At 44.7% G+C, this 71129-nt stretch overlaps 2 protein-coding genes, 1 long non-coding RNA gene and 1 pseudogene across 11 annotated transcripts in view; 1 reads left to right on the plus strand and 3 right to left on the minus strand.

The window, feature by feature from the left end:
• Positions 1 to 15469, minus strand: part of ADGRE3 (adhesion G protein-coupled receptor E3) — a 52247-nt gene extending 36778 nt beyond the window's left edge. The window contains exons 1-4 of one of the 3 annotated variants that reach the window (XM_032265708.1): positions 15297 to 15469; positions 5787 to 5837; positions 2107 to 2229; positions 712 to 867 (exon numbers count right to left, since the gene is read on the minus strand). In XM_032265708.1, the coding sequence (XP_032121599.1) occupies positions 712 to 867; positions 2107 to 2229; positions 5787 to 5837; positions 15297 to 15321 (355 nt within the window). In that variant the 5' untranslated portion in view covers positions 15322 to 15469. The remainder of the gene's footprint in view (positions 1 to 711; positions 868 to 2106; positions 2230 to 5786; positions 5838 to 15296) is intronic. The other 2 variants (XM_032265706.1, XM_032265707.1) reach the window with 2 other exon arrangements.
• Positions 15470 to 24313: 8844 nt separating this feature from the next.
• Positions 24314 to 54958, plus strand: ZNF333 (zinc finger protein 333). 7 transcript variants are annotated; one of them, XM_032265923.1, is made up of 11 exons: positions 24314 to 24557; positions 29006 to 29049; positions 30472 to 30664; positions 34463 to 34545; positions 38974 to 39090; positions 40618 to 40705; positions 49414 to 49502; positions 50147 to 50273; positions 51015 to 51113; positions 51681 to 51757; positions 52247 to 54958. In XM_032265923.1, the coding sequence occupies exons 3-11, from the start codon at positions 30631 to 30633 to the stop codon at positions 53342 to 53344; spliced, it is 1812 nt and encodes a 603-aa protein (XP_032121814.1). In that variant the 5' UTR covers positions 24314 to 24557; positions 29006 to 29049; positions 30472 to 30630; the 3' UTR covers positions 53345 to 54958. The 7 variants fall into 7 exon arrangements, with proteins under 7 accessions (XP_032121814.1, XP_032121811.1, XP_032121813.1 ...); XM_032265920.1 differs by having other exon boundaries at positions 30541 to 30664; XM_032265922.1 differs by having other exon boundaries at positions 30541 to 30664; positions 51018 to 51113.
• LOC116541618 lies at positions 32566 to 38962 on the minus strand. The gene is made up of 2 exons (XR_004264871.1): positions 38809 to 38962; positions 32566 to 32636 (listed from the first exon to the last, which is right to left on the minus strand). It is a non-coding gene; the product is annotated as an uncharacterized LOC116541618 (long non-coding RNA).
• A 13384-nt stretch (positions 54959 to 68342) lies between the features above and the next one.
• LOC116541619 lies at positions 68343 to 69408 on the minus strand (annotated as a pseudogene).
• Between the last annotated feature and the right edge of the window lie 1721 nt (positions 69409 to 71129).

The raw sequence follows: 71129 nt of genomic DNA on the forward strand, positions 1-71129 counted from the left end.
CCTCACAAAGTGCTGGGATTACAGGAGTGAGTCATCCCTCCCAGCTGGTGGTCATATTTTCTGTCCTAGGGTCTAGGAAGCAGAGAAAGCCAGCCTGCAGTGAAAGAGAAGGAAGGAGCAGATCCAAGGATAATTCCAGAAGCCCAGCTGCGTTCCTGTCCTTGCAGGGCATGGCCACACATCCTTTTCATAAACCCATCTTTTCTGCCTGTTAGCCTGAGTGAGTTTCACTTCCTTGCAGTTCAAAGAATGTGGTCTCAATCATCACCTTATCACTTCCTCCATCTCCAAACTACAGTTCCCTTTCTCACCCCATTATTTCCCTCGAGTTGAACTTCCTCCTTTCCTTTGTTTTCTTCTAGTTCCCTGCAGAAAATAAAAAAGTATCCTGGCCCCACAACAAGAACATCTTTTCCGATGTTAGATTCAATAAAAAATGAGGAAGGACTCTTGCCTGTAAGAAATCCTAGCACTTTGGGAGGCCAAGGCAGGTGGATCAAGAAAATTAGCCAGGCATGGTGGCGCATGCCTGTAATATCAGCTACTTGGGAGGCTGAGGCAGGAGAATCGCTTGAACCCAGGAGGCGGAGGTTGCAGTGAGCTGAGATCATGCCACTGCACTCCACCCTGGGCAATAGAGTGAGACTCTGCGTCAAAAAAAAAAAAAAAAAAAAAAAAAAAAGGTAGGCAGGAGGATAGAAATGTTCTTACCCTGACAGGTGTTCTCACTGGAACTCTTGAACTGTGTCTCCCCAGAATGGAGTTTATATCCTGGGACACAGTGACAGTAGAAACTTCCTTCGACATTCTGACACGCAGCATTTACCCCACAGTATACACTAAAGGGTGGTTGACATTCATTAATATCTGGAACACAAAGAAGGAATCACGTCATTCATTCAGCAAAGATTTATTGAGCATCTACTATGTGTCAGGAGTTGTGCTCTTTCCCCCAAGGTCTGTCCCGGCTTTCCAAGACAAATCAGTTTAGGTCATGCTTACCTTGGTTTTTTGCTTTCTTCATTGACTATGGCAGGATTCTCCAAGAAGCAGGCATTGAGACAAGGATATAAGTATAAGCACTTTATTTGGGAGGGGATCCCAGGAAACACTGGGAGGGATGTCGTGAAATGATACAAGAAACTATCTTTTTTTTTTTTTTTTTTTTGAGAGGGAGTTCCGCTCTGTTGCCCAGGCTGGAGTGCAGGAGAGCAATCTCAGCTCACTGCAACTTCCGCCTCCTGAGTTCAAGTGATTCTCTTATCTCAGCCTCCCGTGTAGCTGGGATTACAGGCACACGCCTCCATGCCTGGCTAATTTTTGTATTTTTAGTAGAGATGGGTTTTTACTATGTTGGCCAGGCTGGTCTCGAACTCCTGACCTCAGGTTATCTGCCCACCTCAGCCTCCCAAATTGCTGGGGTTATAGGTGTCAGTCACCGTGCCCGACCGAAACAAGAAACTATCTTAAATGAACCACCAAATTTCCAAAACAGCCCCCATTTTGCCTCCCTTTCGCTCATGCCTCTGGACGACTTGTGAATTACCACTGGCCAGGTGCAGGGTTCACGTCTATAATCCCAGCACTTTGGGAGGCTGAGGCAGGAGGATTGCTTCTCTACAAAAAAAAAAAAAAAAAAAAATTAGCGGGGTGTGGTAGTATGCCTGTAGTCACAGTTACTTGAAAGGCTTGAACCCAGGGGTTGGAGGCTGCAGTGAGTATTTTTATTTATTTTTTGGATCAGAGTCTCGATCTGTCACCCAGGTTGGAGTGCAGTGGTGCAATCTTGGCTCACTGCAACCTCTGCCCCCGAAGTTCAAGTGATTCTTATGCCTCAGCCTCTAGGATAGCTGAGATTACAGGTGCCCACTACCATGCCCAGCTAATTTTTGTACTTTTAGTAGAGACAGGATTTTGCCATGTTGGCCAGGCTGGTCTTAAACTCCTGACCTCAAGTGATCCGTCTGCCTTGGCCTCCCCAAGTGCTGGGATTACAGGCCTGAGCCACCATGCCCAGCCCATGGTGAGGTTTGATCATGCCACTGCAGTCCAGCCTGGGCAACAGAGTGAGAACCTGTCTCTTAAAAAAAAAAAATACTTCTTTACCTTTACATATCTCCAAGGGGAATGTGAATAGTTTCTGTCCAGATCCAGAAATATATCCCCGGTTGCAGGTGCAGTAAGTATTATTGACACAGGAAGCATTTTCAGGGCACTGGGGACAGGAAGCTGCAGGGAGAAGACAGACAGGTTAAATGCACTGGGGCCACAAGCTCTCCTGTTATAATTAGGCCACCCCTCCGTATCACCTGAGGTCAGGAGTTCAAGACTAGCCTGGCTAACGTGCTGAAACCTCGTCTTTACTAAAAATACAAAAATTAGCAGTGTGTGGTGGTGCATGCCTGTAATCCCAGCTACTCAGGAGGCTGAGGCAGGTGAATCACTTGAGCCCGGGAGGTAGTGGTTTTAGTGAGCCCAGATTACATCATTGCACTCCAGCCTGGGTGACAGAGGGAGACTCTGTTTAAAAATAATAATAATGAAAATAAATAATAATTAGGCCTTGCCTCTGGGCAAGGTCCTCTGAAGGCTGAGGAAGCCTGTGTCTTTTCGTCTTGTGAGATCTCAGCACATTAAAAAATTAGAGCTACCGAACCATACTTACAGGAAAAAGTGGAATTCCTGTGCATGATCAAGGACTGGGGTTGGCATTAAACAAATTAATTTTAGTGCAGACATTTCTGATGCAATATAAGCGTGTTATTCTCAAAACCACCACAGAATATACACAAAAGAGGGCTGGGTGAAGTGGTTCATGCCTGTAATCCCAGCACTTTGGGAAGCTGAGGTGGGAGGATCACTTGGGATCTGGAGTTCGAGACCAGCCTGGCCAACATGGTGAAATCCTGTCTCTACTAAAAAATACAAAAATTAGCCGGGTGTGGTGGCAGGTGCCTGTAATCCCACTGATATGCCCCATTCCATCCCCAAATGGATTAGGACCTGACTCTAAGCCCCCAAGGCTCAGCCTCTGGTTTATCCATCTATTCCTGCTCCTCTCCTCCTGTCTTTTAAAAGCTGTCGCCCAGCTGCTCCCATTTTTTAACTTAATAGTTAAGCAGGAAGTCTGGGCAGAAGAGGTGGTATTTTTTTTCGTTTTTTTCTCTTATTTCTTGTTTACATAAATAAGTTGTTTAGTGGTGATTTCTGAGCTTTTGGTGCGCCCATCACCTGAGCAGTGTACACTGTACCCAATGGGTAGTCTTTTTTCCCTCACCACCTCCCACCCTTTCCCCCGAGTCCCCAAAGTCTATTGTGTCATTCTTATGCCTTTGCGTCCTCATAGCTTAGCTCTCACTTATGAATGAGAACATATGATGTTTGGTTTTCCATTCCTGAGTTACTTCACTTAGAATAATAGTCCCCAGTCCCATCCAGGTTGCTGTCAATGTCATTATTTTGTTCCTTTTAATGACTGAGTAGTATTCCATGATATATACATATACACACACACGTACCATGGACAAGATATATATACACACACACACGGTGCATTTTCTTTATTTACTTGTTTATTGATGGGCATTTGAGCTGGTTCCATGTCTTTGCAATTGTGAATTGTGCTGCTATAAACATGCTTGTGCAAGTATCTTTTTTGTATAATGGCTTGTTTTCCTCTGGGTAGATACCCAGAAGTGGGATTGGGGATCAAATGGTAATCTACTTTTAGTTCTTTGAGGAATCTCCATACTGTCTTCTATAGTGGTTGTACTAGTTTTAATTCCCACCAACAAGGTCAAGTGCTCCCTTTTCACCACATCCAAGCCAACATCTATTATTTTTTGATGTTTTTGATTATGGCCATTCTTGCAGGAGTAAGGTGGTATTGCATTTTGGTTTTGATTTGCATATCTCTTATAATTAGTGATGTTAAGCATATTTTTCATGTTTCTTGGCCATTTTTTAAAGACAGAGTCTTGCTGTGTTGCCCAGGGTGGAGTGCAGAGGTGTGATCTTGGCTCACTGCAGCCTCCACCTCCCGGGTTCAAGTGATTCTCCTGTCTCAGCCTCCCTAGTAGCTGGGGTTACAGGTGTGCACCACCACACCTGGATAATTTTTGTGTCTTTTGGTAGAGGCGGGGTTTCACCATGTTGTCCAGGCTAGTCTTGAAATCCTGACTTCAAGAGATCCACCTGCCTCAGCTTCCCAAAGTGCTGGGATTACAGGTGTGAGCCACCATGTCTGGCCTGTTGGCCATTTGTATATAGAAGAGGTGGTATTGTACTCAGTGGAGCAAAATAGTCACCCACTAAGTGTGCACAATTCTCCTGGGAGGACAGGGGGAGATGATACCCTCTGCTACTCATTTTTTTTCCTTCCTTTCCTGCCCAGGTTATGCTTAGTTCTGAAAGTCTACTCTTGACCTTTTCCGGGACGTAATACCTCACCATACTGAGTATACTGGTTTAAATAGCGCCCTCCTAAAACTCATGTGCACCCAGAACCTCAGGATGTGACTTTATTTGGAAGCAGGGTCTCCACAGATGTAATCAAGCTAAGATGAGGTCATACTGGAGAAGGGTGGGCACAAGTGGTCCCTTCATGTAGTCTCAGGGCGTGGGCTAGTTTGGGCTTCCTTCCAACATGGCAACCTCAGGCAGGCTGTTTATGGCCTCCAGAACTCTGAGAAGGGGAGTTGGGGTTGTCTGGGGAGGCTCAGCAGAGAGGAAGTGTGGCAGCTGGTGGCTATAAAGCGAGACTTGAAGCAGATGGAAATTTTTTGCAGTGAAATGTGGCATGCCCTGTAATGCAAATACCCCTCCATCCTCCCTGTGAATGGGTCAGTAAAATCAACCTTGCTCATGAATGTCTTCTTTTTTTTTTTAGATTATGGTAATGGGAGCATAACATGAAATTTACCATCTTAGCCATTACTAAGTGCACAGTTCAGTGGAATTCAATACATTCATATCTTGTGGAACCATCTCCATAACTGTTTTCATCTTGTAAAACTGAAACTCTGTACCCACTAAATACTCATTCCAGGGTGGGCATGGTGACTCATGCCTGTAATCCCAGCAATTTGGCAGGCTGAGGTAGGCAGATGGTGTGAGGCCAGGAGTTGGAGACCAGCCTGGGTGTTATGGTGAAACCCCATCTCTACAAAAAATGCAAAATTAGCCCAGTATGGCATGTGCCTCTAGTCCAAGCTGCTCAGGAGGCTGAGGCACGAGGATTGCCTGAACCCGGGAGGTGGAGTTTGCAGTGAGCTGAGAGGGTGCCATGCACTCCAGCCTGGGTGGTAGAGTGAGACTCTGTCTCAGAAAAAGAAAAGAAAAAAAATATATTCTTAGGAACCACCCTAGACCTGATGAATCAGAATCTAGTGAGAGAGTCCGGGGGAGTAACATTAAACAGAAATGATCTTGTTCATTATATGTTGACTGTTTATGATCAGAATGATAAAGATTACCACTGCTTTGTCTCTCAACTAGGATGTCCACTTCATGAGACTTTGTGTGTTTTATTTACTGTTCTAGCTCCACGTTGTACCCATTGTGGTTAGCAAAAACAGACAAATTACAAATGAAAAAAAAGATAAATGAAAGGCTATTCATGTTTAATATAATGATCAATTAAGCAAACCAATAATAAAACACAGGAGCAAGCCTTCCCAAATCTCACTCTCAGAACAGGCACTTTTCTCTAGCCCACTGGAGAACGTGGGCGGCCCCAGGTCCAGCCCTTGGTCCACACCTTCTCTCTTCTGGCTCTGAGCACTCACCTTTGGTTTTCTGAATCACAGCTCCAAACAAGCTCAGCAGAAAGACAAGGGCTGGAACAGATGGGAAACAGAAGGGAGAGACATGAAACAATCGAGGAATGATTCAAAGAAATTGCCCAAGGACTGTGTGTTAGTTATCTATCACTGTGTAACAAATCATAAAATGTAGTGGCTTACAAAAACATTTTTGTTGAGTATGGAGCTCTCTCAAAGAACTAAAAACAGGACTATGGTTGGACCCAGGAATCTCACTGCCAGGTATCTACCCAAAGGAAAAGAGATCATTGTATCAAAAGGACATCTGCACTCATATGTTTACGGCAACATTATTCACAATAGGCAAGTCATGGAGCCAACCTAAGTGTCCACCAACAGTTGACCAGATAAAGAAAATATGGTATATATGCGCCATGGAATACTATGCAGCCATAAGAAATAACGAAATCATGGCCTTACCAGCAACATGGATGGTGCTGGAGGCCATTATCCAAGTGAACTAAGTCAGAAGCAGAAAATCAAATATTGTATGTTCTCACTTATATGTGAGAGCTAAACAGTGGACAGACCTGGGCATGAAGATGGAGACAACAGACTCTGGGGACTTTGCAATAGCCATGACTTGGCTAATGCGAACACTGCTGCCATAAACATATGAGTGCAGGTGTCTCTTTGATATAATGACTTTTTTTTTTTTGAGACAGAGTCTCTTTTTGTTCACTGAGTCTGGAGTGCAGTGTCGCTCCAGATCTTGCCTTACTGTCACCTTTGCCTGCTAGGTTCAATCGATTTTCCTGTCTTAGCCTCCCGAGTAGCTTGGATTACAGATGCTGGCTACCATGCCCAGCAAATTTTTCTAGTTTTAGTAGAGAGGGGGTTTCACTGTGTTGGCCAGGCTGATCTTGAACTCTACCTCAAGTGATCCACGCACCTCAACCTCCCAAAGTGCTAAAATTACAGGGATGTGCCAGTGTGCCCAGCACAATGCTTACTTTTTTGGGGGGTGAGGGGTAGATGACCAGTAGTGGGATTGCTGGATCTGACAGTAGTTCTGTTTTTAGTTCTTTAAGAGATATTCATACTCAACAAAATGTTGTTTTAAGCCACTGAAAGAGGAGAGGATGTGGGGTGGTGAGGGTTGAAAAATTACCTATGGCATATAATGCTTAATATTTGAGTGATGGTACATCAGAAACCCAGTCTTCACCATTATGCATGTAATATCCATGTAACAAACAAGCATATATACCTCTTGAATCAAAGAAAAAAGAACTTTTGTTTGCTTATCACTCTTGGTTTCTGTGGGTCAAGAATCTGGGAAGGGCTCAGCTGGGTGTTTCTAGCTTGAAGGTCTCATATGAAGTAGTCAGATAGTGGATGAGGCTGCAACAGCTGAGAACTAGCTGGGCATTGCTGTCCCTTCACCTGTTGTCTGAGGGTGTGGGCTTGTTTGGGCTTCCTTCCAACATGGAGACCTGAAGCAGGCTGCTTTCATGGCACATCGAAGCTCTAAGCATGAGTGTCCCACCAATGAGGCTGCATCTCCTCTTGACACCCATCCCTGAAAGTCACCCAGCACTGCTTTTATCATATTCCCTTGGTTACAAGCAAGTTACAAGCTCATTCAGATCCAAGTGGAGAAGAATCAAATTATTCCTTCCTAGAAGAGATCAGCAAGAGTCTAGAAACACGTTTTAGGTGGGGGATACTATTTCTGCCTTTTTGGAAAGTGGTCTGCTCAGGCTGGCTCTATTGTGGCTGGTAAAGAGCGCTTTGCCCTTTCCCAGGCCTTTCCAACATCAGGTGGTGTCATCAGTCATGCTCCTGCTTCTGCAAAGACCCAAAGATGCTGGACAGATGGACTACTTTTCTCGTCTTCCTAATAAATCCTCCATCACTCTGATTACTTGTTCTCACTGTACCTTCTTTTCATTCTGTTATGGCTCCCGTGTATCAAGAATCTGAGAAGGGCTCAGCTGGGTGGTTCTAGAATGCTTATTTATAGAATTATTTGCCATTTGTAAAAATGGTCTTAAAAATATTTAACAACTGGTGAGGTGCAGAAATTGGCAAACCAGAATAAACATTGGAGGTCATCTCTGATGCACCAGGCATTAGCCCTTTAGCTGCTAAATTTTGAGGTCAGTGGGGTCCGCAAGCAAGGTCTGGGCTGACAGGAGTGTCCCAGGAACTGGTTCCAGGCAATGATTATTTACAAGTGGTGTGGAATATTTCAGTATAAACAACCATCGTGGTCTTGTGGTGTGCACTGGTTGAAATACAGGTCTGGTGACTCACAACCTGATTTGCAACTTTGGTTATCCCCTAAGAAGTGGGTCCTGGTAACAAAAGCGTCTTTGTCTACCAAATAGGGTCATGGGTGTAGATGAGAGTGAACTATTTGATTCCTGTGCATGATAAAGAACTGGGGTTGGAAGGATTGAGAGAAGATCTGAGTTTGAGTCCAGAGTAGGTGGGGAAGGGGCCTTGTGGCTGCCCAGATGAGGCTCAGCAGGGAGGAGATGTGGCAGCTGATGGCTAAGAGTGAGACTTGGAGCAGGTGGGACTTTTTCTGAATAAAATATTATGCAAGCATCCCTATGTCTTGCCTATTAATGTGACAGTAAAATCGACCTTGCTTACTGATTGTATTCCCCATTTTGAAAGTTATGATTGAATATACATAACATGAAATTTATCATCTCAACCGCTTTTAAGTGTACAGTTCAGTGGAATTCAGTATACTCACAGTGTTGTGCAACCATCTCTAACACTCTTCATTTCTTAAGACTAGAACTCGGCCGGGCTCAGTGGCTCACGTCTGTAATCCTAGCACTTTGTGAGGCTGAGGCAGGCAGATCACGAGATAAGGAGTTCGAGAGCAGTCTGGACAATATGGTGACACCTGTCTCTACTAAAAATACAAAAACTAGCTGGGCATGGTAGCGTGCACCTGTAGTTCCAGCTACTTGGGAGGCTGAAGCAGAAGAATGGCTTGAACTCAGGAGGCAGAGCTTGCAGTGAGTCTACATAGAGGCACTGCATTCCCGCCTGGAGGCGGAGCGAGACTCTGACTCAACAAAAACAAAAAAACCCAAAAAACTAGACCTCGATACCACTGAATATATCTTACTTTCTGCTGTCCTGCAAGTTTTCCACTAAAAAGTTTGCTGCCAGATATACTGGATCTTCTTTACATGTTATTTGTTTCTTTTTTTCACACTGCTTTTAGGGTCCTTTCTTTGTCCTTAACTTTTGAGAGTTGAATTATTACATGCCTTAGAGTGTTCTTATTTTAATTGAATGTTCTTGGTGATCTTGGACCTTTTATGTGGATATAAATTTCTTTCTCTAGATTTGCAAACTTCTCTGTCATTATTTTTCTGAGTAAATCTTCTGTGACAAAAAGAGTCAAACTCTGCAAAATATTTGAAGAGAATTTTTTTGACACAGCCCTCAGGATATCCTGAGAACACGTGCCCAAGGTGGTCAGGATACAGCTTAGTTTTAAATACTTTAGGGAGGCATGAGACACCAATCAGATTCATGTAAGGTATACATTGGTTCTGTCCAGAAACACGGGGCAACCGGAAGTTGGGCTTCCAGGTCATAGACAGATTCAAAGATTTTCTGATTGACAGTTGTTGAAAGAATTAAGTTATTACCTAAAGACTTGGGAATGTCTGGGTTAAGATAAAGGGGTTGTGGAGACCAGGGTTTTATCACACAGGTGAAGCCTTCAGGTAATGGTTTCGGAGAGAATAGATTGTAAATGTTTCTTGTCAGACTTAAAGAGTTTGTTGGAATTATCAGTAATTCCAAAAGGGAGGAGTGTATAAAGAGGCATGTCCCACTCCCTCTCACTTCCCAGCATGGCCTGAGCCAGTTTTTCAGCTTAGCTTTAGAATGCCCTTGCTCAGAGGAGGAGTCCATTCAGATGGTCGGGGGGCTTAGAACTCTATTTTTGGTTTACATTTCTATACTTACCTCTTTGTTCACTCCCTCTTTTAGGTCAGTGACTCTTAGATTTACCATTTTGAGGCTATTTTCTAGATCTCATTAGCATTTAAACATTTTTTCTTTTTTTTCTGACTGTGTTTTCAAATAACCTTAGAGCTGATAAATTTTCTTCTGCTTGACCAATTCTTCTGTTGAGACACTTGATGCATTTTTTAGTTTGTCAATTGCATTTTTGAGCTCCAGGATTTCTGTTTAACTTAAACACTCACTCCCCATTGCTCACTAATGTCTTGGAGAGAAAATTTCCTTTGTGGGGGAATTAAGCAAAGGTCTCAACTCTACTTCCATAATGTCTAAGATAAAATGAGCCCTTACTACATACTGTGCACTTTACACAAGTGAACTTACTTCAGCTTTGTAAAGACTTTAGCAGGAAAGTGCTATTGGCATCATCCCCATTTTCCAGATTAAGAAATGGAGGCACAGACAGGGTAAGTAACTTGGCCCATTCACTGGGGCTAGTCAGTGGCAGAGCTGAGGTTAAACACGGGTTCTAGATTATAGCTGATAACCCATTTTACCACGTGGCCTCTCTTTTAGAAATCTCACAGGGCACTGCATGCAGGAAAGTGCTGTTCAGATTGTAGACACTGTAGGCTGGCATGTTTATTGTGACAGTGACCTGTCCTTTTTCCCCCAGTAGATGCTGCTCACGAGATCTCACTAGAGCCTCAAAGTCCAGTAGAGAGTGATATGGGACTTGGTCGTTTCAGGCAGTGCAGATGAATTGCAGGATTTAGGAGAAAAGGCCCTAGGGGCTAGCTGTGTGAGTCTTCAAGGTTGGCAATGAAAGCAATCTAAATCTTTTTGGATCCCTCTGTATAAATTTCCAATTGCTGCTATCACAAGTTACCATTAATGTAGTAGGTTAAAACAGCACTAATTTATTCTCTTACGGTTCTGGAGGTCAGAAGTCTTAAATCAGCCTCTATAGGTGAAAACCAAGAATGTTAGCAGGGCTGATTCCTGTTGAGAGCTCTAGGGGAAAATCTGTCTCCTTACCTTTTCCAGCTTCTAGAAGCTGCCTACATTCCTTGGCTCATGGACCCTTCCTTCTTTAAATCCAGCAGCACGGCATCTTCTTTTCTTCCTGACCTTCCACCTCCCTCTTAAGAGGACCTTTCTGATTACTATATTAGGCTCCCTTGGAAAATTCAGGGTATGCGAGAGATGGGAAAGTTCTTCTTCAAAGTTATTAACATTCTTCTTCAAAGTTATTAACATTATAAGGAGTTACAATCTCTTGCTCTATGGCCATCATCTGCTATTAGCATAAACATATACTCATGTATATATATATTCTCTAAATCAGCTATGCTGACTTGCTCCAGCATGTCTGAACAGGACTGGGCAAGCTCCAAACCCTGGTGCATGCCATTCCTTATTTGGAAACCCTCCTGACCTTCTCCTGACTAGCTTCCTCTTTTTCTTGGTCTTCTTCCTCATCTTCTTTTCACTTATCTATTCAGTAAATTTCCAAGTTCTTTAGCCAATCGGGTCAAGCATAGAATGTGAGGTCCTGTTCTGGCCAATGGAACTGGACACAGCAGTAGGGTGACTGTGTCAGGTTATGAAAGTTATAAAGGTCTCTGTCTCCTTGTGCAGGTGTCCTCTTGTGGCAAGACTGCCATCAAGTGGCACCCTTTCTGCAGGAAGTAAACTAGCCTTGCTGAGTGATCCATTGTCTCAGTGTAGACTCTTCCCGACATTACAAACCCGTTTCCAACAGGGTACTACCCCCATATCAAGATTCTTAGCTTAATCAACATCTGCAAATTCTCTTTTACCATGTGAGGTAACATATTCAAGGGTTCCAGGGATTAGGATGTGGACATCCTTGGGTGGCTGTTATTTATCTTCCCAGACTTATCGCTCTTTCCCCAAGAAGATGCCAGGTCTGGTTTGTGATCAGTTACTTACACAATTGCATTCATAGAACATTTTGAATAGTCTCAGCTGTGCTTAATGTCAGGCTGATGTTTCCTTTAAAGTCCTCTTCCTCCCACTTTTTTTTTTTTTTTTTTTTTTTTGAGGCAGGTTCTCTTTCTGTTGCCCAGGCTGGAGTGCAGTGGTGCAATCATAGCTCACTATAGCCTTGAACTTCTAGGCTACATGCATGAGCTACCACTCATGGCTAATTAAAAAAAAATTTTGGGGTAGAGATTGGGTCTCGCTGTGTTTTCTGAGCTGGTCTTGAACCGTTGGCCTTAAGTGGTCTTGCCTCCTCAGCCTCCCAAAGTGTTGAAATTATAGGTGTGAGACACTGTGCCCAGCCCTTTCTTCTTTTGTGTAAACATGAAGGTATAGCAGCCACACAAACCTTACAGCTGCCCAAATGATGACCAGCTCACAGGGCCAACTGATAAACCATATGGTTGAATAGTGCTACCTGTTCCTAAAATGCAGGCAGTCTGGGCACCATCCTGTTTCCTCAAAGGATTATAAATCACTCTACTATAAAGACACGTGCACACGTATGTTTATTGTGGCACTGTTCACAATAGCAAAGACTTGGAACCAACCCAAAGGCCCATCAATGATAGACTGCGTAAAGAAAATGTGGTACATATTTACCATGGAATGCTATGCAGCCATAAAAAAGGATGAGTTCACGTCCTTTGCAGGGACATGGATGAAGCTGGAAACCATCATTCTCAGCAAACCAACACAAGAACAGAAAACCAAACACTGCATGTTCTTACTCCTAGGTGGGAGTTGAACAATGAGAACACATGGACACAGGGAGGGGAACATCACACACTGGGGCCTGTCAAGGGATGGGAGGGATAGCATGAGGAGAAATACCTAATGTAGATGACAGCTTGATGGGTGCAGCAAACCACCATGGCACATGTATACCTGTGTAACAAACCTGCATGTTCTGCACATGTACCCCAGAACTTAATGTATAATTAAAAAAAAAGACTAGTCCTCAGCCAGCAAGCCTGTACTCACTAATTTGGGCACCTGTCTTCAGTTTCGGTTTCTGCAGTCAGCAGTGTGTCGGAATCCCAGAGTTCTAAGAAACTTTAGAAATCATCCACTGACTCATTTCTAGATGAGGAAACAGGTCCCCTGGGGTTAAGTGGCTGGTACACTTGTTGGACAAATTTGGGTAAGTTGTTTAACTTCTCTAAGTTTCCTTATATGAAATAGGATGGCAATATGACCTACTTTGTGGGGTTTTTGGAGCTGACTTAAACACGGGACTCTGTAGAGCACAATGTCAGGCAGAAAGCCCTCCATTGATGCTGGCTGCCTCTGTCACCATTTGACTTTCTCCTTTCTGATTTGGATGCGTTTCCTTTCTTTCTTTTTGCCTAATTGCTCTGGCTAGCTGCCTCTGTTATCATCTGAGCTCTGTTGCCCTGGCTGGAGTGCAGTGATGCAATCACAGCTCACTGTAACCTTGCGCTCCTGAGCTCAAGCAGTCTTCCCGCCTCAGCCTCCAGGGACTACAGGTGTATGCCACCAAGCATGGCTAATTTTTAAAAGATGTTTTGTGGAGACACAGTCTTGCTATGTTGCTCCGTCTGGTCTCGAACTCCTGGCTCAAGCGATCTTCCTGCTTGGCTTTCCAAAGCTCTGGGATTATAGGTATGAGCCACCATGCCCAACCCTAGAATCCTAATTCTTGACCCAATGCTCCTATCATCGCCCTTGTCTGTACCATCCAGTGATACGGACTAAGAGTTCCTGGATAACCGAAATTCATTAATAATCCACCTCAGAAGTGTTGAGGACTCTGTCTCCAGTTGCCAGAAAGCAGGCTTCTTTCATATTTGATTCCACATACACTGAGACTCCTCTTACATATAAGATGCTATGCTAGGGGTTGCAAAGGTGAGGGAGGCATGACATTTGAATTTAAGGGTAGCTTGTATTATTTCAATAGAACTTATTGTCTATCAGCTGTCTCTGCAGCAGAACAACTGTGAGGCTATGAGCAATTCATATATCTCTCTATGATGCAATTTCTTATCTAGAATTCGGAGATGCTGTGTGACAATGTAAAGCAATTTAAGCCTAATGCCAGGCTAAAGTAGCTGCTTAATAAATGTAAGCTTTGATTGATATTGCGACTATCAATAATGTTAATTCATCTGGAGCTGGAAAGATGAATGGGATTTCATCTGTACAGAGATGGTGGGGGAAGCCATGGCATTATGAGATTCCTATAGGGAGGGGGAGTAGAAAAACAGAAGACCCCAGGAAGAATCCCGTGGGCAGGGCATTATAGCAAAGATCTGGAGACAGATGGTTTGGGTTCAAATCCCAGCTCTGTTATTTGTTTACCAGCTGTGTGGTGTTGGACAAATAACATAATCTCTCTGTGTCCCAGTTTTCTCATCAGTAAGATGAAGATAGAGAGTGTCCCCACCCCAGCCTACTGTGATGATTCAACAGATTAATACCAGATCAATACATGAGAGATGCATAGTGAGTTTTTGAAAGTGTTGGCTGTTATTATTTTATTTGTATAAATTTATGGGATAAGAGTGTAATTTTGTTACATGCATAGATTGCATAGTGGTGCAGCCAGGGCTTTTAGAGTATCCATCATCCAAATGAGCTACATCATATCTGTTAGGCAACTTTTCATTTTCCACTCCCCTTCTACTCCCTGAGCTGTCCCAGTCTTCATTGTCTATCATTCTATTCCCTGTGCCCATGTGTCCACATTATTTAGCTCCCACTGATAAACAAGATCATGAGGTATTTGTTTTTCAGTGTCTGAGTTATTTCAGTTAATATAATGACCTCTAAAATTAATAATAAAATTATCATTAATTTTCTTGATAATGATAGATCACAGAAAAATGATAAAGGAGGAAGAAGACATAATAGCAAGAGAAAAAGGAAGAAAGTCAGGGTGGGGCTAGGTTGCAGAAGTTATCAGGAAGGAGAGGACATCAATTAGAAAACAAAACTTGCCAAGAGGAAGATGAACAACCTGTTAGAGGCTGGGTGCGGTGGGTCATGCCAGTCATCCTAGCACTTTGGCAGGCCGAGGCAGGCAGATCACCAGAGGTCAGGAGTTTGAGACCAGCCAGGCCAAAGAGGTGAAACCCTGTTTCTACTAAAAATACAAAAATTAGGTGGGCATGGTGGTGCACGCCTCTAATCCCAGCTACTCAGGAGGCTGAAGCAGGAGAATCGCTTGAACCCAGGAGGCAGAGTTTGCGGTGAGCCAAGACTGTGCCACTGGACTCCAGCCTGGCAACAGAAGGAGACTCCGTCTCGAAAAACAAAACAAAACAAACAAAGGAAACAAACGAAAACCCAACCTACTAGATTGGGTAAAGAACGTTTTAGGGATATTTGAGAGCATATTTTGAATAGGCTGGTCAGGAAGGAAACCACAGTCCAAAGGGAAAAGGTGAGAGGGTTCAGAGCAGAAGAAAGAGGAGGAGAAAATAATCAATTGTTGAACCAAGTGGCCCCTGTTTGGGGGATAGATTAAGACTCAGTCATTGTTACGGTCACACATACCTGGAAGAAGCAATGGCCCTTGCATTCCTGTGGCACAGGTATCCCACACCAGTCAGCCGTAGAAGCTCCGTACTCTGCCGTAAGCCAGCTACCTTCCTAGCTCAAGAAATCTCATGAGAGTTGACGTATGTATCTCAGGTCAGCTGACTCATGAAATTGCTATCAGAAAAGTGAACTGCTTCCCCTCTTTTGCCATCAGACACATGGTTCTGCTTTTCCTTTATTTGCTGTACCTTTTCTGCCTAGCTATTGTTGATCACCTTTGGGATGATGGAATCAGCCAACCTAACAAAGAAATGCCCTGTAAGTTACATCACATTGCCTGAGGATTAGGAAGTGCCTTTGGGGCCAAAATAAATCTTACAAACCCTGTGGTTTTGAGCTGGATAAACCGGCCTTTAGGGCATCTGTGTTGGTGTCTGAAGTTTCCAGAGGAGTCATTTCCACATACCTTCCTTTTCCCCCAGTAGATGATACTCACTGGTTATGACTGCTGAGTCGTAAGAAGTTAAGAGTCCCAAAGTCTCATAGAGGGTAAAACATTATTTGTTTATTTGTTTATCGGACCAACCCCGACCAGTTGCAGAATTTGGGAGAAAAGATCTCTAAATCTTTCCTTCTTCCAACAAATATTTATTTATTTATTTATTTGGGTCTTGCTCTGTTACCCAGGCTGGAGTGAAGTGGCACAATCACAGCTCACTGCAAGCTCAAACTGCTGGGCTCCAGCGATCCTCCCACCTCAGTCCTCTGAATTGCTAGGACTACAGGTGCATGCCACCACACCTGGCTATTTTCTTTTAGTTTTATTATCATTATTTGTATTTGAAAAACAGATTGCAGGCTGGCTGTGGCCCTCAGCTGTAATTTGCTGATCCCTAAGTTAGAATTTGCATAGTTCTTCTCTCTCTCTCCCTTTTTTTTTTTTTCCTTTGAGATAGAGTCTCACTCTGTCGCCCGGGCTGGAGTGCAGTGGCATGATCTCAGCTCACTGCAATCTCTGCCCCCACCCCAGGTTCAAGTGATTCTCCTGCCTCAGCCTCCTGAGGAGCTAGGACTACAGGCACCTGCCACATCCCTGGCTATTTTTTGCGTTTTTAGTAGAGATGGAGTTTCCTCATGTTGGCCAGGTTGGTCTCAAACTCCTGACCTCAGGGGATCTGCCCGCCTTGGCCTCCCAAAGTGAGCCACCATGCCCCGTCTAGAATGACCTTTCTTTCTTGCCACTCTACTCCTGGCCATGCCCTTCAAGTGGCATTCTTTTTTCATATCTTTCCTTAATAAGCTCTTGTGAAAGGAGAATAAAGTCTCACGACCCCAATTCACTATCCCAAAAGGAAAATAATTAAGCTGAAAGCAGGGTCATGCAAGAAACTGCCATTCCTTTTGTTCCTAAGCAGATAGCTACAGATAAAACGCCAGATATCTTCACAGCTTACTACTGTATATTCATTTTATCCTATGTAAAGTGCCGATTTACTGAGCACAAGATGAATACAGCATTGATTATTCCCCCACCTGCTCCTTTTTCTCTTGCAACATGTGGGTTTAGTAATGTGACCAAACTCTCCCTCTTTCCCTCCCCCACTCATCTGCTCTTCCCCTTTAAATAGTGAAGCCCTCAAAATTATCTTTGGAGAAATGAACAGATGACAGTAAGCTTTTCTGTATTCCTTTCTACCAGGCACGTTCTTAACCCTAGTAAAATAAGCTTCTAAATGGATTGAGACCTCTTCTTAGCTTCTCTGACACTTTTTGGTTTAAACACTACACTGTCCCCTTCCCTGCCTCTAAGACAGAGTTAACTTTTCTCATTTCTCTGTTCATACCATACTTCATCAAATCTCAAGCATTATTAATTTTAAGGTATACCATTTGCTGGGTGCAGTGGTTCACACCTATCCCAGTACTTTGGGAGGCTGAGGTGGGCAGATCACTTGAGGCCAGGAGTTCAAGACCAGCCTGGTCAACATGGTGAAATTCTGTCTCCACTAAAAACAAAAAATTAGCCAGGGTATGGTGGCACATGCCTGTAATTCCAGCTACTTGGGAGGCCGAGGCAGGAGGATCACTTGAACCTGGGAGGTGAAGGTTGCAGTGAGCTAAGATCATGCCACTACACTTCAGCATGGGTGACAGAGCAAGACTCTGTCTCAAAAAAGAAAAAAAAAAAAAAGAAATTAAGGTGCACCATTATTTTATGTACCACTAAACCTAACCATTAAACTATGCTTTCTTATTCCTTAGAAAATTTTATTTTATTCTTGCATGAGCTATAGATTTATTTCAAAATGAATTTTTGTCATGCATGACTTTGTTGCATGCATACAAAGGAAACTAGCAGTGGGAACTAAATTGGTTAAGATATTCTTGAAGCTTCTTCACATTCAGAATCTTCTAAATTACTTTCAACACAGTCATTGATGCCCATGTTTCAATGTCTATGTTTCTCTACATCAGTAGGTTTCAAGACATGGTCCCAAGATGAGCTGCATCAATATTGTCTGGGAACTTGTTAGAAATGCAGATTCTTGGACCATATCCAGACCTGCTGAATCAGGAACGTTGAGCTAGAGCCCAGTGAGTGTTTTTAACAGACCTTCCGGTGATTCCAATACATGCTTAAGTTTGAGAACCCAGCTTGGCATGGTATTGTTCTCTGGACCATCAGGAGTTTTGTGATTTAGCGTTTATTCAAAGAACCCATGAGAGAACCAGAGGCCATTGCTAGTTCTTGGCCATCCTCACATTCTTTAGTGGAGCATCTGAGTATAAATCAAATGTCTTTCAACTGTGATGACAAAATGATATTATAATTCCTTTTCATAACCAAGTTATTGTGGTTTAGTATTCCAGGGGCTTTCTTGCTGGAAATCTAAAAGTCTTCTCAGTTATATCAGAGTTTCTCACAGGTTCACCTCACAGATGCCCCTGAATAGCTCTTTCCATCCTTCCATGCATCCATGCATCCATCCATGCCTCCATGCATCCATTCATCCATCCACGCATCCAACCATCCATCCATCCATCCATCCATGCATCCATCCGTGCATCCATCCATGCATCCATGCATCCATCCATCCATCCATCCATCCATCCATCCATCCATGCATCTATCCATGCATCTATCCATCCATGCATCTATCCATCCATGCATCCATCCATCTGCTCACACAGGCACCTACCTTTCATCCATCCACCCACCCGCCTATCCTTCTTTTCATCCACCAGCCCATTTATGCATTCATCCATCCACTTAGTCACACACTCAACTTTTCATCTTGGGCAATAGACGTTGGGATGCTCATGATTTTGGTGATGTTAGAGATAGACATGCAAATGATTTTTGGTGGGGGATAGAGGCTGGGATGCACATGGTTTTTTTAGGGATGGGGATAGTGGTTGGAATGCACATGATTTTTGGGGAGATAGAGGTTGGGATGCTCATAATGTTTGGGGGGATAGAGGTTAGGATGCAAATTACTTTTTGGGGATAGCGCTTGGAATGCACATTTTTAGGGGGGAGTTAGAGCTTGGGATGCTCATGTTTCAGAGGATAGAGGTTGGGATGCACATGATTTTTAGGGGGATAGAGCCTGTGATGCACATGATTTTTAGGGGGGATGGAGATTGGGATGCACATGATTTTTTGGGGGTAGGGTTTGTAATGCACATGATTTGTTGGCAGTAAGAGTTGGGATGCACTTTATGTTGGGGGGATGAGGATTAGAATGCACCGAATTTTGAGGGGAGTGCAGGGTTCATCACACACATGATTTTGGGGTGGGGTTTACAGTGCACATGATTTTGCTGGGGGGCAGAGTTTAGAATGCACTTGATTTGTTGGAGGGATAAGGATTAAAATGCATAGGATTTTTTTCTTTTTGGTGCAGGGAGTGGGATGCACATGATCTTTGAGGCATAGAGGTTGTGATGCCTATAACTTTGGGGGTAGGGGTTGTAATGCATGTGATTTCTTACAGAGGGGGTACTTCTAGAAGACGAGTACTGATAGGACGGAGGAAGGAGCTAAACAAAAAGGTGGTTTCAGCAAGAGTCCAGCCTCAGGCTAATCCTACGGGGAGCTCTGGACTATGCACCCTGGAGTTGATCCACCTTGAGGCAGGGCCCTTATGCAGGGTCCCTGTGTCAATCAATCATTGGCTGTGGCTGCCCCCGGGGTGGGTGCAAGCCAAACCTTACAGGTAAATGAATGAATGCAACCATGAAGGGCATCTGGGTGGAGCACCAGGAGCACTAGCTGCATTGCTCAAACATTTCTCTGGGTCATGCTCACCCGCTGCCTCAAATGTTGCTACACAGAGCATGAACATCACTTCCTTTTCATTTTAAAGTGTTCAAAATAACAGTTCTCATAAGCCATGTTGCATCATCACAAGATAAATGTGGGGGCGAGCAGCTTCCACACGATTTTTTTTTCAATTTCTGTTGTTATTTTTAATTGAAAAATAAGAATTTTATATATTGATGGAGTACTATGTTAATGTGTTGGTATATGTATACATGTGTAATGATTGTACCAAGTGAATTAACATGTTCATTACTTCACATGCTTCACATACTATATATATATATATATATATATACACACATATATATACACATATATATACACATATATATATACACACATATATATATACACATATGTATATATATATACACACATATATATACACATATGTATATAGATGCCCAGGCTGGAGTGCAGTGACATGATCATAGCTCATAGCTCACTACAGCCTTGAACTCCTGGGATCAAACGGTCCTCTGGCTCCAGCCTCCTGAATAGCTGGGACCACAGGGGCATGCCATGATGCTGGGCTCATTTATACATATATGTAAATGTTTTGTAGACATGGGGTCTTGCCATGTTGCTAACTCCAGAGCACAAGCCCTCCTCCCATCCTAGTCTCCCAAAGTGGTGGGATTGCAGGTGTGAGCCACTGCGCCTGGACAAAATCTATTTTTTAAAATAATTTTCAAATTTTTAAGTATTGGCACCTTGCTGGGCAACAGATCTTGAAAACTCATCTCTCCTATTTAACTGGAACTTTATATTCTTTGGTGCATGTAATGCTTAATTATTATTTCTTGAGACAGAGTCTCACTCTGTCACCCAGGTTGGAGTGCAGTGGCGTGGTCTCAACTCACTGCGTCCTCTGCCTCGCAGGTTCAAGCGGCTCTCCTGCCTCGGCCTCCTGAGTAGCTAGGATTACAGGTACATGCCACCACACTTGGCTAATTTTTGTATTTTTAGTAGAGAAGGGGGTTTCACCAAGTTGGCCAGGCTGGTCTTGAACTCCTGACCTCAAGTGATTTGCCCACCTCGGCCTCCCAAGGCGCTGGGATTACAGGTGTGAGCCACCTCGCCTAGCTGTAATGCTTAATTCTTGACAGCCTCAAAGATTATCATGGAAGTCAGCTTGGTAGTCAGGTTGAATTTATTTAAGTGTTGATGTAGATCCCTATAGAGAGGATGCTGTTGATGGCTCATCCAGGTCCCATTTCCTGGTTTATTCCCTGGAACTATTTCCATGAGAAATAAAATCAAATTTTATTAATGCCAAGAATGTATTTCTTTGCCCATTGTTCTGTTGGGACTCATCCCCCAGCTGTTGTGAATTAGTTGCTATCACTCACAACTGTCTGATATGTCAACCTGAAATAATCAAAAGCATCAGATTGCAGTTTTAAAGAGCTCATTCAAGAGAAAAGTCAGGAATAGCCATTCTGGGATGCACAAACTCTAGAGAAACGGAGTCAATGCTCTGAAGTTAAAAGCTAAGTTCTTGCTTGTGTATAGGAAGACAAAGTGATCCTCCTTCACCTCCCAAAGTACTGGGATTACCACAAGATAGCACTCACTATAAAATAAAGTTCCTTTAAAATAAAGATGGCACCATAAGATAAGGATTAAACCCTCTGAGCTAGGCGCGTGAGCTCACCTTGTAAGATTAAAGAACAAGAAATCCGTGGACTCAGGGAGAGGAGCATCACATACAGGGAACAGTTGGGGGGATAGGGGAGAGACAATGGGGGTGGGGAGGGTGGGGAGGGGAGGGAGGGATAACATGGGGAGAAATGCCAGATATAGTATGCACCAAAAGTAAAATAAATTAAAAAAAAAAAAAAAAAAAGAACAAGAAATCCAAAGTAGCTTCAAATGCTGGGCTTCACCTGAGGGTGAAAGGTGGGAGGAGGGAGAGGATCAGGAAGGATAACTAATGGGCATTAGGCTTAATATCTGGGTGATGAAATGCTCTGTACAACAAGGGGGGTATTTTAAGTTCAGAGGTACACATGCAGGTTTGTTATAAATAGGTAAAAAACCTATAAATCCTTTGTTAACCATATATAACAAACCTGTACTTGTACTCCTGAACTTAAAATGCAAGTTAAAAAAGAAATAAAACGGGGTTAATCTTGTAAATACATGGACTCCTTTCTTTTTCTTTTCTTTTGAGACAGAGTCTCGTCTGTTGCCCAGGCTAGAATGCAATGGCGTGATCTCGGCTCACTGCAACCTCCACCTCCCAGGTTCAAGGGATTCTCTTGCCTCAGCCTCCCCAGTGGCTGGGACCACGGGCGCCCGCCACCATGCCTGGCTAATTTTTGTATTTTTGGTAGAGATGGGGTTTCACCATGTTGACCAGGCTGGTCTGGAACTCCTGGACTCAAGCGATCCTCTGCCTTGACCTCCCAAAGTGCTGGGATTACAGGTGTGAGCATTTAGCTTAAAACAGATACATTATACAGCATAAAGATATTTTCTTTCTTTACATCCTTGTTCCACAAGCTGTCTTCTTTCTTTCCTTTGTTTTTTTTAACCTTTTTGTCTTTTTTTTGAGACTGAGCTTCATCTTGTCGCACAGGCTGCAACCTCTGCCTCCTAGGTTCAAGTGATTCTCCTGCCACAGCCTCCGGAGTAGCTGGGATTACAGGTGCGTGCCACGCCCAGCCAATTTCTGTATTATTGGTAGAGACCGGGTTTCACCATGTTGGCAAAACTGGCCTTGAATTCCTGACCTCAGGTGATCCGCCCACCTTGGCCTCCTAAAATCCTGGGATTACAGGTGAAAGCCACCTCACCCAGCCTTTTCATATATTTAAAACCCTTTTAAATGACTGGCAGAAATTTGTTTACACCAGCATTACCATAAACATGTGAGTAATTTGTTGCATTGCAACATTGTGACAGCTGCCACATCACTAGGTGGTGGGGAATTTTCAGCTCCATTATAACCTTACAGATCACAACTGTGTATGTGGTCTGTGGTTGACCAAAACGTTGTTATGTGGTACATGACTGCACACGTGCCTGATATATAAAGAATACCAGCTGGGCACGGTGGCTCAGGCCTGTAATCCCAGCACTTTGGGAGGCCGAGGCAGGTGGATCACAAGGTCAGGAGATCAAGAACATCCTGGTCAACATGGTGAAACCTTGTCTTTACTAAAAATACAAAAATTAGCGGGGAATGGTGGCATGTGCCTATAATCCCAGCTACTCGTGTGGCTGAGGCAGGAGAATCGCTTGAACCAGGGAGTCGGAGGTTGCAGTGAGCCGAGATGGTGTCACTGCACTCTAGCCTGGAGACAGAGCAAGACCCTGTCTCAAAAAAAAAAAAAAAAAAAAAAAAGAATACTGGAGAACTAGTGACAGTTGTTGTTTCAGGGAAGGAAAATTTAGGAATAGAGTTTAGAGTGAGCCTCCCATTTGAACTTCTCCTATAGGTATTATGTGTACCACATAATACATAATTTTAAAAAGTCAGATCTATGTCTTAAACAGATTCATACATCTTATGTTTAGTGAGAAAGGCAGGCTGTAGAAGAAACAAAAATACATTATCTTATTTTTAGACTAAATAAAGTTGACCCTTGAACAACAAAGGTTTGAATTGTGGCTATCCCCTTACAGGCAAATTTCTTTCTACCTCTGTCCTCCCTGGGACAGCAAGACCAACCCCTCCCCTTCCTCAGCCTACTCAGGGTGAAGCTGACGATGAAGACATTTATTTATGATCTTTATGATCACTTCCACATAAAGAAGAGTAAATACATTTTCTCTTCTTCATGATTTTCTTAATAACACTGTCTTTTCTCTGAGGTTAGTTTATTGTAAAAATATGGCATATAATACATATATATGCAAAGGATGTGTTAACCAACTTTATGTTATTGGTAAGGCTTCTGGTTAAAAGTAGTCTATGAGTAGGTAAGTTTTTGGGGAGTCAAAAGTTAGAAGTGAATTTTCCACTGCACAGGGTGGCACCCCAACCTCTGTTGCCTAAGGGTCAGCCATATATAAAAATACAAAAACATTCTTAATATGGGTATATTTTTGTAGGGGATTGGATTAAGCCCTTGGATAAAGGTGGAAGGGGTTGGAGAGAAAGGAAGGAGAAAGGATGAGTTAAATATTGAGTATCCCTAAAGAGCCCTGGGGGAGGTGGGATGTCCCCTCTTCACCCTCCAAACCCAAGTCCCGTCATCCCGCCCTCCGAGTGCAAGCTCTGCCCCCATTTCCACCCCAAGCACAGGCCCCGTTCCATCTCTGCACCTAGGGCGCACACCCTGCCCCTACCACCGCCACCACCCTCCAAACCAAAGCCCCGCCCACTCCACCATTGGGGTGCAAGCCCCTCCCATCTGCCCTCTGAATGGCACCGTCTCAAAAAAAAAAAAAAAAAAAAAACAAACAGGAGAGTTAAAAAAATTTTTTTTTTTTTATGTTTCAAAGTTTTACTTCTTCTGTGGGCATTAAGTTTTTTACTGTGAGGTGAGGGTATCTTAAAGAAAGCTATTTCTCAGTTATTTCACAAATATTATTATCAAGGAAAATAATACTATTATTAAAAGCAAGCCACACCCCCACCCCACCCCAGCACGGGCCCCGCACCACTTCTGCCCCTGGGACCAAGCCCCACCCCTATCCCCGTCCCTCGGACATAGGCTCCGCCCCCAGCACCACCCTCCCTGCCCGGTGGGACCCCCACTCCAGAGCCTAACTTCATCCCCGGATAAGAATACTAGAATTTCTTCTTGGAGGCTAAATAAAGAAGAGGTTAGTTCTTCTGCCGCCGCCTAAGGCTCCTCTGGCCACAACTGCCGGAGTCATAGCTACTTCCGCTCCCAGCGGCCCTGAGACCGGAAGCGGAAGTGTGCGCGGCGGTGACCGTCTGCGGCTGAGCTGTGCTGCGCGGCGAGGTGGGAGTGTCTCCGGCTGGTCTGCAGGTGTGGCCCGGCCCCTAGGGAGGGCGGGGAGGGCTCTGCCGGCGCCGGGAGGGGCTGGAGGGCCTAGAACAGCTCTGGGGGTCTGAGGTGCTTCCTCCTTGCAGTCACCCGGGGGCGGTGTGAGGCCCACACTGCCAGAGCCTCACATCTAGGCGCCCACTCTCCGGTCTCTTGTTGTCAGCTATTCCCCGTCCGGGCGGCCAGGGTTGTTGTCCTGTTAAAAGGGAAATCTCAAACAATTCTGATCCCACAGTTCAGGAATGTGGTAGTACTGGCGCCAGCCGTCACCTGTCCTTCTCAATTTTTAGGGAAAGTGCATGAAGAGGGCCCTGCCTTATCTATAGTATGCAAGATAACTGTGAGTTAGTAATTCACGTTTTATATGATATGATACTTAATATTATATAGCTTTGCAACGGGAAAGTGACGTCTGGGTTCACATTTGCGAATTGTAGGGCTGAGGGCCCCACAGGGTCGTGGGGTGAGCCTTATGTTGTGCTGAGGCGCAGGATCCGAGAAATAAAGAGAGGACACAGAAGTACAAGAAAAACGCAGCTGGGCTCAGGGGGCCCCGCCACCTATAAGCGGAGTCAGGTGAGGCCCTGAATGTCCAGAAGCGTGAGTATTTATTGTGTTTAGGTTAGGGTGCAGGGCAGCGAGTGAAATCGTCTTCAAGGATAATGATAGGATTGTGAGCAATAAAACATGGGGTCCACCCCATTAGGTCACCTAGGCCAGGAGGTGGACAGTGCGCAGCAAGGGTCCTGTTCCCATGAAGGCAAGGTCCATGTGCAGTAAGGGGTCCACTCCCATTAGGTCACCGAGGCTTGAAGGTGGGCCGTGTGCAGTGAAGAGGGTGCAGTGTGCAATACTTCTATTTATGGGCAAACTGCTTCTAAGAAGAGTTATAGGAGAATGCTTTAAGTCACATAGCAGTGACAGAGCTGTCAAGGTTACCGCCACCTTCTGGCAGCTTTCAATGGCTTCTATGGGAAGATGCTTTTCAAGCAGCACAGTAGCAAGAGCTGTTAAAGTTCACAGTCACCAAGGTGGATTGCCGTTCTGAGGGCAGCCTTCCACAAGAACTGGAGCAAGGTCCTACAACTCCTTTATCAGGAGGAGTGGCTCTTGCCTCAAGCCTGTGGTACAGCTGGTATCTTTACGACACTGAATGCTGCTGCCTGGGCCGTGGATTCCTGTCCTGGTATAACTGTTTGTCCCTTAAATCATGCTCTGCACTGTGTTTGCTCTAGGCATTCCTCCGATTATAAGGTGCTTACTCCTTAATTCATGGTCTGTACTGTGTCCGCTCTAGGCATTCCTCTGATTATGAACTAAGATATAGGTATATATGTAGGGAAATATTCTTTAGGCACTCATACTATCAACTATTATATGATTATATATAGAGAATTATATAAAGGGAGCCCTATTTCTATAAACTAATATATGATTATAAAAGGAAATAGCTGAGTAGTAACACTATAAAGTGAGATTTTCCTCAAGACCTAACTGTGCCAGGGTTCTGCTTAGCTCTCATTCCTCGGTGCCTATATGGGGCGTTACCCACACAAATTGGTTTAATTGACTGGCCAAATTTACTTAAAAAATGGAATGCATCCTCCATTAAGGAATCAATTAGATGAAGAGAGGTTTTCCTTTTTTTTTTTTTTTTTTTTTTTGAGACTATTTGAAGTCTTTTAGCTTAATATGTTAGCTTGGCTTTGCATCTCTTCCTTTTCCTTAACTTTTTCTTTCTTCTTTTCTTTCTCATAAGAGAGCTTTTGGCCAGGCGTGGTGGCTCACACCTGTAATCTCAGCCCTTTGGGAGGCCGAGCTGGGAGGATCATTTGAGGTCAGGAGCTCAAGACCCTCCTGGCCAACATGGTGAAACCCTGTCTCTACTAAAAATACAAGAATTAGCGAGGCATAGAGGCAGGCGCCTGTAATCCCAGCTACTTGAGAAGCTGAGGCAGGAGAATCGCTTGAACCCTGGAGGCAGAGGTTGCAGTGAGCCAAGATTGCGCCACTGCACTCCAGCTTGGGTGACAGAACAAGATTCCGTCTCAAAAGAAAACAACAACAACAGCAACAAAACAAAAAAGAGAGTTTAAATTTTTTTTTTGTTTTTTCTTTATTTTTTATGTTTGAGACCTTTTAATTTTTGACTTTTACTTCTGCTGTGGGGATCAAGTTTTTCACTGGTGAAAAACTTGATGAGGTGAGGGTATCTTAAGAAAAGCCATTTCTCAGTTATTTCACAAATATTATTATCAAGGAAAAGTAAGGCTATTATTCAGATCTTTTCAAGTTGGCTCCAGGCCTTCCCCCAAGCATGTGAATCACAGAGCTTCAAAATGTATGGGACTTCAGGGAAAAGATGGTAGAAACTTTGTTAGTACTGGAAATTCAAATTGAGTTAGACATAAGTGGGATGTCTTTTTAAATAATGGTATAAAAGCTCATGTCTAGTGAGAAATGAGGAAAAAATTAACTCCAGAGGAAAATTATGCATCAGATTTCAGTTTTATGAGTGAGGTGTTTGTTTCCAAAAAGAATATATACCCTTGCCTTGTCTTTTCAGAAATAATTAATATTGTTCCTTAAAGATACCTGAAACTTGTGATTATGGCTTGTGAAAGACAGGCTTTAAGTTATTCTTTTATTTGATTTTTGTGGTGTCATATTCTTTTTTTTTTTTGAGACAGAGAGTTGCTTTTGTTGCCCAGGCTGGAGTGCAGTGGTGGGATTTAGGGTCATTGCAACCTCCACTTTCCAGTTTCAAGCGATTCTCCTGCCTCAGCCTCCCGAGTAACTGGGATTACAGACGCCTGCCACCACGCCCAGTTTCACCATATTGGCCAGGCTGGTCTTGAACTCCTGACCTCAAGTGATCCACCTGCCTCGGCCTTCCACAGTGCTGGGATTACAGGTGTGAGCCACCACTCCTGGCCACCTGGGCCTGATTCTAAGTCCATGGGGAAGCCACTGAAGTTTTAAGTAGGGGAGTGACATGATTATATTTGTGATGTAAACAAAACACCAATTCCTGGATTGAGCATGGAGTTTAGGATGGACAAGGATAAATGCAGAGTCAATATGGGAGGTTGGAGAAGTTCAGGACTTGGATGATGGTAGCTGGGGCTTGATGATTGTGGAACTGGAAAAGTTGGAATGTTTGAGATGCCTGTAGAAGGTAGAATTGAGGGAATTCAGTGATTGATGCATTCTCTTTACCACATAAGCAAGGTCTGCAAACTGTGACCAGTGGGCTAAATCTAGTCTGATGCTGGCTTATATCAATAAAGTTTTATTGGAACACATTTGTTCATGTGGCTATTTTTGCCCTATGACCATATGGCCCACAAATCCTAAGACATTTATTACTTAGTCCTTTGCAGAAAAAGTTTACCAACCCCTGATATGTAAAGTACTTAGTATTCATTATGCACTGTGCTAGTGACTGGATGTGGAGTTCTGAAAAAAGTGGTTATAGGTCTATACTTAAAAAGTCTCTATCAGGCCGGGTGCGGTGGCTCAGGAGTGTAACCCCAGCACTTTGGGAGGCCTAGGCAGGTGGATCACCTGAAGTCAGGAGTTCAAGACCAACCTGGCCAAAATGGTGAAACCCCATCTCTACTAAAAATACAAACATTAGCTGGGCGTGGTGATGCATGCCTGTAATCCCAGTTACTCGGAAGGCTGAGGCAGGAGAATCACCTGGACCCGGGAGGCAGAGGCTGCGCGGTGCACTCCAGCCTTAGCAACAGAGTGGGACTCAAAAAAAAAAAAAAAAAAAAAAACAAGTTTTATCATAGCTGGTGAAGACAGAGAGACAAAAATCATTTAAGAAATAAATATCAGGCCAGACACGGTGGCTCAGGCCTGTAATCCCAGCACTTTGGGAGGCCAAGGCAGGCGATCACCTGAGATTGGGAGTTTGAGACCAGCCTGGCCAACATGGCGAAACCCCATCTCTACTAAAAATACAAATTTTAGCTGGGCGTGGTGGCACGTGCCTGTAATCCAAGATACTCGGGAGGCTGAGGCAGGAGAATCGCTTGAACTGGGGAAGCAGAGGTTGCAGCGAGTTGAGATCGTTCCATTGCACTTCAGCCTGGGCAACAAGAGCAGAACTCTGTCTCAAGAAAAAAAAGAAAGAAAGAAATATCAAACGACATCTTCATACGGGCAGTAGAGGAAAGGTAGAGGATCTTAGAGGTATTTTGAGGGGAGCTAGGAGGAAAAACGATCCTTTGATGACATAGGAAATGCTGGTAGAAGTCACCAGGGGCTGTTGTTTCAAAGATGGCTCAGGGCCCAACATGTTGCTTATGGAGATACATGTCCTATAAGGGTTTTTGGTGTGGCCACTCTGCTGGAGACCCCCCAAAATGCTCTGCTTCTGTCCTTATGCCTTCTTGACCTCAGTATCTCTTCTGTTGCAGGGAGGACACCCACTGAGACCTCAAACCCTGGCTCCAGTGTCATGGTGAGGAAGCTGGGGGACTCTGATGGCTGAAGGGGTGGATAAGTAGGATAACTGTGTCCTCTGGGCTCTGTCTCCTCTCTTCCCACTTCCCTTGCCAACTGAGAAAGAAAGTGGGGGTGGAGTGAGGCGTATCCTCATCCCTGCCCTGGGGGACCTAGGGATGTCCTTCTGTACCTGACCTCTAGAGGGAAACCAGCATGAAGGAAGAGTCCCACAACAGACCCCGGGGCTCTGAGCAGAGCTCTCCAGAGCCAGCCTTGCCATCCCTGGTGAGACCTGTTGAAAACACACGTGGCCATGTAAATATAAATTAACCTTGAATTAATTAATATTCAAAACGTTTAGCCAGGCATGGTTGTGTGCACCTGGAATCGCAGCTACTTGGGAGGCTGAGGTGGGATGATAGCTTGAGCCCAGGAGATTGAGGCTGCATGGAGCTAGGACAGTGACCTTGTACTGCAGCCTGGGCTGCAGAGTAAATCCCTGTTTCAAAAAAAAAAAAAAATTGAAAAATTAAAGTGCTCAGTTTCTCAGTCTCCCAGCCACATTGTTCAACAGCCACGTGTGCTGGTAACCCCTTTCTGGAAAGTGCAGGCATGGAACATTTCCATCATCACAGAGTGCTGTCTGTTGGGCAGTGCTGCTCTAAGGAATTCTGTAATTAAAAGGCCATAAAGATTGTGGTGGCTCATGCCTGTAATCCCAGCACTTTGGGAAGCCAAGGAGGGTAGATCACTTGAGGCCAGGAGTTCAAGACCAGCCTGGCCAACATGGTGAAACCCTGTCCCTACTAAAAATACAAAAAAATTAGCTGGGTGTGGTGGCGGGCGCCTGTAATCCCAGCTATCAGGGAGGCTGAGGCAGGAGAATTGCTTGAACCCAGGAAGTGAAAGTTGCAGTGAGCCGAGATCACACCACTGCACTCCAGCCTGGGTGACAGAGCAAGACTCCATCTTAAAAAAAAGTTATCAGATGCAGTAATGCAATGGAAGTCCTACTTTCACAGTTATAAAAGATTATTAAGGACGTAAGTCTTGGGGGATCCAGGGACTTCATAGAAATTAAGCGGTCAAGCCCAAATTTGTGATATCACAATGAGGAGTTTAAGAAAAACTCTCTAAGCCGGGAAGGACAGGCCCTGCCATCATAGGTCAGTGGAGTTACAAAGAAAGCCAAACGTACACTTTAGGATTTGTCCAAGTGTTAAAAGAACGTAAACATTTCAGCTTGGTGGCCCATGTGATCTGTGTTACAACTACTCAGTTCTGCCATTGTGGTCCATTGTGGCCTAAAAACAGCCACAGCCATAGGTGCATTGTCAATAAATGGACGCGGCTGTCACCAAGAAAACATTATTTACAAAAAGAGGTAGTGGGCTGGATTTTCCGTGCCTGCCATTTCTGAACAACCTCTCTTCCCCAGTGATAACCAGTCGTTCTGCTCAGTGGTGGGGGTAGTCTTTGCCGAGCCGGAACGTGTGTGCTGTTTTAGGAATCAGTCACCTTTGAGGATGTGGCCGTGGAGTTCATCCAGGAGTGGGCGTTGCTGGACAGTGCGCGGAGGAACCTGTGCAGATACGGGATGCTGGACAAGTGCAGGAGCCTGGCCTCCAGGGGTAAGGCTGGCGTCACATGGCTCCTTCCCGTACGCAGGCACTAAGTGCTTCTTTATTGCCTGCCATGTGAACAAGACGAATGTGGCTTAGGCTTTGTCACAGGATGAGAAAGCTTCATCCATTGCACTCACTTCTTTTTCTCCCTCTGCTCCAAGGGGCTGAGGCTCTCTCACCTTGGAAGTCTGGGGCCAAGTTCAAGGAAACCCAAACAGGGCCTTTCTCAGCCCCTTGGAGCAGAGGGGAGGGTGTTTGTGGGTTGGGTCCTGAGTTCGTTAGCTCAGGCAAGATCCCTCTGCCTGAGCTAAGATGGGCAAGAGACCTCTGCTCCCCATCACACTTGCTCAGCCCAGGGAATCTAAAGCCCACGTTGAAGCTGAAGGAGAGTTGGAGTTGAACAACAAGAGTTTGTTTTCCCCTGTAAGTTCTCCCTCCCTCAGCACCTGTGTCTTTCTTCACGTGCAGAATCTCCACTCTTGTCACCTAGGCTTGAGTGCAATGGTGCGATCTCGGCTCATTGCAACCTCTGGCTCCTGGGTTTAAGTGATTCTGTTCTCCTGCCTCAGCCTCCCAAGTAGCTGGGATTATAGGCATGTGCCAGCACACCCGGCTAATTTTGTATTTTTAGTAGAGATGGGGTTTCTCTATGTTGGTCAGGCTGGTCTCAAACTCCTGACCTCAGGTGATCCATCTGCCTTGGCCTCTCAAAGTGCTGGGATGACAGGTGTGGGCCACTGCACCCAGCCTTGGAGTGAGGTTTCTCAAGTTCCTTTAGCTTCTCTTTTGTTTTCGCTTTCTAGCCCTCCTCTCCTACTTTCCTTTGGTCTCAGAAAAAGATTTGTTCTAGTTCCTCTTAAAAAAAAAAAAAAGATTAGAGGGCCAGGCCTGGTGGCTCATGCATGTAATCCCAGCACTTTGGGAGGCCGAGGCTGGCAGATCACCTGTCAGGAGTTTGAGACCAGCCTGGTCAACATGGCAAAATCCTGTCTCTACTAAAAATACAAAAGTTATCCAGGCATGGTAGGGTGTACCTGTAATCCCAGCTACTTGGGGGGCTGAGGCATGAGAATTGCTTGAACCTGGGAAGTGGAGGTTGCAGTGAGCCGAGATCACACCATTGCAGTCCAGCCTAGGGACACAGTGAGAATCTGCCTCCAGAAAAAAATAAAACAAAACAACAACCAAAAAATTAGAGCTATAAGTCACACACCATGAAATTCACCCCTTTAAAATGTGCAGTTCAGTGGTTCACAGCCTTGTGTAACCATCACCACTACCTAATTCCAGAACATTTTAATCACCTCAAATAGAAACCCTGTCGCCATGAGCAGCTACTCCCATTCCCCCCTCCCTCAGCCCCTGGCAGCCTCTCATCTGCTTTCTGTCTTTATGGTTTGTCCTATGTAGATATTTGTGTAGTGGAAATTGTATCATAAGTAGCCTTTGGCATAATAATTTTGTGTTGCAAATAAGTTACAGACCGGGTAATTTATAAACAATGGAAGTTTATTTGACTCCTGGTTCTGGGGGCTGGAAAGTCTAAGGTTGAGGGGCTGCATCTGGTTAGGGTCTTCTTGCCACGTCGTAACATGGTGGAAGACATCACTTTGCAAGGGAACAAGAGAGGGCCAGACTTGTTTTTACAGCAAGGCCACTCTTGAGATAACTCACTCCCTTCTGAAATAAACCACATGAATCCATCCATGAGGGCGGATCCCTCATGACCTCATCACTTCTTTTTTTTTTGAGACGGAGTCTCACATTGCCGCTAGGCTGGAGTACAATGGTGTGATCTAAACTCAGTGCAGTCTCTGCCTCCCATATTCAAGTGATTCTCCAGCCTCAGCCTCCTGAGTAGCTGGGACTACAGGTGCACATCACCACGCCCAGTTAATTTTTTTGTATTTTAGTAGAGACGGGGTTTCACCATGTTGGCCAAGATGGTCTCCATCTCCTGGCCTTTTAATCCGCCCGCCTCCGCGACCTCATCACCTTTTAAAGGTCCCAGCTCTCAATACTGTTGTATAGGGAATTGCTTCCAATCCATGAACGCTGGAGGATGCACTTAAACTATCTGTCTTCTTTCACTTAGCATCATGTTTTCCAGATCCATCCACGTTGTAGCATGAATCAGAACTTCATTCCTTCTTAAGGCTGAATAATATATATTGGACGGATAAGCTACATTTTGATTATTCATTCAGTTGATAGACAGTTAGATTGTTTCTACTTTTTACCTATTATGAATAATGTTGCTGGGAACATTTGTGCACAATATTTGTTTTTGTTTTTTGGAGATAGGGTCTTGTCCTGTTGCCCAGGCTGGAGTGCAGTGGTGGGATCACAGCTCACTGCAGCCTCAGCCTCTTGGGCTAAAGTGATCCTCTCACCTCAGCCTCTTGAGTAGCTGGGACCACAGGTACATGCCATCATGTCTGGCTCATTTTTAATTATTTTTGTAGAGACTGTTCTTCCTGTGTTGCCCAGGCTGGTCTTGAACTCCTGGTCTCAGGTGATCCTCCTACCTTGGCCTCCCAGAGTGGTGGGATTACAGGCATGCGCCACTGTGCCTGGCCTTGTGTACAAGATTGATGTAGACATGTTTTTAATTCTTTTAGTTATACACTGAGGAGTGGAATTGCTGAGTCACATGGTAACGCTATGCTTAACTTCTTGAGGAATTATACCACTTTCCAAAACAGGTGCACCATTTTATGTTCCCACTGGTGGCAATGAGGGTTGGGATTCTCTACATTCTCACCCATACTGTCATCCACTTCTTTAAATATAACCTTTCTTTAAATGTAACCTTTAAGTGTAACCCTTTAAAAATGTAACCTTTCTTTAACTGTAAGCTCTTCTTTAAATGTAACCTTTCTTTGTATGTTCTTGGTGTAGTTCTTTCTTGCTCTTTTTTTCTAATAACATCTGTTTTCTGAAAGTAGTATCAGTCCTCATAGAATTCTTAGCTAGGAAATTACCTCTCATTCCCCCCTCAGTCTACACATAGCTCCCTACGCAGATGCTGTCTTTCCTTTCAGGATCTTCCTAGGGTCAATATTAAAAGAAAAAGCCGGACTGGGAGCGGTGGCTCATGCCTGTAGTCTCACCACTTTGGGAGGCACGGGGGGTGGATCACCTCGGGTCATGAGTTTGAGACCAGCTTGGCCAACATGGTGAAACCCTGTTTCTATTAAAAATACAAAAATTAGCTGGGCATGGTGGTGTGCACCTGCAATCCCAGTTACTCAGGAGGCTGAGGCACAAGAATTAATTGAACCTGGGAGGTAGAGTTTGCAGTGAGCTGAGATTGCGCCACTGTATTCCAGCCTGGGTGACAGATCAAGACTCCATCTCAAAAAAAAAAAAAAAAAAATTAGCTGGACATGGTGGTGCATGCCTGTAATCGCAGCTGCTTGAACCTGGGAGGTGGAGGTTGCAGTGAGCCAAGATCTCACCACTGCATTCCAGCATGGGTGACAGAGTGAGACCCTGTCTCAAAAATAAAATGAAAAGAAAATGTCTGTGTGTGTACACACATACATGAATATATATTTTCAATTTTATGCCACCGTTTCTTTTTGATAGGAATTCATTTTTTTCTCAATTCATTTCGGATTGGAAATCTGAACTTGGAGATATATGTATTCAGTATTAAAACTTGAATATTTACATTCAATATTAAAAGAAAAAGCCTATGTGTGTAGAGTGTGGATACATATTCACATTTGTGAATGTATATTTTCAATTTAATGTCACTATTTCTTTGTGATAATTCATTTTTTCCTCTATTCATTTCAGCCTGGGAATCTCAACTTAAACCCAAAGAGTTGCCTTCTATGCGGGATATTTTGGAAGAAGCATCCTCCAGGGACGTGCAAATGGTAAGATGTCCGGGGTTTTCCCTGGCTCCCAGCACAGGACAAGTTGCGGGACACGTGAGGTGGAAATATAGGACCAGTGCCAGGGAGATGTTAGCAGCATGGGTGTCTTTTGGAAGGGAGACAGTATCTGAGGGGAGTGTCTGTGACTTCAAGATTTTCTTTTTCTTTTTTTTTTTTTGAGACAGAGTCTTGCTCTGTCACCCAGGCTGGAGTGCAGTGGCACGATCTCGGCTTATTGCAGCTTCTGCCTCCTGGGTTCAAGTGATTCTCCTGCTTCAGCCCCCTGAGTACCTGGGACCGCAGGTGTGCACCACCATGCCTGGATAATTTTTGTATTTTTTGGTAGAGACAAGAGTTTCACTGTGTTGGCCAGGCTGGTCTCAAACTCCTGGCCTTAAGTGATCTACCTGCCTCTAGAACCCTTTTTTCCTAGGTTTCCTGAAGGAAACATTTTAGTAAATGTGAGTCAGACATTGAGTGTGTGAAATATGACTTCCTCTTCAGCAACGGTCAGAAAATCATCTCCTGTTAGAGAAGCCCCATTTTGAATAAGAGGGAGTCCTGTAGGAGAGCTGGCAACACACTCAACTGGAAGAACTCCAGCGGCCTAAACAAGGCCTGGCTTGAAAATGCTGAGAATGTGCTCCTGGTGGGGAGGACCCCTGGGCACTGGCACAGATACTGGTGAGCTTTCCACCATCACTCACCTCTTTTTTTGTTTTTTAAAAGACAGGGCCTCTGTCTTCCACACAGGCTGGAGTGCAGTGGCATGTTCGTGGCTCACTGCAGCCTCAAACTCCTGGGCTCAAGTGATCCTCCTTCTTCAGCCTCCCAAGCCACTGGGACCACAGGCCTAAGCCACCAGAGTCACCGTGCTCAGATGCTTTTTTCCCCTTCCTTCCTTCCTTCCTTCCTTCCTTCCTTCCTTCCTTCCTTCCTTCCTTCCTTCCTCCCTCCCTCCCTCCCTCCCTCCCTTCCTTCCTCTCTCTCTTTCTTTCTCTCTCTCTCTTTCCCTTTCCCTTCCCATACCTTACCTCCCTTACCTTTCTTTCCTTTCTCCCTTTCTTTTCTTTCTGTCTTTCTGACATTGGGGTCTTGCTATGTTGCTTAGGATGATCTTGAACTTCTGGCCTCATGTGATCCTCTCACCTCAGTCTCCCAAGTAGCTGGGACCACAGGTGTGAGCCAGTGGGCCCAGCCATCACTCACCTTTTGTCAGGAGCAAGCTCCACCTGGAGAAAAGGCACCTGATGAGTTGGAAGGAGGCAGGAACAGTTTCTGGAGGAGCTGGAGAGGTGGGGAGAATAAGCTATGAGGGCCAGGTGCCCTCTTCGTTTCTGTGAGCTCTCTCCTTTCAGCACAGTGCTCCAGCACCTTCCACAGAACTCCACAGCCAACCCAGCAAGCCCCTTGTAATGGGTGCTGAGAGTGGCAGGCATGGGGCTTTTGTTACATCAAAGCCTCAGGAAATAGGTGGTCACAGACTATTCTGAGTGAGCAGAGGGGGTCCACCTGTGGACACATGTAGAGAAGCTCAGCAAGTTCAACCCTGAAGACATCCAGCCCTTAAGTAATAGAGGTGGGTTTGGAGCAAGGAGTTGAACTCAGACTAACCGCAGGGACCACAGTCTCAGCTGCCAGGTTCTACTGCCTGATGATCATACAACCTGCCACTGGGTTGATGGTGCTGACCCTTCAGACCCTTCAGGTAGTCCTTCCAGGCCATACCAGGCACCACTGAGCCTTATTGCAATAATTGAGGCCCCATACAGTGGCTCCGAGGCCTCCCTGTCACATGGGGAAAAGTGCTGATGGCCAGGGACAGATTGAGTCCTCATGGCCTCCCTCTCTTTGATCAGCTGGTCCAGTGGAGGGACCAGTGAAGAGAGAGTAGGAAACCGCTCTTAAAAGAGCCCCCAGGAAGTCAGGCGCAGGGGCTCACCCCTGGAATCCGAGCAACTCAAGAGGCCAAGGCAGGAGGACCTTGGGAGCCCAGGAGTTTGAAACCAGCTTCAGCGACCTAGCAAGAACCCACCTCTGCAAAACATACAAAAATTAGCCATAGCCAGGTGTGGTGGTGTGCACCTGTAGTCCCAGCTACTTGGGAGGCTGAGGTGAGAAAATTCCTTGAGCACAGGAATTCAAGGCTGCAGTGAGCCTTGTGTTCATACCACTGCCTTGGTGATGGAGTGGGATTCTAGCTCAAAAAAAGAAAAATAAATGAAAAAACCCCAAGGGAGGCTGAGGAACAGGCCTCTCCAGGATCAACCCTTCTGTCCCAGGGCCACCCCACAGCTGCCTCTTCTGCAGATGCCCATCTCTATGAGGCTACAGTGTTGCTGCTTTCATCCTCTGCTGTGTCCCCAGGGCCTGCACTAGCAGTGCCCATGTCTTAGTCTGTTCTTACCCTGCTAATAAAGAGATAGCCGAGACTGGGTCATCTCTAAAGGATGGGGTTTTAATTAACTCACAGTTCAGCATGACTCGGGAGGCCTCAGGAAACTTACAACATGGGGGCAGGGGATGCAAACACATCTTTCACATGGTGGCAGCAAGGAGAAGTATAAACAAAAGGGGGAAAAGCCCCTTATAAAATCATCAGATCTCGTGAGAACTCACTCTCTATCATGAGAACAGCAGCCTGAGAGAAACTGCCCCATGATTCAGTTATCTTCTACCAGTCCCTCCCACGACATGTGGAGATTATGGGAACTACGATTCAAGATGAGATTTGGGTGGGGACACAGCCAAACCATATCAGCCCAGTATGTATTTGTTGGACAAACAGGCGGAACACCTAATAACAGTTTCTTAAGTAGAATGATCTGTGTCAAAATCATTCTGATGCCAACACTTGTCTCAAAACGTACCCGTGGGATTTTGATTTATGACACAGAGAGGCCAACGTCATTGGAAAATTTTTATTACTTATATTTCTTGGGAGGACAGGGCACACCACACCACACAGGGCCACACAGGGAAGCACAGGGTCAGCCTGGAGGCAGAAAGGAGCAAGGGGATAGCCCAGGCCAGAGCCTTTCTTGGGGTTTCCACAGGAAAGGTGAGGCTGGACAGGGTAAACTGTGAGTTTGAATAATTCCAATGGACCTTGGGGGATAGGTGCTGTCCCTGGCTGATTGAGGGCAGAGGAAATATTGGCTGGGTGAGAGTGAGGTAAGGAGCTGGTACAGCCTGTGGGCTCTGGGTCCCAGGGGAGGTAGAGACAAAGTTGGTAGGCAGCTTGGCCCTGTGACTGATGGATGCCTTGTGAACAAGGACAGCATTCCTCTTCAGGACCAAGATCTCCCGACCTTTCTTTTTTTGTTTTTTTGGATGACTTAAACAGCAGAAATTTATTTTTTCACCCTTCTGGAGGCTGGAAGCCCAGGATCAAGGTGTTGGCAGGGTTGGGTTCTCCTGAGGTTTCTCTCTTTGGCTGGCAGGTGGCCATCCTCCTGCTGCCGCTTCACATGGCCACCCCTCTGTACCACACCTTCATGTCTCATAGTGTCTCCAGGGGCTCTGTCCTAACCTCAGTTCTGTCTCTGTATCTGCAGTGTGTTCAATCCTCCATACCCTTGGTGGCAGCTGGTGCCTGCAGTAGGTTGGGATAGTTACTAGGTCTGAGGTCACCAGATGCCAGACCTGTGTACCTTGGTTTTTTTTTTTTAGACACAGTCTCACTCTGTTGCCTGGGCTGGAGTGCTGTGGTGTGATTTTAGCTCACTGCAACTTCTGCCTCCCAGGTTCAAGTGATTCTTGTGCTTCAGCCTCCCAAGCAACTGGGACTATAGGCATGCACCATCACACTTGGCTAACATTTGTAATTTTAGTAGAGATGGGTGTATTAGTCTGATTTCATGTTGCTGATAAGGACATACCTGAGACTGGGCAATTTACAAAAGAGAGAGAGGTTTAATTGGACTTACAGTTCCACGTGGCCAGGGTAGCCTCACAATCATGGCAGAAGGCAAGGAGGAGTCAGTCATGTCTTACAAGGATGGTAACAGGCAAAGAGACCTAGTTCAGGAAAACTCCCCCCTTATAATAACCTTCAGATCTCTTGAGACTTATTCATTATCACAAGAATAATCATGGGAAAGACCTGCCCCCATGATTCAATTACCTCCCACTGGGTCCCTCCCACAACATGTGGGAATTCAAGATGAGATTTTGGTGGGGACACAGCCAAACCACATCAATGGGGTTTCGCCGTGCTGGCCAGGCTGGTTTGGAACCCCTGGCCTCAAGCATTTCTCCCACCTCAGCCTCCCAAAGTGCTGGGATTACAGGCATGAACCACTGCACCTGGCCCCATTTGCCGTGACTTCTGGCAGCCCTAAGCCCCAAACCAAAGGTTTGTTCTCAGGCCGAGAACAGCTATGGTACCACCTCTGTCCTGCTCAGCACCCTCCTGTCTTTTCCCAGGGGCCAGGGCTGTTCCTGAGGATGCAGCTGGTGCCGTCCATGGAAGAGAGGGAGACACCATTGACTCAAGAGGACTGGCCAACTCTCCAGGAGCCACCTTGGTCTTCGGGATGCATGGTAAGCCCAGGAGGGTTCAACTGTGATGGCACTGTGTGCAGTCAGGAAAGCCTGGGGTGTGGGGTGTCTGTAAGCTGGGGGAGGAGAGGGAGAGGAGGTGGGTGTCTGGGCCTACATTTAGGAGTCGGGAATCTGTAAGAGGCCCAGGCTGTGGGCTTGGGGTGTTAGAGTCTGTTTCTGTGTTGAATGTACTTGTCCCCAGGGAGATGGCGGGCTCCAGGGTGGGTCCTGGGGGAGGGTCTGACAGCTGGACTGTGAGCCCTGCCTTTCCTGGTCCAGCCTTTTTCCTTTCTGTTCTTCTACCCCAGCCCCACTGCTTCTGTGACCCTGAAACTGACAGGAACTGGCAGGTCCTATGACCTGAGGGCTGGGCAAGGAAGTGTCCAGGCTCAGGGCAGTGAGGACCTCTTGGCTCAGGGCCCTGTATGTCCTCGCCAAGGCAGAGAGAGAATGGGAGAGGGATGCTGTAAGGCAGTGGTCCCCAACCCCAGGCCATGGACCAGTACCAGCCCCTCGCCTTTTAGGACCCAGGCCGCAGTGCAGTAGGTGAGTGGCGGGCGAGCATCTGTGCCTGAGCTCCGCCGCCTGTCAGATGAGCAGCAGCACCGAACCCTGTTGTGAATTGCGCATGCGAGGGATTAGGCTGCATGCTCCATGTAAGAATCTGACTAATGCCTGATGATCTGAGGTGGAACAGTTTCATGCCAAAACCAAACCCCTACCCTGGTTTGTGGAAAAATTGTCTTCCATGAAACTGGTCCCTGGTGCCACAAATGTTGGGGGCTGCTGCTGAGGCACATCCTGAGTTCTGCCCTAGGAGAAAAGGCCTCCTCCCACTTGCCCCTGCCCTATTCCCTTACCTGAGGGACCTGCTGTGTGTACCCCCGACCTCCCATCCGCCACCAAGTCCTGCTAGCATTATCTCCAAAATGTAACCCACCTCCAGCTACCCCTCCCGTCCCCGCTGCTACCACCCTGCCCAGAGCCACTGTTAGTTCTCCCAGACTCCAGGTCTGCTCCTGACAGTCACCTGGGCCCCACCCTGGACACAGAGGACAGAGGGATCCCTTAGAACTGCAGGTCAGGTCAGTCGCCTTTCCTGAGTGAGCAGCTGCCAGCAGAGAAGAGTTCAAATCCTACTCCAAGGACTGATATTCCTCCCAGAGAAATTCACTGACTGCCTGCCCCTCATTCACACGGGTCCACTGCCAAGCTCCATTTCCCCTCTTATCCCTCAACCTCCTGGTCATGCACTCCCCAGTTTTTTCCAGCTTTTCCCTGACTTCTGGAGGCTCCCTGGAGTGTGCCATCTCCCCTGGCCTCTCTCCAGGCCATTTTGGATCACAGTGGTTAGCTTTGTACTTAAGGATTGGGTAAAACCCAGCAAAGTGAATGGGCCTATCTCTTCTTTTATTAATATGTTCCCCAAAGCAGGATCAATCGTGCAGATTCATGTGGGGTGAGCAGGTGTGAGTGGACCTCCTCGGCTTCGTGACTCTAATCTGTGACCCCTGTTACTCTGTCCAGGGACCGAAGGCCGCTGTGCAGATTCAAAGGATGGTGATGCCAGTGCCCACACTGGGCCACCCTGACCTGTGGGTGGCTGGGAATTCTGGTGAGTGAGTGCCATGTGGAACACATGGCCAGAGGGCATTGCTGTCCTTGGGTTCTGTGCAGAAACTTGTAGCCCATCCTGCCTGCATTTCGTCTGACTGCAGGCACTGCTGTGGCACCATAGGGAGAGGATACAGAAAGCCTCTCTTCTTATTTGTGTGTTTAAGGGGGAGGGCACTTCCAGTGACAGATCTTTCTGTTAAGAAAGAGAGGGCTTACCCATCCGAAGCAAAGGCCAGATCTCTCTTTGGGCAACAGGAAATTATTGACATGATAATGTCGATTTTGAAAATTATGATTGAATCTACTAGAAATGGCCTGTGTTTTAACTGTGCTCTTAAAAATGAGGTCCAGGCTGGTTGCAGTGGCTCATGCCTTTAATCCCAGTGCTTTGCAAGGCCTAGGCAGGAGGATTGCTTGAGGCCTGGAGTTCGAGACCAGCCTGGGTAACTTACTGAGATCCCTAGTTCTACAAAATAAATAAATAAATAAATAAATAAATAAATAAGCAAGCCATGGGTAGTACCTCTCAAGTCCCAGCTACTTGAGCGGCTGAGGCAGGAGGATCGCTTGAGTCCAGGAGGTTGAGGCTGATGTGAACTACAATTGGTTTACTGCACTTTCCAGCCTGGGTGACAGAGTGAGTCCCTGTCTAGAAAAAAGAGGTTCAAAGCCACTTCTCTTGAGAAGTGGGGAAGAAATTAATTCTAGAAGACAAATAACATTTTAGCTTTAATGATAAAGTATTTTTTTTTCCAGTTTGCCTTCTAGTAAGAATAATAAACTTTGTTTCTTAAAAATGCCATCCACTCTTGTGTTTGGAATCTGTGTTATCTTCTTGACAGGAAACAGTTCTTAGATCTAGGTCATGTGTTGCTCTTCAGCATATTTTTGATAAGCCTTCTGGGCTGGGATTTATTTTGTTACTTCTTTTTTTTTGAGATGGCATCTTGCTCTGTCGCCCGGACTGGAGTGCAGTTGTGTGATCTTGGCTCACTGCAACCTCTGTTTCTCGGGTTCAAGCCATTCTCCTGCCTCAGCCTCCCAAGTAGCTGGGATTACAGGTGTGCATTACCACGCCTGGCTAATTTTTGTATTTTTAGTAGAGACAGGGTTTCACCATGTTGGCCAGGCTGGTCTCGAACTCTTGACCTCAGGTGATCTGCCCACCTTGGCCTCCCAAAGTGCTGGGACAACAGGCGTGAGCCACTGCGCCCGGCCTATTTTGTTACTTCTTGAAGCGGGTGTGACTGTTGGCCGGTGGTGTGATGGGGATGAGGAAACAGCCACAAAGAAAACCCTGACCCTTCCTCTGTGGGACTCACAGTCTGGCTTGGGGGTCAGGGTTTGAAATGAAGAACAGAGTCCAATGTAAGCGTGTTATACAAGGACTTCATCTCAGGGGATGGGGGAGAGTTCTGGGAAAGGATGGATATTTAAGCTTAGGCCGGGGTTTCTCAGCTACAGAACTGCTGAGACTGGGGCCCGTTTGCTGTCAATTGTGGGGCCGTCCTATGCATTGTGGGATGTTGAGTGGCATCCCTGGCCTCAACTCACTAGATGCTAGGAGCACTTTTCCTCTATGCGTTTGCTAGGGCTGCCGTATCAAAGTTCCACCAGCCGGGTGGATTAAACAGCAGAAATGTATTGTCTCAGTTCTGGAGGCCAGAAGCTCGAGATCAAGGTGTTGGAACGGTTGGTTCCTTTTGATGCCTCTCCTTGGCGTGTGGATGGCCATCTTCTCTCTGTATCTTCACAGCATCTCCCCTCTGTACATGCCTGTGTCTAGATATCTTCTTCCTGTGATAGGGTTTGGATTTGTGTCCCCGCCTAAATCTCATGTCAAATGGTAATCTCCAGTGTCGGAGGAGGGGCCTGGTGGGAGGTGACTGGATCGTGGGGTTGGATTTTTCCCTTGAAAAATCCTCAAAAGTGAGTGAGGTCGCATGAGATCTGGTTGTTTGAAAGTGTGTAGCACCTCCCCCTTCACTCTCTTGCTCCTTCTCCAGCCATATAGTGCGTGTCTGTGTCCCCTTTGCCTTCTGCCATGATTGTAAGTTTCCTGAGGCCTCCCCAGCCATGCTTCCTGCACAGCCTGTGAAATCATTAGCCAATTAATCCTCTTTTCTTTATTCAGTCCCCATTCTCAGGTAGTTCTTTATAGCCGTTTGAGAATGGACATCTTCTAAGCACATCTTCTAATACATCTTCTAAGTACACCCATCATATTGGACTAGGGCCCACCCTACTGACATCGTTTTAATTTAATTACCTCTAAAGACTCTATGTTCAAATACGGTTACCAGGGGTGAGATAAGATACCAGGGATTAAGACTTCAACATTTGAATTTTTGGGGTAATACAATTCAGCTTATAACAGCCACATATCCCCTAGTCTTGAAAAGCTAAAATGTCTCTAGATGCTACAGACTGAATTGTCCTCCCTTTCCCCAGAGTTCATGTTGAAGCCCAATTGTCTCCCCCAAAGGTGCCTGTATTGGAGATGGGGCCTCTAGGGAGGTGATAAAGGTTAAGTTAGGTCATAAGGGTGAAGCCCTCAACCAACAGAACTCATGCCCTTACAAGAAGAGGAAGATACACCAGAGCTTTCTCTCTCCTCTGTAAGGACACAGCCGGAAAGCAGCCATCTGTAAGCCATGAAGAGAGCCCTTACCAGGAACCAACCATGCTGGCATCCTGATCTCAAACTTCCAGCATCCGGAACTGTTAGCAGCAAATTTCTGTTACGTCACCTAGGACATGGTATTTTGGAATGACAGCTCAACACCAGACATTGCTAAACGTCCCCTGGGGGACAAGCCCTGACCTAGACCATGATAAGCACTGTCACATTTAGCTTGGTTAGGTGTTGAGCTGTTGGGTGGTTTGGAGAGAGGATATCAGGCCCAGGAACRACATTGATAACATTCCCCATGGAGCAAGAACCTGTTGCATCCAGGGCTCATGGAAGATGGTGTGAAGGGAGCAGGGAGAGGTGGGGAGAGAGTGATGTGAGCTGATTGAAGAAGGAGTAGGTTCCAGATCGTTTTGTGCCGTGACCAGCTTGGTCATAGAGACCCCAACCCAGGTGGCGCTGAAGGAATGAAGGAACAGAAACAAAGATAGAGTGTTAAAGTGAGGAGCAGAGTGGGACGTCAGGGGGCTGACAGCATTTCCCAGCTGACAGCCCAGAGCAGACTCTGACTGATGTATTTATTCTTTGTGAATAAGTGATTATTTTTAATAAGCAGGTGCTCAGTGTTTCTTCATAGAATAAAGAAGAAACCAGACTAGACTAAACAGGCAGCTAGTGCCTGTTCACTACTAAAATAGAAATAAGCTAGAAAGCATTCTTTGTGAGTCAGCAATGGGGGCAAGGTCAGATATCCTGTGTTTTGGGAGCTGGTTTAACTAGTGCATAACTGGTACATACTGCTTACTATTCTAGAAGTTTTCTGCCTGGGGATGGCTCGGTGTTCCTTGCCATTACCTTTCAGCAAACAACATCTACTCCATCACACACATGTCAAGACTTTCTCCCAAGTTCAGGGCTTGGTGTGCAGGAAGAGAACCCTGGCTTATGTTCTAAGCCCACCGAGAGCCAGTGACATGTTTAGGTGAGTGCTGCAGTGCACTTGTGATTTTAACAGAATCCCACCCCCAGCACCAGGGAGGAGCGTGGGCTCAGGGAGGAAAGCAGTGGTAGAGGGAGGCCATCAGGAGTAGAACGGTGCTGGTCTAGACTGGGGGTGAGTGTGGAGGAGGTGTGCTGGGTTCCCCCAAGACCACCCCAGGGTCGATGATCCACTAGGACGACTCACAGCATATGTCGTACTCATGACTGTGATTTATTACTACAAGTGAATATGAAGCAGAATCAGCAAAGGGGTGCTGGACGCAGTGGCTCACGCCTATAATCCCAGGCGTGAGGTGGGAGGATCACCTGAGGTCAGGAGTTCAAGGTCAGCCTGGGCAACATGGCGAAACTCCGTCTTTACTAAAAATACAAAAATTAGCTGGGCATGGTGGCGCGCACCTGTAATCCTAGCTACTCAGGAGGCTGAGGCAGGAGAATCGCTTGAGCCTGGAAAGCAGAGGTTGCAGTGAGCCGAGATGGTGCTGCTGCACTCCAGCCTGGGCGACAGAGTTTCTTCTATCAGTTAGGGCAGTGGGAACCTTCTTGAAATCCAGGTTCTCAGACTCCACCCAAGGGCCAGCCGTGCAAACACATCTTGCTAAGGAGACCATCAGGGCCATCTGTCTTAACTCCTTTCTGCACAGTAGGGAAGTGAGGAATGATTTAAAACACATAGAGGCCAGGTGTGGTGGCTCATGCCTGTAATCCCAGCACTTTGGGAGTCTGAGGTGGGAGGACTTCTTGAGGCCAGGAGTTTAAGACCAGCCTGGGCAACATAGCAGACCCCATCTCTACAAAATAAGAAAATTAGCCAGGCATGGTTGTGTGCGTGCACCTGTGGTCTTGCTACTCAGGAGGCTGAGGAGGGAGAACTACTTGAGCCCAGGAATTCCAGGCTGCAGTGAACTAGTCCAGCCTGGATGAGAGAGCAAGACCCTGTCTCAAAAAAATTATGGTAGTAATGCATATAAAACATTTAGAGAAGGTCGAGTTAATTTGGTGTTTCATGTATTCATTTACCAATGACATGGAGCGTTTTTGTGCCAAGTAGGGTATCAAGGACAGGGCAGTAAAAGCACCCAGGCTTATTCTTAAAAAGTTTCCAATCCAGTGAGGCTGACAGAAAATAAACACTCATGGCAGCAGTACAAAGTTGGTTACAGATGAGTAAGGGCTGCAAAGAGGGAGGAAGGGTCCTATCAGAGAAAAGGAGAGAAGGGGCTCTTTCTACCGGGGAGGAGACCTCAGGACGGGACACTCTGAGGGGAACATTTCAGTGGATCCAAAAAGAAAAGGCTCGATGTAGGTGTTGGCTGTAGCGGGGATGGATGGGAGAGGGGCTTGGGGGTGACTACTGCCATGTAGAGACCTCATCACTATTTATGCTGATTAGTTGCTGGAAGCTATAGAGTGTCAGAAAGTGGTAAGGTCTCTGATTAAAGACAGGGACAGCACTTCATGAGATTGAGGACATGGTTAGGGAAAGCAGGATTTAGGAGGATGGTGATGAGGTTTTTTTTTTTTTTTTTTTTTTTTTTTTTTTTTTTTTTAACACATAGTCTCGCCCTGTTGCCCAGGCTGGAGTGCAGTGGTGCGATCTTGGCTCACTGCAACCTCCGCCACCCGGGTTCAAGTGATTCTTGTGCTTCAGCTTCCTGGGTGGCTGGGACTACAGATGTGTGCCACCACACCCAGCTAATTTTTGTACTTTTAGTAGAGACAGGGTTTAACCATATTGGCCAGCGTGGTCTCCAACTCCTGACCTCAGGTGATACGCCGGCCTTGGCCTCCCAAAGTGCTGGGATTACAGGTGTGAGCCATTGCACCTGGCCTATTTTTTTTTTAATAACAGAAATTTCTGTTTCATAGTTTAAGATACTAGAAGTCCGAAATTGAGGTGTCGACAGGACCGTGTTCCCTCTGATGGCTCGGGGTTGGGGGGTGGGGGTGGATCCTGCACCTGCCTTTTGATGGTGGTCTGCAGCCCTGGTTCTCCTTGGCTGTGGGTGCAGCCCTCCCCTCTCTGCCTGTGTTGCCTCATGGCGATCTTCCTTCTGTGTATCTGTCTCTGTCTCTTCTCTTAGGAGAAACATTGTGTTGGATTAAGGGCCCTGTTGGATTATCCAACTCTCATGTGATCTCAACTTGTTACATCTACAACAATCCTGTTTCCAAATAAGATCACATTTTGAAGTACTGGGGGTTAGGACTTCCCCTTTTCAGGGAGACACAATTCAAGCCATAGCAATCTGTTCTCTAGTCCTGGCAAATTCATGTCCTTCCCAAAATGCACTCACTGTGATCCTGACATCCCCCGAGTTTTAATCCATTTCAGCATCAACTCTAAGTGCAAAATCTCATCCAAACACCATCAAGTCAAAGTCTCATCTGATCTCATGAGAATCCAACATCTCATCATGTCACTCATCTACATCAGGTAGGAGGGAGACTCAGAGTGTGGTCTATGGTGGGGCAAAATTCCTCCCCATCTGCAAACCTGTGAAATCAGAAAGCAAGCAATCTGCTTCCAAAATACAGTGATGGGGCAAGCATAGGATAGACATTCCCATTTCAAAAGGAGAAACTGGAAGAGAAAAGGGGTAATGGATCCAGAACAAGTTAAAACCCATCAGGGCAAATGCTATGAGGTTTCCAGGCCTGGAAAAAAAATCCTCTTCGGTTGGGAACTCTGACCTCTGGACCTCATTTTGGCTACATTCTATTCCTGTTCCCTTAGATGGGCAGAAAGAGTTGAGCCAATGGTTGGATACATGGATCTGGTGTTCATATGTGAGAATCAGCCTGGAGATTTGGGCTTCATCATGCAGATTTGGGAATTGACACCCATAGAATGGGCGAGGTTGCCCACCAAGGCAGAGGATTGAGGAAAACGTGAAGAGGAGGGTCTGCAACCTGTGGACACCAGCAGCATGTTGGAGGAGAAGCTCTTACAGGAAAAAGAGGAGGCTGGGTTGTGATCACTGATCACAGGCTGGGTGGGCCACAAGAAGGAGGGATTGGCTGGGTGCAGTGCCTTTCAACTGTAATCCTGGCTACTCAGGAGGCTGCGGTGGGAGGAGCACTTGAGGCCAGGAATTCAAGGCTAGCCTGGGCAACATAGTGAGACCCCCCATCTCTAAAAAAATTTTAAAAATATTAGCTTGGTGTGGTGGTGCACACATGTAGCCTCAGCTACTTGGGAGGCTGAGGCAGAAGGATCACTTGGGCCCAGGAGTTTGAAGCTGCAGTGAGCTGTGATTGTGCCACTGCACTCCAGCCTGGGTGACAGAGAAAGACCGTGGCTCAAAACACCACCAGCAGCAGCAGCAGCAAAAACAACAACAACAACAAACCCAGGAGATAGAAGATGATGAACACACATCAGTGGGATTTCCCACCATGGATTGAGGTCACTGGTGATTCCAGAGCAGCCCTTGGAATGGTGGAGCTGGGAAATGAGTGGGAGGGGAGGAAGTGGGCGAAGAGGGTAGATAGCCCATGATAGGGAATAAAGAGACAGAACAGTAGCCCAAGGGAAAAGTGGGGTGTTATGGCTTGAATTGTACCCCTTCAAAAAGATATGCTGAGGTCCTAGCCCTGTGGATGTGGCCTTATTGAAAATGAGGGTCTCTGCAGACTAATCCAACATGATTGTGTCTTATGAGAAGAGGAAGATGCCATGTGCAGACAGACACACAGGGAGAGGACCATGTGACGGTAGAGGCAGATGTCAGAGGGATGCATCCCCCAGCCAAGGAGCCCCAAGCATCGGCGGCCACCACCAGAGGCCAGGGAGAGGCAAGGAAGGACTCTTCTCAGAGCCTCAGAGGAGGCCTGACCCTGCCGACACCTTCATTTTGGACTCCTGGTTTCTAAAACTGCAAGAGGATACATTTCTGTGGTTTTAAAGATACTCAGTTTGTGATACTTTGTTACGGCAGCTGCAAAAAAAAAAACACATTTGGGGTTAGGGATTGGGTGTGGGTCAGGTTTAAAAAGTGAGGGGACATGGATAAAGCTGGAAACCACCATTCTCAGCAAACTGACACAAGAACAGAAAGCCAAACACTGCATGTTCTCACTCATAAGCAAGGGTTGAACAATGAGAACACATGGACACAGGGAGGGGAACATGACACACTGGGGTCTGTTGAGGGGTGGGGGGCTAGGGAGGGACAGCAGGGGGTGGGGGATTGGGGAGGAATAGCATTAGGAGAAATACATACTGTAGATGATGGAGTGATGGATGCAGCAAACCGCCATGGCACGTATATACCTATGTAACAAACCTGCATGTTTTGCACATGTACACCAGAACTCAAAAGTATACATGTACCTCAGAACTCAAAGTATACATTAAAAAAAGTGAGAGGAAAGGTCCCATCTGGAGGGAGAGGCAGGGATGCAGGGAATGAGGAGTGATCTGAGAGTTGCTTGCTTGTCTGTCATAGGCCAGAGGGAGGATGCCTGGTGCAGAGGGAGGGATGGTGTTGATTTGAAGGCAGGTGCGAAGTAAGTTTCCTTTTAAGAGAGACTTGCAGGGCGGTTGTGGTTTATCTGCCCTCGACTTGTGGTAAGTCCTGGACACCACTAGCCCTGCAGTGTAGGGGGCAGAGGAAGGGGCCAGACAGCCAGGGAGGAAGAGCTGTCCCAAAGCTGAGTCTGGGGACAGCGGTGGGTGCTATAGGAACTTTGGAGTCTTCTGGTGAATTATTGAGTCTATGGCTCTTGGGATATGGAACGAAGGGGTGGGTGTGTGTGTGCGTGCGTGCGCATGCACGTGCACGTCTGTGTGTGCTACAGTCTGTATGTTGTATGTGTGCACGAGTGCATGTGGTATGTAACTGTGTGTGCATATGTGTGCAGGTCTGTGTGTATGTGTGTGCATGTGATTGTGTGCCTGCATGCTTGTGCAAGAGCTTGCAGATATGTGTCTCCATGTGTGTGTCTCTGAGTGTGTGCATATGCATGTGTATGTGTGTACACGTGATCACTCACTGCCAGGCTTGGGGCTTGTGAGTGTGCCCAGTAGGCCAGGCACCAACCCTCATGCCTCCTCCCCTCTCCCCTAACTGTGTCCACAGGGGACCCTGCCTGGCTTCAGGAGGACGGAGTAGAGGAAGAAGCCATGGCTCCTGGGTTGCCAACCGCCTGTTCACAGGTAGGTAAGAACTTCCTGTTCTAAAAGAACACTGCTGTGCCCAAAGGCTGGACTTGCCCTCTTCCTATAACCTGCCTGGCTTATCTCACAGGGTTGGTCTCCATGCCTCCAGGGACTGGACTTCTTGCAGTGGGTGTCAGTGGGGGAGCCCGGCCCACGATCCCACCCCCCCATTCAGACCCTCCCCAGGCTGTCGAACACCGGGAGGGAAAACAAAGCAAAGATGTGAGCCATTCTCATTTTGTGGTCTCCATGATCTCACTGAGCAAAGAGTTGAGTCATTTTCCAGATATTTCCCTCTTGCCTGTACCATGCTCAGCTCTGCTGGACCCTGGAGCTAGAAGGGGGACAAATCTGCAAGAACGTCCTGGCTCATTGTCAATAGATAAGTCCTGTCCTGAGGTCGAGGACTTGCAACATTAGTTTATCACCTCTTGCTGTTCTTGCTTAAGGAGTGGCGAGTAGAGAGAAGAGTTCTAGTTCAGAGTCCTGAGCCAAGGGGCAGATTCTGGGGTATCTCAGAACCCCCAGACTGAAAGTCCTCTGCCTCGGGTCTCGCTTCCCCAGGCCTGCCAGCCTGCAGCATCCTCTGGCGTACTGGTAGGGGCGGTCCCTGGCTGAGCCGGGATGGATGTGTGTTTTAGGAACCAGTCACCTTTGCAGATGTGGCTGTGGTGTTCACCCCAGAAGAATGGGTGTTTCTGGACTCTACTCAGAGGAGCCTGTATAGAGATGTGATGCTGGAGAACTACAGGAACCTGGCCTCTGTGGGTAAGGTGGCTTTGCCTTGTCTTTCCAGAGCAAGTCAGAGTTTTGCTCTGTTGCCCAGGCTGGAGTGGGAGGTGTGACCTTGGCTTACTGCAACCTTCACTTCCTGGGCTCAGCTGATCCTCCCACCCCAGCCTCCCTAGTAGCTGGGGCCACAGGTGTGCATCATCACACCTGGCTAATTTTCATGTTTTTTGGTAGAGATGGGGTTTTGCCACGTTGTCCAGTCTGGTCTCGAACTTCTTTGGCTCAAGGGGCCCACCTGCCTCAGCCTCCCAAAGTGCTGCGATTACAGACATGAGCCACCGTGCCTGACCAAGTCTTTGTCTTTTTATCACATGCTTATGCAGTAACCATAGCTCTGGGAACTGTGCAAGTCTGGCAAACCTAGAGGTGAAAAACGGATAATTCCCACCCTCATGAGGCTTTCAGTCTACTGGGCTTTGTATGGAATGAAGATCTGTCCGCTTCTCTGTCTCTCTGTGATTAAAAGCTTTTAGACTTCTCAAATGTATTCTTGAGCTAGGCCCTTAGTTTTGTAGACCAGAGAGCCTCAGTGTCGTCTTGGACCCAGTGAGGAAACTTGTGTTTAATTCCTCAGTGAAAGAGCTTGGCTGTGTCCATCAGAATTTAGGCACATGCATTTTGCCACTCCCATCTCTAGAGCCCCTAAAGACTTAATATCAGTCCTTGTGTCATGGCATGGCACAGTCCTCCCACAACATGGCGTTTTTTTCTCACGAGCAGGTGATCAACTGCGCAAACCCAATGCATCGTCTGATTTGGAGCAAAGAGGAGAGCAGTGGAACACTGAGAGGGGAGTCATCTCAGACACCTGTCCAGGTGAGCCCAGGCAGATCAGGTGAGCATCATCTCTGGTCAATAAGGGAAGTGTCCAGTTTGGAAACTGTCAATCAGGGCAACCTATACATACACTTGACTGAGAAGGCTGCTTGATTGAGCTCCCTTATTAAATGTCACCTTCTTTCCTTTTTCCCTTTCCTGTTTAATCTCTGAAACTTTACATTAATCTTCTAGAAAGATTTGTCCTACTTTCTCTTCATATTTAATATTTCCATGTGTATATTTTATCCATTTCCTCCCCACTGTACATTCTTGCTAATATTTTTTCTCAACATTAGGTTACAATCTTCATGGAATCCTTTTTTGGTAAATCACCTACTATTTCCATCCCATGTTTCTCTGATTACATAACTTCTCACCTAGTCAAATACCTTAAAATTTTCCTTAACTCTTAGATACATTCCTTGTCTTTGTAATTTCTTCCCATATTTAGGATCAGTATTTGGAAAAAAAAGTCCACATGTGCCTTGCTTACTTTTTAATTCACCTTGATCCCACAGTTTCTTTCCCTGCGCACTTAACATTTTCTTCCCTAATTCATTTCAGAACCTCAACTTCAGCCCCAAGAGGCAATTCCTAGCCAAGATACTTTTACGGAGATTCTGTCCATTGGCATGAAAGGGGTAAGACTTTCCAGGGATTACTCTTGGTTCTCTATAGTAGGATGAGTCTGGGGTTGCTGTAAATTAGAAAAGCAGCCCAAGAGCCAAGAGAGTTTCAAGGCAAGTAGTGCTTGCCCAGGAGAAAGTTTCTTGGAAGAGAGTCTGTAAATGTCATGAACTGGTGGAAAACTAAACGTAGATCATCTTCCTACAGGCAAACATTTTCATAGGTATGACACAGATACCAAGTGTTTAAGACTTAATTTGGCCTAAAAGAAATTGGAAAAATTCTGCACCTAAGAGGCCCCATGAAAGTAATGAAAGATAGTTCTTTGCAACAGAGTATCCACCCTGTTCCACTTAAGGGAACTCTGGGTAGAAATGATATGGACTCAGTAAATGGTACAAGTTTCAGATGTAGAACTGTGTTTCTCTTACATTCATTTCACATTGGGGAGAATATCTCAATCTAATAAGGCCTTTGGTCTTCACATTTTCCTTAATCGACAGGAGCAACCTCAGCCTGGAGAAAAACTCTATAAATATCATGAACTTGAGACACCTTTTAACAGCATTGAACCACTTTTCCAGTACCAGAGAATTCATGCTGGAGAGGCCTCCTATGAATGTCAAGAGAGTAGAAATTCCTTCTTCCAGAGTGCTCACCTAATTGTGCCCGAGAAAATCCATAGTGGGGATAAAACCTATGCATGTAACAAATGTGAAAAATCCTTCAGATACAGCTCTGACCTTATCAGGCATGAGAAGACTCATACTGCAGAGAAGTGCTTTGACTGTCAAGAATGTGGGCAAGCCTTCAAATATTCCTCGAATCTTCGGCGACACATGAGAACTCATACCGGAGAGAAGCCATTTGAATGTAGTCAGTGTGGGAAAACCTTCACGAGGAACTTTAACCTGATTTTGCACCAGAGAAACCACACAGGAGAGAAGCCCTATGAGTGTAAAGATTGTGGGAAAGCCTTCAATCAGCCATCATCCCTTAGGAGCCACGTGAGAACTCACACTGGAGAGAAGCCCTTTGAATGCAGCCAGTGTGGGAAAGCCTTCAGGGAACACTCTTCACTGAAGACACATCTGCGAACCCATACCAGAGAGAAACCATATGAGTGCAACCAATGTGGCAAGCCTTTCCGGACGAGCACTCATCTGAATGTGCACAAGAGGATACACACAGGGGAGAAACTGTATGAGTGCGGGACTTGCGGTCAGGTCTTGAGCCGTCTCTCAACTCTGAAGAGTCACATGCGAACTCACACTGGAGAGAAGCCCTATGTGTGCCAGGAATGTGGGCGAGCCTTCAGTGAGCCCTCATCCCTCAGGAAACATGCAAGGACTCACAGTGGCAAGAAGCCCTATGCATGCCAGGAATGCGGGCGAGCCTTTGGTCAGTCTTCACACCTTATTGTACATGTGAGAACACATAGTGCCGGGAGACCCTATCAATGTAATCAGTGTGAGAAAGCCTTCAGGCACAGCTCCTCACTCACTGTACACAAAAGAACCCACATGGGAAGAGAGAACATCAGGAATGGCAGCCTGCCTTTATCAATGTCTCATCCATACTGTGGGCCCCTTGCTAATTAACTTCCATTTTGTAAAAATATAAACATATGGGGCTATGACTTTCCATCGTAATACTCCCTTAGCTGCATCCCATGTTTCAATACATAATATTTTCATTTCTGTTTAATTGTAAGTATTGTCAACCTCCATTATCATTTATTGTCTGATCTATCTATTATTTGGAATTAGATTTTTCAAAACTAATACATGGATATATTTTCATAGAGGTATAATGACATAATGGAATGCATACATCTTAAGTGTACAGTTAGATGAATTTGACAGATGCATACATGCATGTAACCAACACCTCATTCCAGATATAGAATGTTTCTGTCATTCTGGAAGGTTCCTGCATGTTATATGGCTATTTCTTAGTTGCTGTTTTTTTGTTGGTTTCTAATTTAATTACATGGTGAGGCGAGTATGTGGCTTCTTTGTTACTGAGTCTTAGGTATTTGCCGAGATTTGCTATTAGGTCTGGTGTGGCTTATTCTGCTAGCCATCAGCCAAAATTGTCCCTTCCTCCTTAGAAAAGAACCTGGGTTTTCTGTTCATATTGGTAATGTGCACTATTAAAAAGCTTCCATCTGCCGGCCAGGCACAGTAGCTCACACCTGTAATCCCAGCACTTTGGGAGGTCGAGGCGGGTGGATCACCTGAGGTCAGGAGTTTGAGACCAAGCCTGGTCAACATGGTGAAACCCTGTCTGTACTAAAAATACAAAAATTAGCTGGGTTAGGTGGCACGCATCTGTAATCCCAACTACTTGGGAGGCTGAAGCAGGATAATTGCTTGAACCCAGAAGGTGGAGGTTGCAGTGAGCTGAGATCTTGCCACTGCACTCTGGCCTGGTCAACAGAATGAGAACTCTGTCTCAAAAAAGAAAAAAAAAAAAAAAAGCTTCCATCTCCCAGCCCTTCTTGTGAGCAGGGGCAGGCCATTTCCTTCGGTCCTGGCTAGTGTGAATATGAGAAGTCACTGGATGTCACTCTGGGGAAGTTGTTGTATAGGGATGGCCTCATGTAGCCATGTCTCTCCACTTCTTGCCCTTTGGACAAGCAGACCTGATGTCTAGAGCTAGAGGAGCCCTCCTGTGACCGTAAAGGTAAAAGCCACAGGCTAAGAAGAGTGTGGCTGGAAGTGACAGCCATCTTGATTCCCTAATCTAAAAAATATTTAGAATGTATTTAATGGAATTGACATATTTGTGTGATTGCAGCACCCCTGGACTATTTATTTCTGGATCTCCCACATATGAAAAATACACACTTCTTACTGGTACAAGATTTTTTTTTTTTTTTTTGGTGGGGGGTTTACTTCAGCTGAATATAATCCCTAACTGATGCACTTAGTATATATCAATTTTTATAAATGCTTCATGGGTGGTTGAAATCAATGTATCGCATTTTACAGATGTCTGCTAGATCAAGCGTATGTGTTTAGAAACCATCTACACATTTATAAACATTGATCTGTGATCTATCATTTTTTGAGATAGATATTAAACTCTCCCACCATGATTTTTTATGGATTGCTGAAAAATCTTTGTCTGTCAGTTTTTAAATTTATGTACATACATACATACATATATGTTTTGAATCAATGAAATGAAATATAGATACTGACACTTTTTACATTTCCAACAAATTGTTGCTTTTATTCTCATAAGGTGATCATCCTTTTCCCTATTACTGAACATTCAACCATTCATCATAATAATAGTAAATACCTATTTAGAATTTACTATTACCAGATAGTAGCCACTGCCTGAAGCTTTGCATCTTTTAATTTAGTCCTCACACTGATACTTTGAGGTATGTACTGTTATCATCCCCAATTCACATATGAGGGAGCTGAGCCCTAGCAAATTAAGGTGGTATTTCCATGTCATCTGGGTGGCATGTGATCGGGCTTGATGCTCTCTACAGCGGCAGACCCAGGGGACTAGTCTCCATTTTTACTTCTTCTCACTTGTTCTTTTTTTTTTGGTATAACTTACATAAATGTTATGGTATAACTTACATAAGTGATAAAGTATAGGTATAACTTACATAACTCTTAGGTATAACTTACATAAATGTTAATAAATTTTAGGGTACACCTTGGTGAATTTTATATCTACCACTGGGTGTAAAATTTTATACCCACCATTGCCCCCATCAAAATATTTTATCATCCCAGAAATTTCCCTTGGGCCCATCTCATCCTCAAAAGTTACTGCTATTCTGACTTCTGTAACCATAAATTTGTTTTTCCTGTTCATGGAAATGGAACCATAAACAGCCTTCTTTTGTCTGTTTTCTTAACATAGTGTCATTGGGATTTATCTATGTTGCATCATCAGTAGTTTATTCTTTTTAATTGCCATGTAATAGTCCATTGTCTGAATATACCACAATTTAAAAATTCCATTCTGTTTAAGAACATGTGAGTTCTGTCCTTCAGGTTCATCCATGTTATCACAAATGACAGAATTTCCTTCCTCATTAAGGCTGAATAGTATTCCATTGTGTAGATATACCACGTTTTCTTTCTTTCTTCTTCTTCTTTTTTTTTTTTTTTTTTTGAGATGGAGTCTTGCTCTGTAGCCCAGGCTGGAGTGCAGTGGCACAATCTCGGCTCACTGCAACCTCTGCCCCCAGGATCCCAGTTCAAGCAATTCTCCTACTTCAGCCTCCCAAGTAGCTGGGATTACAGGCACAAGTCATCATGCCCAGCTAATTTTTGTATTTTTTAGTAGAGACATTTTCACCATGTTGGCCAGTCTGGTCTTGAGCTCCTGACTTCGTGATCCACCTGCCTTGGCCTCCCAACATGCCAGGATTACAGGTGCGAGCCACCATGCCTGGCCTGATATACCACATTTTCTTTATCCACTCATCCACTGATGGACAGTTAGGTTGATTCCATATCTTGGCTATTGTGAATAATGCTGCAGGTTTTGTTATGAATAAAGCTGCTGTGAATGTTCTTGTTAAGTCATACTGTGGACATAGGTATTCATTTCTCTTGAGTATAAATATAGGAATGGAATTGCTGGATTTTGGAGGAGGCCTATCTTTAGCTTTAGTAGATCTTACCAGACAATTTTTTAGTGTGATTGAAACCATTTATACCTCAATTTGTACATCAACGCATGAAAATTTCATTGCTTCACATCCTTGGCAATGTGGTACTGTCACTCAAATTAATCTGAGATACATTACTGGGTATGCAGCAATTTCTTAGGTTTAATTTGCATATTCTTTTAAAAAATATTTTATTGCATTTTAGGTTTTGGGGTACATGTGAAGAACATTCAGGATTGTTGCATAGGTACATACATGGCAATGTGGTTTGCTGCCTTCCTCCCCATCATCTATATCTGGCATTTCTCTCCATGTATCCCTCCTGAACTCCCCATCCCTCACTGTCACTCCCCTGGTTCTCTCCCCCACAGACCTTAGTGTGTGATGCTCCCCTCTGTGTCCATGTGTTCTTATTGTTTAACACCTGCCTATGAGTGAGAACATGTGGTGTTTGATTTTCTGTTCTTGTGTCAGTTGGCTGAGAATGATGGTTTCCAGGTTCATCCATGTCCCTACAAAGGACATGAACTCATTATTTTTTATGGCTGCATAGTATTCCATGGTGTATATGTGCCACATTTTCCCTGTCCAGTCTATCATCGATGGGCATTTGGGTTGGTTCCAGGTCTTTGCTATTGTAAACAGTGCTGCAATGAGTGTTCGTATGCATGTGTCCTTATAATAGAATGATTTATAATCCTTTGGATATATACCCAGTAATGGGATTGCTGGGTCAAATGGAATTTCTATTTCTAGGTCCTTAAGGAATCGCCACACTGTCTCCCACAATGGTTGAACTAATTTACACTTCCACCAACAGTGTAAAAGTGTTCCTATTTCTCCACATCCTTTCCAGCATCTGTTGTCTCCAGATTTTTTAATGATTGCCATTCTAACTGGCGTGAGATGGTATCTCAATGTAGTTTTGATTTGCGTTTCTCTAATGACCAGTGATGATGAGCATTTTTTAATATGTTTGTTGGCCTCATATATGTCTTCTTTTGTAAAGTGTTCATATCCTTTGCCCACTTTTGAATGGGCTTTGTTTTTTTCTTGTGAATCTGTTTTAGTTCTTTGTAGATTCTGGATATTAGCCCTTTGTCAGACGGGTAGATTGCAAAAATTTTTTCCCATTCTGTTGGTTGCTGATTCACTCTAATGATTGTTTCTTTTGCTTTGCAGAAGCTCTGGAGTTTAATTAAGTCCAATTTGTCTATTTTGGCTTTTGTTGCCAATGCTTTTGGTGTTTTAATTATTAAGTTCTTGCCTATGCCTATGTCCTGAATGGTTTTGCATAGATTTTCTTCTAGGGTTTTTATGGTGTTAGGTCTTATGTTTAAGTCTTTAATCCATCTGGAGTTAATTTTAGTGTAAGGTGTCAGGAAGGGGTCCAGTTTCTGCTTTCTGCCCATGGCTAGCCAGTTTTCCCAACACCATTTATTAAACAGGGAATCCTTTCCCCATTGCTTGTGTTTGTGAGGTTTGTCAAAGATCAGATGGTTGTAGATGTGTGGCATTGCCTCCGAGGCCTCTGTTCTGTTCCATTGGTCTATATCTCTGTTTTTTTTTTTTTCTTTTTTTTTTTCCCAGTACCATGCTGTTTTGATTACTGTAGCCTTGTAATATAGTTTGAAGTCAGGTAGTGTGATGCCTCCAGCTTTGTTCTTTTTACTTAGAATTGACTTGGCTACGCAGGCCCTCTTTTGGTTCCATATGAAGTTTAAGGTGGCTTTTTCCAGTTCTGTGAAGAAGGTCATTGGTAGCTTGATGGAGATAGCATTGAATCTGTAAATTACTCTGGGCAGTATGGCCATTTTCACGATATTGATTCTTCCTAACCATGAGCATGGAATGTTTCTCCTGTTTTTGTCCTCACTTATTTCATTGAACAGTGGTTTGTAGTTCTCCTTGAAGAGGTCCTTTATGTTCCTTGTTAGTTGTATTCCTAGGTATTTTATTTTCTTTGTAGCAATTGTGAATGGCAGTTCGCTCTTGATTTGGCCCTCTTTAAGTCTGTTATTAGTATATAAGAATGCTTGTGATTTTTGCACATTGATTTTATATCCTGAGACTTTGCTGAAGTTACTTATCAGTTTCAGGAAATTCTGGGGTGAGACGATGGGGTCTTCTAAATATACAGTCATGTCACCTGCAAATAGAGACAATTTGACTTCCTCCTCTCCTAATTGAATACCCTTTATTTCTTTTTCTTGCCTGATAGCTCTGGGTAGAACTTCCAATACTATATTGAATAGGAGTGGTGAGAGAGGGCATCCTTGTCTAGTGCCAGATTTCAAAGGGAATGCTTCCAGTTTTTGCCCATTCAGTATGATATTGGCTGTGGGTTTGTTGTAAATAGCTTTTATTATTTTGAGATACATTCTGTCAATATCTAGTTTATTGATAGTTTTTAGCATAAAGTGCTGTTGAATTTTGTCAAAGGCCTTCTCTGCATCTATTGAGATAATCATGTGGTTTCCGTCTTTGGTTCTGTTTATGTGGTGAATTACGTTTATAGACTTGCATATATTGAACCAGCCTTGCATCCCTGGGATGACGGCTACTTGATCGTGATGGATAAGCTTTTTGATGTGCTATTGCAATGGGTTTGCTAGTATTTTATTGAAGATTTTTGCATCTATGTTCATCATGGATATTGGCCTGAAGTTTTCTTTTCTTGTTGAGTCTCTGCCAGGTTTTGGAATCAGGATGATGTTGGTCTCATAAAATGATTTGGGAAGAATTCCCTCTTTTTGTATTGTTTGGAATAGTTTCAGAAGGAGTGGTAGCAGCTCCTCTTTGTATGTCTGGTAGAATTCGGCTGTGAACTCATCTGGGCCTGGGCTGCTTTTGGTTGGTAGACTGTTAATTGCTGCCTCAACTTCAGCCCTTGTTATAGGTCTATTCAGGGTTTTGACTTCTTCCTGGTTTAGGCTTGGGAGGGTGCAAGTGTCCAGGAATTTATCTATTTCTTCCAGGTTTACTGGTTTATGTGCATAGAGTTGTTTGTAGTAATCTCTGATGGTGGTTTGTATTTCTGTGGAATCTGTGGTGATATCCCCTTTATCTTTTTTTTATTGCATCTATTTGATTATTCTCTCTTTTTTTTTTTTATTAATCTGGCTAGTGGTATTTTGTTGGATCTTTTTAAAAAACCAGCTTCTGGATTTATTGATTTTTTGAAGGGGTGTGTGTGTGTGTGTGTGTGTGTGTGTGTGTGTGTGTGTGTATCTCTTTCAATTCTGCTCTGATCCTAGTTATTTCTTGTCTTCTGCTAGGTTTTGAGTTTTTTTGATCTTGCTCCTCTAGCTCTTTCAATTTTGATGATAAGGTGTCAATTTTAGATCTTTTCTTGCTTCTCATGTGAGCATTTATTGCTATACATTTTTCTCTAGACACTGCTTTAAATGTGTCCCAGAGATTTTGGTATGTTGTGTCTTCGTTCTCATTGGTTTCGAAGAACATCCTTATTTCTGCCTTCATTTCATTGTTTATCTAGTCAACATTCAAGAGCCAGTTCAGTTTCCATGAAGTTGTGTGGTTCTGAGTTAGTTTCTGTATTCTGAGTTCTAATTTGATTGCACTTTGGTCTGAGAGACTGTGTTATGATTTCATTCTTTTGCATTTGCTGAGGAGTGATTTAGTTCCAATTATGTGGTCAATTTTAGAGTAGGTGCAATGTGGTGCTGAGAAGAATGTATATTCTGTGGATTTGGGGTAGAGAGTTCTGTAAATGTCTATTAGGTTTGCTTGGTCGACGTCTGAGTTCAAGTCCTGGATATCCTTGTTAATTTTCTGTCTCGTTGATCTGTCTAATATTGACAGTTGAGTGTTAAGATCTCTCACTATTATTGTGTGGGAGTCTAAGTCTCTTTGTAGGTCATTAAGAACTTGCTTTATGTGTCTGGGTGCTCTTGTATTGGGTGCATATATATTTAGGATCATTAGCTCTTCTTGTTTCATTGCTCCTGTTACCATTATGTAATGCCCTTCTTTGTCTCTTTTGATCTTTGTTGGTTTAAAGCCTATTTTATCAGAGACTAGGATTGCAACTCTTGCTTTTTTTGCTCTTCATTTGCTTGATAAATCTTCCTCCATCCCTTTATTTTGAGCCTATGTGTATCCTTGCATGTGAGATGGGTTTCCTGGATACAGCACACAGATGGTTTTTGACTTCTTATCCAATTTGACAGTCTGTGCCTTTTGATTGGGGCATTTAGCCCATTTACATTTAAGGTTAACATTGTTATGTGTGAATTTGATCCTGCCATTTTGATGCTAGCTGGTTGTTTTGCTTATTAGTTGACACAGTTTCTTCGTTGTATTGATGGTCTTTACCATTTTGGTATGTTTTTGGAGTGGCTGGTACTGGTTGTTTCTATGTTTAGTGCTTCTTTCAGGAGCTCTTGTAAAGCAGGCCTGGTGGTGATGAAATCTCCAAGCAATTGCTTGTTTGTACAGGATTTTATTTCTCCTTCACTTATGAAGCTTAGTTTGGCTGGATATGAAATTCTAGGTTGAAAGTTCTTTTCTTTAACGATGTTGAATATTGGCCCCCACTCTCTTCTGGCTTGTAGTGTTTCTGCTGAGAGATCTGCTCTGAGTCTGATGGGCTTCCCTTTGTGGGTAACCCGACCTTTGTCTCTGGCTGCCCTTAGCATTTTCTCCTTCATTTCAACCCTGGTGAATCTGACAATTATGTGCCTTGGGTTTGCTCTTCTTGAGGAATATCTTTGCGGTGTTCTCTGTATTTCCTGGACTTGAATATTGGCCTGCCTTGCTAGGTTGGGGAAGTTTTCCTGGATAATATCCTGAAGAGTGTTTTCCAGCTTGGATTCATTTTCTCTGTCACATTCAGGTACACCTATCAAACATAGATTACGTCTTCTCATATAATCCCGTATTTCTTGGAGGCTTTGTTCATTTCATTTTACTCTTTTTTCCTCTAATCTTGCCTTCTCATTTTATTTCATTGAGTTGATTTTCAATCTCTGATATCCTTTCTTCTACTTGGTCGATTCTGCTATTGAAACTTGTGTATGCTTCGTGAAGTTCTGTTGTGTTTTTCAGCTCCATCAATTCATTTATATTCCTCCCTAAGCTGTTTATTCTCGTTAGCATTTCATCAAACCTTTTTTCAAGGTTCTTCGTTTCTTTGCATTGGGTTAGAATATGCTCTTTCAGCTCAGAAAAGTTTATTATCACCTCCTGAAGCCTGTTTCTTTTAATTCATCAGACTCATTCTCCATCCAGCCTTGTTCCCTTACTGGTGAGGAGTTGTGATCCCTTGGAGGAGGACAGCCGTTCTGGTTTTGAGTGCTTTCATCCTTTTTGCGCTGGTTTCTTCCTATCTTTATGGATTTATCTACCTGTGGTCTTTGTAATTGGCGACTTTCCATGGAGTCTCTGAGTGGACATCCTTTTTGTTAATGATGAAGTTATTTTTTTCTTACTTTTCCTTCTAACACTCAGGCCCCTCTGCTGTAGGACTCCTGGAGGTCCACTCCAGACCCTACTTGCTTGGGGAATCACCTGCAGCAGCCTCTGCATTTTCGCTGGGAACTGAAATCCAGAGCTGTTCCTATTCCGCCATCTTGGGTCAACCTCCGGATGTGAGGATCTTACTCAACCAGGAACTGTGGTGACTGGGATGCAGGGCAGCTTCCGGAAACCTGAGAATCTCAGCTCCCAGCTCTGGCTGTCCAGGTCCCAGGCGCAAATTGGAGACTCCCCCACCCGCCTGCCATAGCCTGGGCCCCCACCTCGGCCCCTCGCCTCCTCAGCGGCCTCGGCCTCCTTGCCAGGTGCCGCTGTCGCACAGTGGAGAGATGGAGTAGAGGTCCTGGCCGAGGGTGGGCCCGGGGGCAAACCCGAGTGAGCCCGCGAGAGAGGCTGGGCAGCCCCTCACACCCGGGAGGTGGGCGGCGCAGGACGGACAGGTGATAGGCAGTCCGGGCCCTCAGGGCTGGGGCCGGGGAGGAGGGGGGGAACCGCCGGGGAGGGCGGTGCTGTAGGGAGCGTAGCCCAGCCTTTCCCCCCACCCGCTTCCGTGCCGGAGTCAGCGACTGGCGGCGGTGTCCGACCGGGAACGCTGAGGGAGGCTGTGCAGGTGGAGGCGCCGCACGAAGGGCCGGGCGGGGCGGACCTGGGGCTGCAGGCACCCTCTCGGCGCTGTTCGCGCCCTCAGGGTGGCTTGTGGCGGGAAAAGCTGCTGCCGCCGGCCCGGCGCGCGCCTGGCTGAGCGGGCTGACGCGCCGGGACCACCCAGCGAAGCCGTCGCGCCGCCGCCTCTGTGGAGAAGCGCCGGAGCCCCGCCGCGGAGAAAGGTCGGTGAGTTCCGGTTTGTTTCTCTGCTCTGCCCGCTCCAGGTCGGGGCGGACAGAGGGGCGCGCGGGGATGTCTGCGCCCCCATGGCGGCTGCACCGGAGCCGGGAAGCGGGAAAGGGCAGCTGCCGCCTGCTGTAGCTGGGGGTCTCTTCTGGAGGGCGGATAGGGTAGCGGTCTGCAGAGGTCCGGGGTGGAGAGCGCGGGGTCAGCGGGGCGCGGGGGAGGTGGTCCCGGGAGTTGCGTGCCTCCCGAGCGCTGGCGGAGTTGGGCGGGCGGCCTTGGGCTGGCGGCCTTGGGCTGGCGGCCTTGGCGGGAGCGGCGCTGTGGGCGGCTCCGCCGAGCCCTCTGATGCCCCCTGGAACTCAGGTCCAGTCCGAGGGAGCTCGCGCAGTACGTTCTTGAGTGGAGATTTGTGGGAACTCTTAAAGCTCATTGGAAAGTACTGGCACAGAGCAGATATTCGGTGGGTAGCAGCTGGTGACTCTGTCTCAGTTTCCCATTCACTATGCTCATGGTCAAGGCAGAAAATTTTCTCGGGCCAGGAAATGAGCCTAGTGTTGAAGCGGCGTCCTTTGGGGAAATATCCGAGGTTGGTTGTCTCGCGCTAAGGAAATCAAAGAGCCAGACACAGGAGCAGTGGGTTTAAGAGCAGAAAGTTTAATAGGCAAAAGCAAGAAGAGAGACCTTCCTCGTGCAGAGGAGGGGGACCTGAGTAGGTTTCCGGGTTTTGGGACGATGCGCTTGGTTTTATAGACGAGCTTGAGGAGGCAGTGTCTGATTTACACAGGGCGTACACAGTGGATTGATTGGACCAGGTGGGACATTTACTGGTCCGTGAAGAGGCTGGCCATCCAACCCTCATCTTTTATTATGCAAATGGGGTTTTTCCCTGGCTGGTGGCCTGCCAACTGCACATGTGGCGACATAAAAAAAAAAAAAAAAAAAGGAGAAAAACCGCCATACTGGATACACTCGACTTCCAGGTATTCCTTCTTTTCTTTTCTTTTTTTTTTTTTTTTTTTGAGTTGGAGTCTTGCTCTGTCGCCTAGGCTGGAGTGCAGTGGCAGCATCTCGGCTCACTGCAACTTCCACCTCCCTGGTTCAAGCGATTCTCCTGCCTCAGCCTCCTGAGTAGCTGGGATTACAGGCACATGCCCAGCTAATTTTTGTATTTTTAGTAGAGACAGCGTTTCACCATGTTGGCCAGGATGGTATCGATCTCCTGACCTCATGACCCGCCAGCCTCAGCTTCCCACAGTGCCGGGATTACGGGCATGAGCCACCATGCCAGGCCCAGGTATCCCTTTGGTATTGGCACAGCTGTTGGCATTTACCTATGCAAGCTTCCAGCTTGCTTATCTAGGCTTCCAGGTTGATTTTTCAGGCTGCTTTTTGTTAGAAAAGAATAGCCGGGCATGGTGATTCATGCCTGTAATTCCAGCACTTTCGGAGGCTGAGGCAGACAGATCACCTGAGGTCAGGAGTTCCAGACCAGCCTGACCAATATGGTGAAACCCCGTTTCTATTAAAAATAATAATAATAAAAAATTAGCTGGGCATGTTGGCATGCGCCTGTAATCCCAGCTACTCGGGAGGCAGAGGTTGCAGTGAGCCGAGATCATGCCACTGCACTGTAGCCTGGGCGACAAAGCAAGACTCAGTGGTGTACGTGTGTGTGTGTGTGTGTGTGTGTGTGTGTGTGTGTGTGTGTAAATATACAGTTGCTCTTGGTCCATCAAAATAAAATTAAATATTTCAATTAAAAAAACACATCACAGAAGGCAAAAATAAAATGTGAAATAAGACGGAAATACATATGAAAGGCGATTTATTTCTACTAAACGTGCAGCAGAATTTTCTACGTCAAGAAAATTTGAAGAAGATGGGTACACAGTATGACAAGCTGCGAGATTTGGCCACAGGAAATTTATAAACTTTCACATATTCCCTGAGATATAATCTATACGTACACAAACAATGGACTATTATTCTGCAAAGTTGGTGAAAAATCTCTCATTCTTTATCTGAAACAATGTGAAAAAAGAGTAAAAGTCAGACTCTCAGACGTAAAAGCAAAGAACTTGCAAAATTTGCCATAAAGTACATGGCTAACAAACCAACAAGCACTGTATACTCAGCCTCAGCAGAGAGGAAATAACTGAGATTAAACACTCTTGAATATTTCTAATTTGATCTGTAAAATAATATTTTTTCATGTGATTTTGAAAAATAATCCAGGGATGCTGCTCAACAGCCTACAATGCGCAGGATAGCCCATGGCACAAAAATTATGCAGCAAAATGTTAACATTGGGGAGATTGAGAGGCTATTCTGTTCACACTATGTCCAACCTCAATGGGTGTGTGCTTCAATTAGGGATCTTGTTCAAATGTAGATTCTGATATGGGGCCTCTAGGATAGGTCCAGACATTCTACATGTGTAACATTTTTTTCTGTTGATGTTGATGCTGCCTAACCTGTTGGGTGGTTCACTCTTTGAGGATCAAGGTTGTGGTATAGTGTTAGAGTCAGATTTAAGTACTTTGAGGTCTTCTCCAACAGAAATCCTACCACACACCTCATGTATGACTTCAGGTGGTCAAATGTTGAACTTCACAGGTCAGCTTTTGCATAAACAAAGATTGCATGTGCCTCTTGTGTGCTTTTCTCATGACAGGAAATGAAACCTTTAAAAAAAAAACTTCCCATCTTGTTTATGGAGTTTCTGTGAGAAGTAATATTTTGAAGCTCATTGGAGATTACCTTACACAAAGCAGATGCATAGTGGAGGGCAGCTATTCTGTCTCCTGGTTCATCAAATTACTTCTTCAACTCTTGTAGGAAACTCTTATAGGACCTGCTATAGCTCTTTCTAGAACTCTTCTCTTTGTTGAAACTTACAGCACATTATGCGTTAAGAACTATTGTCAACATAAGTATGAAATGCTTGCATATGTGTTTCGTATGCCAGTATAGATACATTTAATTTTCACATATTGGTTAACTCCCCAGTTGTCTTAACTCCCCAGTTGTCTTAACTCCCCAGTTGTCTTTAGGAGAACCCAGAGCCCAAGGTGTGTACTTCTACACCTTGGGTTCTGGGTTTTGTTAATAGCTCAGTTGGAAAGTGTGTTTGTCCTTACAGTGGTTGATGCTGAGCTTGGACATGTGCTATGCCTTGTCTAAAACAATGTGAGCAGTCAGGAGATATCCAGTGTCTATGGGGATGTTATGAGAGGCATTCTGAGATTCTACCACTTTTCTTCATCTTCCTCTGCCAAATTGTCTTTTCTGTTCAAAATTCAAAAACCTACTAGATTTGGATAGTTGTATGGAGTGACTATTTTGTCTTCTCTAAATTTCATATGTCCTAATTCCAATGTAAAAACCTTCCAACATAGATTCCTATGTGATCAAAAAGCTTGACAATTAAGTCACTTACCAGTGGGATTGCTTGTTATGCAGCATTAGCTTACTGGTGCAATAAACAGTGCAAGTAGATCTAAAGACATTCAGAATATTCGGATGCCCGCTATTTTTTAACATGAGTTCTGATATTTCAAAGCAACATTCATGATTTTCTGGATATTCATGTTTATGCCAGAAAACTGGATGAGACTATTGTCTCCTTTTTTTTCTAGGTAAACAGAAGAGGCTGAAAGGAGATATATTTAATTTAAATTTAACTTTTATTTTAAGTTCAGGGGTACATGTTCAGGTTTGCTAGATATGTAAACTTTTGTCACGGGGGTTTGTTGTACAGATTATTTCATCACCCAAGAATGAAGCCTGTTACCTATTAGTTGTTTTTCCTAATGAGGGTGAGTCTCTCCCACCTCTTAGCCTCCAACCTCTGATAGTCCCCAGCACATGTTGTTCCCCTCTATGTGTACGTGTGTTCTCATCATTTAGCTCCCATATAGGAGTGAGAACATGTGATATTTGGTATTCTGCTTCTGTGTTAGTTTGCTAAGGATAATGGCCTCCAGGTCCATCCATGTTGGCTGCCAAGGACATGATTTAATTTTTTCTTATGGATGCGTAGTATTTCATGGTGTATATGTACCACATTAAAAAAAAAAACAGTCTATCATTGATTGGCATGTAGGTCGATTCCATGTCTTTTCAAATGTGAATAGTGCTGCAATAAACATACCCCTGCTTGTGTCTTTATAATAGAAAGGTTTATATTCCTCTGGATATATACCCAGTAATGGGATTGCTGGGCCAAATGGTATTTCTGTCTTTAGGTCTTTGAGGAATCACCACACTGTCTTCCACAATGACTGAACTAATTTACACTCCCAACAGCAGTATAAAAGTGCTCATTTTCTCTACAACCTTGCCAGAATCTGTTATTTTTTGACTTTTTAATTATGGCTATTCTGACTGGTGTGAGATGGTATCTCATGGTGGGTTTGATTCGCATTTCTCTAATCAGTGATGTTAATTTTTTTTTTCATATGGTGTTGGCTGCATGTATGTTTTCTTTTGAAAAATATCTGTTCAAAAAGACATGTATGTTTCTGGAGAAATGAGTTCTGACCTTGAGTCACACAAGTCTCTATTTTCAGGAGCAATACTGGGCAGAAATTCAAGCTTCTGCGTGAGTCTTTCTTTGATCAGGAGGGGTGTAGAGAGTTTATAGTATAAAAGAAATAAAGCAATGGCTGTTAAATTAAACACACTTGTTGTTCACTTATCTGCAGTTTAATGCTTATGATGACATTGCTTAAAGGGAAAGATATTTATTAGTACAATGGAAAGAGGTGTATTTGCAGGTAGCACAGGAAGCTTTTAGGTAGAATGAAGATGATACAATAAAATTACATAGACAATGACATCAAATTGTTCACTCAAATGAAAAAACTTCATTATACATGGACACCAAGATTCCTTACTCCAAATGTTCCAGAGTAATTCCATGTATGACTAAACATTTTACTCTGTCACAGTTAAGATAATCTCTGAGTCTAAGTCCAGGTGAAGTCAATTGATGTATGCTAATTTGTCTATTTAGACCACGCTTGAAACATGGATTTCATAAGCAATTTTTTGTCGTCTTTGTTTTAGACAAGAGATATAGTGGGCATTGTGGACATGGAGATGACTAGAGAACAGGATCTTAGTGAAGAGGACAAAATGCCAACACTGGCTATAAATACATGAGTATATTAAAGTTTTACATTATGAAGAGGAGTAGTTGAGGCAGTGATAGAGAAAAAAATGACAGACACAAACGTAGAAAACTGTGGTCTCATCTGTTCATCCATGATAAAATTATATTAATCATTTTTCCATTCTTGGTTCTTTGCACTAACGCAACTCACCAGTGTATGAGACCAACAGGAATGTCCTCCTTGTTTCTGACCTTAGTCTGGGAATAACTTTGGGGAAGTTGGGAAATGACAAAGGAGAAAACGGTTGGCTATCTGAGAGCTGAAAGCTTCTTTAAGGAAATGCATACATTTTACAAAGCAGTTAAGATCATAGAATTGGAAAGTCCAAGAAATTAATAGGAGGAGCAATTTCTACTTCCACCATCTGACTACAAAATCACAATTTCTGGGTCCGGGGCTTAGAGCTCTGGAATGACAGACCCTTCTTGAAAAGCAGCTCTTTCATTGTTTCCTTCTGAAGAATTGTGTCAGAGCCCCCTTTATGTCTTTATTCCTCAGGCTGTAGATGAAGGGGTTCAGCATGGGGGTGACCACAGTGTACATCACCGAGGCTGCAGCACTTGAATGTGAGTTGCCAGTTGCAGCAGAACTAAGGTACACACCTAGGAGTGTACCATAAAATAAGGAGACAATTAAGATGTGAGATGCACAGGTGGAAAACGCCTTGTAATTCCCCTGAGCTGATGAGATTGCACGTATGGAGGAAACTATCTTAGAGTAAGAGTAAAGAATTCCTGTGAGGGGATCACCCCCCAGCAGCACAGCTGCTAAATACATCACCACATCATTAAGAAAAGTGTCAGAACAGGCAAGGTGGATGACCTGATTATGTTCGCAGAAAAAGTGGGGGATTTCCAAGTCTGTGCAGAAGGAAAGCCGTAGCACTATTAAGGTTTGTAATCAGGAATTCAGGGCACTCAGGATCCAGGATGCCAGAACCAGCAGTCCACACAGTCTGGGGTTAATGGTGACTGTTTAGTGCGAGGGGTGACAGATGGCCACATACCGGTCATAGGCCATCACAGTCAGTATAAAGATGTCCAATATCTCAAAGAGTAGGCAATGGCCTATCTGGGTGATGCAGCCTGCAAAGGTGATGACTTTGCTGTGTGTCTGGATATTTACCAGCATCTTCAGGACAGTGGTAGACACAAAACAGATGTCTACAAAGGACAGGTTGGAGAGGAAGTACATGGGGGTATGGAGGTGGGAGTCTGAGATTGTGGCCAGGATGATGAGCAGGTTCCCGAGCACAGTGACCAGGTACATGGACAGGAACAGCCCAAAGAGGAAGGGCTGAAATTCTGGTTCCTCTGAAAGTCCCAGAAGAAGGAATTCTGAAATGTGTGTATCATTCCCTGCTTTCATCTGATTGACTTTTCTACCAAAAAGAGAAAAGAACATGACACTCACATGCATTACAAAACTACCAGAAATGCTGTTACAGATATTCTACAGTGAAGAAGCTATGGTTTTTTACTTTTTAAAGTTGATTTTTTTAATGTCGGCAGATAAAATGGTGAGTCTTTATTGTGTACACCATGATGTTTTGAAGTATGCTTACACTGTGAATGGCTAAATCTGGCCAGTGATCATTTTACATAGTCATCATGTGTGATGAGAACATTTAACATCCACTATCTTTGGATTTTTTAAAAATACAATGTATTACTAGTAACTATATTATATCACCATTGATGGTTTTATGTACATGATTACATTACCATTAGAACCATGCTGTACAATAGATCCCTTGAACAAAATCTTTCTGTCTAGCTTAATTTTGTATCCTTTGACCAACATCTCCCCAGCTCTCCCCAGCAACCCTCCCATCCTCTGATAATCTCCATTCTACAAGAATTCAGTCTTCCTAATTGTAATTTTGTATCCTCTGATCAGCACGTCCCCAATCCACCCGCCCAGCACCCTCAGCCTCTGGTAACCTCTATTCTACAGGAAGTTAATTGTGTGTATTTTGTGTGTGAATCTGGTGCCGACCAGAGGATCCTCTTGCCATCTTGGATTAGGAATTCCTGTCCCACTCTCAGCCTTTCCCTGAAGGCGTGTACTCTACAGTACTGATGAGAAAATCTTTCATGCATTTGAGGAATATAAAGTGAATTTTGATATGTTTCAGTCATAGTCTAGTAAATGAGTATGTGGTATTATATAACAAAAGTCTCTATAATCTAATGACAGAGAGAGAATAGAAGAAAAATGTAAATGCTATATATTATGTCAGATGGCAACAAATTCTATGATGAGGAAGAATGATGCTAAGAAAAAAAGCGTAGATGGAGAATTATTATTGTTATTATTACTTCTGAGATGGAACCTTGCTCTGTCACCCAAACTGGAGTGCAGTGGCACAATCTCGGCTCACTGCAACCTCTGCCTCGCCCTCCCAATGTGCTGGGGTTACAGGAGTGAGCCACTGCACCTGGCCTATTACATTTAACTCTCTTCACCATTATATAAAAAAATTCAAACAAGCAGGAACTTCGCCTGCTCTGTTTATCTTTGTTTTTTTTTTTCACTTAGGTACATGAATATGTGTAGAAGAATTACAAAAAAATTAAAGCAAAAGGAAGTTTTGAAATAAAAAGTGTCAGTGGAATAAAGCCAGAAAAATATAGTAAATTTGAAAACACTGTCTTAAGTGAATTTGAAGGAGACATTGAAAATTAACTGAAAGAAGGTATAAAATAACAGTAATTTAACATCAGAAGGGACTAGTTATTTAATTGGCAAAGACCTACACAATAAGTTATATTACATATAGTGTCACTAGAATGTTCTGGTGTATGGCAGATATTCATTTGTTATTGAATGAATCAGAAATTAAGTTTTAGTATATATATGAGCATTTAATATATGACAAGGTTATATTACAGTTTAGTTGGAAAACGCTGAATTGTGGAACAAAAGCTGGTAAATGGCTATCTACCTGGAAGACAATGAAGTTTGTCCCCATCTCATAATTTACAAAAAAATTAGTGGGTTTAAACACCTTATAAAGTAAATAATACATGTTAGCTGAACATGTAGAAAACCACATAGAAAATGATGTGTATGCAAAGCATGCTAAGGCAAGAAACAGAAGATTATAGACATATATTTAGGTAAATAAAATTTACAGCTTTTTGTGCTGAAAAGTATTTCCTCAGATGTCAATGAAAAATCAATAATCTGTAGAAATAATTTGAAATGGTGATAACTAGACAAATG

Source organism: Sapajus apella, unplaced genomic scaffold (genome assembly GCF_009761245.1).
Source record: "Sapajus apella isolate SASKATOON/1434 unplaced genomic scaffold, GSC_monkey_1.0 scaffold152, whole genome shotgun sequence".
Classification (NCBI taxonomy): domain Eukaryota; kingdom Metazoa; phylum Chordata; class Mammalia; order Primates; family Cebidae; genus Sapajus; species Sapajus apella.

Bases quoted from the DNA above. Each gene is read 5' to 3' on its own strand.
- ZNF333 (XM_032265920.1), top strand. The intron at 34,546-38,973 runs GTAAGATGTCCG...GTCTTTTCCCAG, and splicing joins CCTCCAGGGACGTGCAAATG to GGGCCAGGGCTGTTCCTGAG. The intron at 50,274-51,014 runs GTAAGGTGGCTT...TTTTCTCACGAG, and splicing joins CAGGAACCTGGCCTCTGTGG to CAGGTGATCAACTGCGCAAA.